General features: G+C 32.1%; 9 protein-coding genes across 18 annotated transcripts in view; 4 read left to right on the top strand and 5 right to left on the bottom strand.

Moving 5' to 3' along the window:
• Positions 1-4,570, top strand: part of LOC109331577 (dol-P-Man:Man(5)GlcNAc(2)-PP-Dol alpha-1,3-mannosyltransferase-like) — a 9,487-nt gene extending 4,917 nt beyond the window's left edge. The window contains exons 11-12 of the mRNA XM_019566168.1: positions 4,186-4,242; positions 4,330-4,570. Of these exons, the coding sequence (XP_019421713.1) occupies positions 4,186-4,242; positions 4,330-4,498 (226 nt within the window). The 3' untranslated portion in view covers positions 4,499-4,570. The remainder of the gene's footprint in view (positions 1-4,185; positions 4,243-4,329) is intronic.
• LOC109331539 (heavy metal-associated isoprenylated plant protein 36-like) lies at positions 9,378-11,306 on the bottom strand. Its single transcript, XM_019566107.1, has 3 exons — positions 11,197-11,306; positions 11,025-11,100; positions 9,378-10,646 (listed from the first exon to the last, which is right to left on the bottom strand). Exons 1-3 carry the CDS (start codon positions 11,251-11,253, stop codon positions 9,862-9,864), a joined length of 918 nt encoding a protein of 305 aa, XP_019421652.1. The 5' UTR covers positions 11,254-11,306; the 3' UTR covers positions 9,378-9,861.
• Positions 14,374-19,007, bottom strand: LOC109331519 (dephospho-CoA kinase). Of its 5 annotated transcripts, none has more exons than XM_019566072.1 (4): positions 16,308-16,569; positions 16,015-16,160; positions 14,806-15,260; positions 14,374-14,541 (listed from the first exon to the last, which is right to left on the bottom strand). In XM_019566072.1, exons 1-3 carry the CDS (start codon positions 16,413-16,415, stop codon positions 14,813-14,815), a joined length of 702 nt encoding a protein of 233 aa, XP_019421617.1. In that variant the 5' UTR covers positions 16,416-16,569; the 3' UTR covers positions 14,374-14,541; positions 14,806-14,812. The 5 variants fall into 5 exon arrangements, with proteins under 5 accessions (XP_019421617.1, XP_019421625.1, XP_019421638.1 ...); XM_019566080.1 differs by lacking the exons at positions 14,374-14,541; positions 16,015-16,160; positions 16,308-16,569 and adding exons at positions 17,641-17,786; positions 17,934-18,069; positions 18,922-19,007 and having other exon boundaries at positions 14,676-15,260; XM_019566093.1 differs by lacking the exons at positions 14,374-14,541; positions 16,015-16,160; positions 16,308-16,569 and adding exons at positions 17,641-17,786; positions 17,934-18,069; positions 18,954-18,977 and having other exon boundaries at positions 14,676-15,260.
• Positions 20,034-23,529, top strand: LOC109331504 (pentatricopeptide repeat-containing protein At5g56310-like). 3 transcript variants are annotated; one of them, XR_002105799.1, is made up of 3 exons: positions 20,034-20,768; positions 20,984-21,899; positions 21,983-23,529. XR_002105799.1 is itself a non-coding variant. In XM_019566047.1 (2 exons), the coding sequence occupies exons 1-2, from the start codon at positions 20,130-20,132 to the stop codon at positions 21,755-21,757; spliced, it is 1,413 nt and encodes a 470-aa protein (XP_019421592.1). In that variant the 5' UTR covers positions 20,034-20,129; the 3' UTR covers positions 21,758-23,529. The 3 variants fall into 3 exon arrangements, 1 of the variants encoding a protein (XP_019421592.1); XR_002105798.1 differs by having other exon boundaries at positions 20,984-21,982; positions 22,094-23,529; XM_019566047.1 differs by having other exon boundaries at positions 20,984-23,529.
• Positions 23,940-27,553, bottom strand: LOC109331495 (autophagy-related protein 18a-like). Its single transcript, XM_019566036.1, has 4 exons — positions 26,672-27,553; positions 25,785-25,998; positions 24,883-25,009; positions 23,940-24,280 (listed from the first exon to the last, which is right to left on the bottom strand). The coding sequence occupies exons 1-4, from the start codon at positions 27,452-27,454 to the stop codon at positions 24,190-24,192; spliced, it is 1,215 nt and encodes a 404-aa protein (XP_019421581.1). The 5' UTR covers positions 27,455-27,553; the 3' UTR covers positions 23,940-24,189.
• Positions 30,145-38,303, top strand: LOC109331475 (zinc finger CCCH domain-containing protein 32-like). 3 transcript variants are annotated; one of them, XM_019566017.1, is made up of 7 exons: positions 30,145-30,447; positions 30,591-30,733; positions 35,553-35,615; positions 35,741-35,860; positions 35,945-36,235; positions 36,331-36,642; positions 37,498-38,303. In XM_019566017.1, exons 1-7 carry the CDS (start codon positions 30,363-30,365, stop codon positions 37,741-37,743), a joined length of 1,260 nt encoding a protein of 419 aa, XP_019421562.1. In that variant the 5' UTR covers positions 30,145-30,362; the 3' UTR covers positions 37,744-38,303. The 3 variants fall into 3 exon arrangements, with proteins under 3 accessions (XP_019421562.1, XP_019421570.1, XP_019421554.1); XM_019566025.1 differs by lacking the exons at positions 30,145-30,447; positions 30,591-30,733 and adding exons at positions 33,222-33,527; positions 33,671-33,813 and having other exon boundaries at positions 36,331-36,646; positions 37,498-37,655; XM_019566009.1 differs by lacking the exons at positions 30,145-30,447; positions 30,591-30,733 and adding exons at positions 33,225-33,527; positions 33,671-33,813.
• LOC109331468 (OTU domain-containing protein 6B-like) lies at positions 40,234-43,785 on the top strand. Its single transcript, XM_019565997.1, has 3 exons — positions 40,234-40,252; positions 40,390-40,497; positions 42,616-43,785. The coding sequence occupies exons 2-3, from the start codon at positions 40,400-40,402 to the stop codon at positions 43,481-43,483; spliced, it is 966 nt and encodes a 321-aa protein (XP_019421542.1). The 5' UTR covers positions 40,234-40,252; positions 40,390-40,399; the 3' UTR covers positions 43,484-43,785.
• Positions 48,697-50,282, bottom strand: LOC109325694. Its single transcript, XM_019558211.1, has 3 exons — positions 50,184-50,282; positions 49,384-49,723; positions 48,697-49,139 (listed from the first exon to the last, which is right to left on the bottom strand). Exons 1-3 carry the CDS (start codon positions 50,280-50,282, stop codon positions 48,859-48,861), a joined length of 720 nt encoding a protein of 239 aa, XP_019413756.1. The 3' UTR covers positions 48,697-48,858.
• On the bottom strand, positions 61,908-64,922 carry LOC109331457 (protein TRANSPORT INHIBITOR RESPONSE 1-like). Of its 2 annotated transcripts, XM_019565984.1 has the most exons (4): positions 64,337-64,922; positions 63,032-63,524; positions 62,078-62,914; positions 61,908-62,033 (listed from the first exon to the last, which is right to left on the bottom strand). In XM_019565984.1, the coding sequence occupies exons 1-3, from the start codon at positions 64,798-64,800 to the stop codon at positions 62,117-62,119; spliced, it is 1,755 nt and encodes a 584-aa protein (XP_019421529.1). In that variant the 5' UTR covers positions 64,801-64,922; the 3' UTR covers positions 61,908-62,033; positions 62,078-62,116. The 2 variants fall into 2 exon arrangements, with proteins under 2 accessions (XP_019421529.1, XP_019421520.1); XM_019565975.1 differs by having other exon boundaries at positions 61,908-62,914.

Here is a 66,233-nt window from a genome sequence, read left to right as displayed (position 1 = left end):
AAAAAGAGTAATCCAAATGATGAGTGATGGATAATATAGTGATTATGTATTAATTTTTACACTAATATTGCACAGATATTACATTTTATAAGTATTTGTTAAAATTTTACACGTAGAACTTTAAGCGTTACATGCTTTTAGAATATTGCAAAAAAATATTTGTTTTTAAAAGTTCAAAAAATCACTTTTAAAAAAATAATTTTTAAATGTGTTTTTTTAAATGATTTTAAAAGTGTTTTTAAGGTGATTTTAAAAAATGTTTTGTTGAAATAATAGTTTTAAAAATAATGATTTTCTTTAATAGTGTTTTAGTTCTAATAAAAAAATCGAATGGATTGGAAATTCATTTATTCAAACCCATGAAAATTGAGTCATGAATGGATTGGAATTTATAAAGTTTGGATATGAATTAATTGAATAACTTAACATATCGTTTAAATGAATTTATACGGATTGATGAATGACTTTTCATCCATCCATTATCATCCATGTACAAATTCATCACAATCCATCTATTTGACTCCCTTAAAGGAATTGTTAGGCACTTCAATATGATTTGAGATTTACAAGAACATTGTATAGGTCTTTCTTTTCGTATTTTCTTGCCGAAATAGCATTTATTCTCCTTATGGATATTGCCATCAGTAACCCTCGTTGAATCCTTGTCCTTGTTCAGTCTTGCTCCATCACGTGTCGTGAGATTGCATGGAATCATGTAATCTCAGTTAGACCAGCCATGAAATTTAACTATTCCAAATATATAGTTCAATGCTATGAAAGGGTTGAAATCAATGGATGAAAGTATGAGAGCTAGTCAAGTTGTGTGAAGGTTAAAAGTGAGTAGGTTGTAAATAGGCTTTCAATACCAAATAAGGCTCAAACCACAACATCAGAAGGCAATATAAATTTGTAGCCAAAGGTCAAAGGTTACACTTAAAAGGATGATATTGACTATAAAGAAACATTAAAAGTTTATAACATATATAACTATGAGAAAAAATATATGCACTGGTAGTGTATGAATTTTATACATTGTCATTGCATCATTTATTATTAATATTTAATCATTAGTCTCTTCAAAAAAATAATCCAATAAATGGTGGATGATGTAGGGATGTGATAATGTATAAATATTTATACTGATAGTGCATAGATATTACATTGCATACTTGTAGAATATTGCAAAAAAATAAATTTTTTAAAGTTCAAATGATTTTTTTAAAAGTGTTTTTAAATGATCTTTAAAAATGTTTTATTGATATAGTTGTTTTTATAATAATGATTTTTTTTAATAGTGTTTTTAGTTTTAATAAAAAAATCAAATGGATTGGATATTCATCCATATCCATGAAAATGAAGTGATGGATGAATTGGTGGATTGGAATTCATCCAAATCCATGAAAATGGAGTGATGGATAAATTGGTGGATTGGAATTCATCCATTAAGTTTAGATATGAATAGATTAGATAACTTAAAATATAGTTTAAATGGATTTATATAAATTGATGGATTATTTTTTATCCATTCATTAGCATCCAAATCGAAATCCATTTATTTGTCACTTTTAGTTCTCGACCATAGGAAAAGAAAAATTGGTGTGCAAGTTAAAGAAGTTGGTATATGGACTGAAAAGAAGTCTCCCGATAGGGTATTTCAAGTTCAGTAATATCATTGGTTTTTGCAGAAAATACTGTTGTAGACCAGTGGGAGCAATATCATTATTTTAGTCCTATATGATGACAATATCCTTGTTGCTAATGATCTCAGCTTTTTACTTGATGTAAAGAAGTGTCTCAGAAAGAATTTTATAATGAAACATGTGGATGAGATATGCTATGTGATAGGAGTTGAAATATACAGTGATAGATCAAAATGACAGAAGATTTTCTCCTAAAGGCTATATCAATAAGTTGGTAGAGACTCAAAATGAAAACTTGTTTTCTAGTAAAGTTCTGATTCAGAAATGAGACAAGTTTAGATAGTTCTAATTCAGGAAGGAGACAAGTTTAGTGTTATTCAATCTCTCGAGAATGAATTGCAACGAAAGGAACTGGAAACCATTCCCTCTCAGGAGCTTGATATATGCTCAGATATTTACTCCACTGGATATCAGTTTTGATGTTGGTTAGATTGTGTATCTTGGTACTGATTTGGTGATAACCGATTCCTGTTGCCACTCAAACCATGCTGAACAGGGCTCCACATCTGCTGTTCTATTCCATCTGTCACTCCATGTGTTACGAAATATGATTGGCCAGAAAAATATTTAGTAATTACAAATTTTAACTTCCATGATTTTTTTCAACCAATCAGGGCTGATGGTACATAGAGTGGTATAAAAAGTGGGACAACAGATGTGCTTCCGTTGAATAGATGGGCATGTGGACAAGTCCTTGCTAGCTTTATATGTACATGTATTTATTAAGGATGAGTTGGCTTGTATATTTATTCTCGAATATTTAGTAAATTATTTTAATAATCTTAAGTGATCAAGATAACTTATTGGCTGATTTTATTGAAAATGAGCTCAATGAGATGGTTATTGTCCTTAGGAAGCTAGAGTCAGAAAGGGTTGTTTGTAAATCCCACTCGTCTTCCTTTCAATTGGCAGTTACTGACCCCAGAAAGTGTTGCATATTCTTGAACATCAAAGAATAAAGAAAATGGAAAGGTGAAGAGTGAAAAATACTAATAGAAAGGCAATATGCATCTTTTGACCCATCCATTCTGTTTCTAATATTGAAGGCAATATCTTTTTTTGCTAAGCAAAGGCAAAGATAAATTATGTTAAGTGGTGCTAAGCCAAGCAGCCAGAGAAACACATAGAAAACAAATCAACAAGACTGTACGATACAAGACTACGTGTCCAAATATCAATTTGCAAAAATAAGAGACTTAAAACTCGAACTGGATAGAAACCAGGACCAAGATCTAATTTGGGTTAAATCCATAATTTGAGTAAAGTTGACCTCCTTCTCATTGAAGATGACATCATTTCTTATAAGTCAGATAAATCAAACAATGAAAATTAGAGCATACTCCAAAGATGAATTCTTTCGAATTACCACATAGAGATAGGTGAAGCTTGAAGAGGGAAGAACAAGAGTTGGTAAAGGAAACAAATTTCCCTAAATAGACCCTCTTCCAAACATTTACAACAAACTCACAAGAGACAAATAGGTGGTCTATGGATTCAAACACATTTGGACAGAAATCACATACCATGTCCACTTTAGAATGGATGATCAATATTTTATAAACCTCATACTTGGATGCTATCTTTCCTCTAAGAAGCTTCCACACAAAACAACTCGCTTAAGAAGGAACGAAACTTACCCAAACTCGATTAAGCAGAGTCTTGATTTCAGATGGGCTAGTGTTCAGATGACAAAGATACGTTGACTTCACTTCCTAAGACCCATACGAAGCTAGATTCCAATTCCATCTATCCCTAACACTTGTACTACCATAGAATGGATTAATCACCTCAAGCAATTCTGCCTCTAGTCTATGCTCCCAAACAAACAAGTTTCTCCTCCATACCACCTTCCGAACCCAAGCCTCCTCCTGCCAAAACCCGGAATCGAGACAAGAGTATGATTGTTAGCAGCCACTGAGTAAAGTCTTGGAAAGAGCTCTTTCAAACAACAATGACCACATCAAATATCTATCCAAACATTGCCATCCATTAGTTGACTGATCTGTAGATTTTTTTGGTGAATATAAGGTTGCTTTTGGTTTTATTTATTAGCCACTCTTTTCTTCACGGCTTCTATTGATACTGCCACTTCATTTTTCTTCTCGTGGCCGATGTGCGGGAACCAACTTCTCTTGACAGCCAATTACTAATTCTCTTATACGTTATATTTTTCTCATAATTTTTTTCGAGATGGTGAGCCTTGGCGCGATGATAAGCTTAGTGAGCATAATTTTTTTCTGGAAACAACTTCTCCGCTTAGAGTAAGACTATCTACATTTACCATTCCCGGACTCCACTGAGTGGGAGCTTTATGTATTATACCGTCATTTTTTTGAACTGTTTAACTTCGTTATGCTAAGCTTTCATGAACTAGTTGTGGTAGACATGTTATGAACATAATAACACAACACTTACACATGGTTTTTTATTCTAGCAATTACTGTGGTGCTAAGTGCTAACTCTTATAATTTGGCTAATGGTACAGGTACTTCTTCAGCTTACCTTACATGTTGTGGATAACACATTACCCAACATTTGTGCGGTAATAATCCACAACCCTTTGCTTCGCCTTAAATTTTTATTGGTTTTATTTTCTACTAAATTCACAAAAAACTAAATGATTAAACAGGTTGATATTATTTGTTGGGGTGGAGTATTGCTGGAATGTGTATCCTTCAAACAGCTTTTCATCAGCACTACTTCTCTTCCTTCACTTAATTATTCTCTGGGGTTTGTGCTCTGCTCCACCTCAACGTCCTTATGCACAAGATAAATCATCCTCTCACAAAGAAAAGTAGAACTTCAATGGTTTTTGCACCTCTATCCTGATGAGGAAAAATTATTAATTGGACTATTGCTTTTAACCTTTTCAATTAAAGTGATTAATTGGACTAATGCTTTTAACCTTTTCAATTCAATCTTTGTACTAGGTAACAGTGTTTGTAAAAATTGATTTATGTTGGCCGGTTCAACTGCAAACCGGTCCTACTGGTGCGATATAATAATTATATCGGTCAAAACCAGTTATATTAGCTGGTTTTCAATTGAACCGTACCAATTATTCTGGCGGATTTTTATATAAAATTAATTTTTAATAAAAATAAAAAAGGTTATTGGTTTTTATTGATTTTAAAATATTAATGTTATATACTATATATATATTTAACTTCACTGGTATATGGTTCAATTAGTGAACCACCAATTGAATTGCTACACTATTATATGAGTACCCTGATTGCTTTGATGATAGTGGAGTATTAATAATACTGCAAGTAGTTGTACCTTGTACGTGCTGAATGCATCTTATAGGCTTGGGATTATAGATGGGAAAACATACAATGTCAGTCGATAGAGTATAGAAATTTTGTCTGTTTTGTCCGCCAAGCCTGCTGGTATTTCCGTTGGGCAATGCAGACGGCCCATGGGCGGCGGAAAAAGTAAGAAAATTTCAAATAAGTTATGATGTAATATGATTTTTAATTCCTACAAAAATGTAATCTAATGTGATTTGTTAAATTTCATATAAAATATCAAAAAAATTCTTAAATTATTATATGAATTTTTTATTTTTTATTAATTATTCAACAATGTCCGTGGGTCGTCCACAAGCCTGTTACCCGTTTTCAAATGGGTAGGACATTAAATTTTGTCCGTTAAACCAATAAAGATATGTTCACACCCGCTTAAATATAAGACTTCTTATAATAATATATTTTAATCATATCTCAACAACTTTAACAATGAAAATGATAGGAAAAATTTAGTATGATACTAATTCTAAAATCGGGGTTAATTATGAGATGAGATTGATTTTGGGAGAGAATTAAAAGAGAAGAGGCAATCTTGAGAATCTTCAAAAATGTATTTCATATTTTCCATTTCTTTCCCAACTTTTAAAGATACTTTAACAAATTAAAAATGTAGTTTACTTTATCAAAGGCAAAGACAATAACATATACTTAAAAATAAGGAGAAACATGTATTTAAAAGGAGAAAGAAATTTGGTGATCGAAGTTAGATAAATCGTGTACATTATTAAATAGTGTTAACATTTTGATGTCAAAATAAATGGGTTGTATAGGAAAAAGAAGATTACTTTTAGATAATAGGTTAGATAATTATTGAAATATTCAATTATTTTTTTAACGAAAATTCAATTAGTTTTAATTACATTACAAATAAAAATTAATTTTTAACAAATTGTTGGTGTAGTAATATAAGACTTTACTAGATTTTCAGGATGATCAAAATGCTAAAGGTTTAATTCATGGGAGTCACGCTTGTTAGGAGAGATAATTATATATCTTAAAATGAATTAGTTTCTAACCATAGAGTGCATTGATAGTACCAAAAAAATAAAAAATAATTGTAATGTTCAATAACTAATTCATAATCCAACAATTTGAAAAAATTGCCAATACCGTTGATATATATATTTTTTGACAATAATGTGACGTTCCTCTTTAATTAAAAATGTAATGTGAAATTTCATAACATAGGAACCCATGGAAAGATATTGTCTTTATATATAATCACATACATGTTCTACTCATGTGAAAACAATATAATATTTAAAAACAATTAATATTGATCATTATTTTTATATATATATATATATATATATATATATGATTTTTTAAGTAATGATATAATCAGTAATCAACGTAATCTTAACTATCTATAGTTATAAGGTTCAGAGATTTATTAGTTACCGATATAAATATATATTCATATTTCATATGTCAATGTGTCACATTCTCTGTTGTTAGTGATATATGGTTGGACTATCCTTATCTGAAGCTCTTTAACATTCACCAACTTTTGTCATCATTGTATTTAAGACATTGCAACCTTTTTCCTTTCTATGGATGTTTCTTCCACCAAAGGAAAATATAGTCAAATATATCTTTTTATTATTTCATATATAAGAATTATTTAAAAAAAATACTTCTTATATATTTTGTTTTTTTTTTCAAAATTATATTTTTCTGTTTTTACAACCATTTAATTTCCTTTGTGAAATATTAAATATAGATTAGAAAAAGAATATTATTAATATTATATCGGTTATTAAATCAATTATAATGTATATATAGTGTTACAATAACAATGATTTATAAAATAAACTACATACCATTAAAATTAAAAATAGACATATATTATACTAGCATTAATGTTAAAACTATTAAAGAAGTTGATAAAGACTTTTATACACAATGTTTTAGATATATAAATAAAGATAATGTGTTATGTTTGATCTTCAAAAAAAACAACATTTTAATAAAATTTAATATTTTTTGTAAAGACAAAACAAAAACATTGGGACATGGTTTTTATAATTATGAAAAGAAATGTAGAAAACAAATAGGAGCATTAGCCTTCAATTAAGAAGTCATCATTATCTCAGCATTACATATACAATAAATAGTTTTTCTCTACTTCAATTTGTCCTTTTTTGTCACAAAAAAGTAGAAAGTTTAAAATTAAAAGCAATGGACTATTATATCTTTCCACGTTGTTCTTCTGAAAAGGAAAGGTAAATAATGATGTAAACCATGAATAATAGGGTTTTTGAAACCTTGAAATGCTATAAAGTTCCCTATGATTATGCACAAAGCTGCATAAGGACATAATGTTACTCACACTCTCACACATGTATCACTTCACATTCATTTATACTTTTAATTTTGAATGTAATATTTACAAATTGTTAATATAAAGTTTAATATATATATTATCTATCATTTATTTATATTATTTTTTATTCATATTTAATCATTATTAACTGTTAAATATAATTAATACAAATTAATTTTTTCTTTATATATAAATCCTTATACTAACAATACATAAATATTATAGTCAAATAAACTTATGAATTTTGTAGATGCCAAATATATCATGGTCAAGGGAGAGGGACACCAAAAATCATATTGTTTCCCTCAAAAAAGACGGAGACGAAACTAAGTAGAGATAAGAATAATGTATATCCTCATATCAGGAGATAACTTATCTCCTCTAGCTAGTGAAAATGTGATATGTGTGCTATTTTGTTTATTTTTTAAAATATTTTTATAGAAAATGATGAAACATGACACATGTCATGATTTCACTAGTAGGATGAGATAACTTATCTTCTTATACAAGGAGATACTTCATTCTCTATAGAGATAACCAATAAGATCTTGACAATATATTAATATTTTAATTCTAATTAAATTTAATCTTAAATAATAACATCAAAACCCATAAAATATATTTGTCTCCGAATATGACTTGTTAACTTACATACTCCACCATACAAGTTTTTCTCCTTTTTGCATATAAAGTCCACACAAAAGAGGACTTTTGGATATCATGCTTTAATAATTAATCCAAATAAATTTAGCCCTCACATTAACAATTTAATATCAATATTAGCAACTCTTTCTTTGACCTAATAATTAGTCCCATACTCGTGTATGCATACAACATGTGGTTGTTTTTGTTATGTGATCATTAGGATCATAAGCCTCAACTTTTCTTAATTTGTTCTTTTTTCTTCTAATTTAATTAACTAATTAAATAATAAACCCACTTGTAAACTATATAAATTGTTGTAATACCCAAAACATAGGTTTTAGCCAAAGCAAGGTGAAATGTTATACTTTTATTGTTATTGGTCTAAGTGGCCCTTTTCTTCTTTAGATTCAGAGAGAAATTAAAAGTAGAAGCTAGAAACAGCTACACAAAAGAAGCTTTTGATTAATTGAAAGTGAGAGATGCTAGTACATGTATATTCCCAGAATATTAAAGCAAAAGAGTATATACATATAATGTGCAATCATCATTGAGTAATAAAGCTAAAGATTATTTGGCTATGTAGCTAACTTGCACGTGAAGCAATGCTAAATTTACTAAAACACATCTCTTTTCCGTAAGATGTGTACCACTTTATATACTCCTAAATTTTCATTTGTTATAAAATATAAAGTTAATATATATTAAATTTATGCTTTATTTTTTATAACCAATAAAAAATAAGGGATACATAAAGTGATACATATTTTAGAATAATAAATATATGGCTCATAAATTGACACATTTATGCAGTTAGCGTCCTGTATTTCTCACAAACTCAAAGATATAACAATAATCATTAGTGTGCAAAGTTATGAGAAAATATAACAATAATATTTTGGAATGTTGTAAAATTCAAGTCAGACGTTAAATCGAAAGATATATCGTATTAGGTTAAACCGGTTTAAAAGGTTAAACCATTTGGTTGGACTGAGTGATTTCATATAGAATTAATAATTTTTATTTAAAATTATATATAAATGTAAAATTTTATATAATTATATTGAAGTAACATATTTCCATCTTTTTTGGACAAGTAAGACAAAAGATTAGAGTAATATTATGTTTTTTTAAATTTTAAGTGAACCATCCAGTTTACTTTTGGGCTATTCCGATTTAACTGGGTTTAATGCGGTCGGACCAAACTTTTCCCGGTTTAAAGCAACCCAACCCTCGTTCAATTAAAACTGCAAACCAGACTCATTTCCAAGTTCGGTTAGCGATTAGACCGATCCTATCCATTCTTCACAGTATTTTTAGTTGAGGTGAGAACTTTAGTTGCCAAGTGTAATTTAAAATAACAAGCAACTTAGATGGAAAGAGAGAAAATGGAGGAAAAAACAAGAAAGGAAGTTCGTACACCAAATTCTACTTTACACATAAGATAGAGATGGAAAGGGAGATTTCAGGTCCTACAAATTACACAACATTTCAGTTGGCTTGGCCCTTTTTATCAAACCCCTAAAGCTCTCTACTCATAACAACATCAAAATTATCAAATGAAAAAAGTACAAGGACTAAGGACAAAGCATTAAAGACCCCCCCATACCTTCAACAATAATACCCTCATTTTTGTCCACAAATTTTTCAACTAGTTAATTTCTACATTGGTCCCACATATTACAAAACTTACACACCCACTATAAATTCTTACGTAATCCCATATCGATATTCTACGACACATCTTCGCCGTTGATTTGAAATTAACTCGGAATCCTAACCCATTAATACATAATCAACACGAAGATGTGTCGTAAACCAATCAGTCAGGTCTTGAAAACACTAGCAACACACTAACTACTACATCATCCTCCACTTTTTGTCACATAATGGAGCATCCACCTTCATAACCACCATCATTATCATCACCATAGTGGTTGATTATATGAGAGGGTGGAGGAGGTGGAGGCAAATGAGGGTATGGAACATTATTATAAGCATGCATGGGCATGATAGGAGCATCAACATAATATGAAGCACTAGAAACAGGATATGTAGTAGTGTTATAGCTTAGACCATAAGGTGGATTTGGAAGTGGAAGTGAATAGTACATTTGTTGTGGGTATGATGGATAAGCATGTTGAATTGGTGGACCAATAATTTCTCTAGAAGCCACTGAAATAGCCTTGTTTGAACAAACTGGTCCTGCATCAACTTTACTCGTTTCTTCTCCTACTCCTGCTCCTACTACTACTTCGTTGTTATGACGAGTAGAATCACTATTTCCATTACCTTTTTTCTTTTTCTTTTTCTTCTTTTTACCACCTTCGCTACCACCACCACCACCACTGCCGCCGCCGCTGGGGCTATCCTTACATTCATCATTATGGTCTTCTTTGTCTGATTCTTCTTCTATGCAACCCTCATTAGAATTATTACTACCATCTCCAACAGGTTCATTATTATTCTTCTTCTCTTCTTTCTCCATCTTATTATTGTCACTACCCTTTGATTTCTTACTATCTTTCTTCTCAGGAGGCTTAATCTCTGGCAAAAGCTCTGCAAATTTGCCTGTTCTTTCAAGCTTCTTGATCAGAGTTTCAGCCTCAACGTTACCAGTGACTGTAACCTTATGCTGCTGAGAATCAACATCTGTTGTATAAACCCCTGTATATACACACAAATATAAATACATATATATATATATATGAACAAATCAATGGCAAACATATAATTAGTTACTTCTATGTTAAGAACTAAAACTCAATTATTTGTATAAAAAATTGACACTATACACTTCATATATTTTTTCGTGCGAGTCTCAAGGCAACAATACACTAAAATTGTTTGTCTTATAATCTGAATATTATGGTTTAAATTCTGTTAACAGTCTCTTCATATACGAGCATAGAGATATATTGTATATCTATGTTCCTCATATCAAGTAAATCTATTTCTCATGTACTAGTTTGTATCTTTTATACATTTATATTTGTTATACCATTTTGAAAGAATAAGATAAATGTATGTATAATAGTTACATACCATCAATTCCATGAAGAACTTTCTTGACTTTCTTTTTGCAGCCATCACAGTGAATCAATACTCTTAGGACCCAAGTCTATAGAATGAATAGAGTAAATAGTTAGAGTAAAGTTGAAGAAAATGAATAGAAAAGAGATTGTAGAGAAAGTGAAAATGTTTTGATGATGATGACCTTGTACTTGAGGGTTTCTCCAAGGGGAGTTTCTTCATCACCTTGTTTAGTTGCCATATCAATGGAATGAAGTATATGATGTGTGTGTAAGATTTTAAAGGGGTGAGGATGAAGAAATAAAGTATATGATTTCAACTTTAGAGTAATTGAAAGAAATAAAACCACTTATTTGGTGGATGTCACATCACCTTTCATATATCTCACAATACACTTACATGTGGTTATTATATCTTCAAGGATATAGTCACATTTTTTTTTTATATTTTCTCATAAATTAAATTGCCATAATGTAATTTTAGAAGTTTTCACAATAACATCAATCATATTTCTAGCAATTTTCCTTAATTGTAAAAAAATATAACATAACAATAAACAATTACAAGCACAATTTAAAAGATTGTCTAATATATTAATATTAATATAGTTATACATATAACTTTTCTAATTTATAATATTATTATGACTCAATACGGATGACAATAAAAATCGAACTCATGGGTACCTGTTCAAACCGAACCCAAATTTAAAGGGGAAAACTCGATGTGATTGGGTTCGGGTTTTACCCGGGTTTAAATTTTGGGTTTGATATAGCAAAGACCCTAACCTGAACTCGCCCAGAAGTAAGGTAATTCAATTTAAAATTGAAATTTCTATCATTTGCCAATTATTTTTAATTTCTAATTTTACTTTACATACTATTGGATCTTCAAACATAAAAGAAATAAAATAATACAAGATAAAATAGAAATGTTAAAGAAAAATTACACGAAAATAATAACAAATTTTCTTTAATACTTTATCATTTTTGGATTTTATTCCGGGTTCGGGATGATATTTTTATTTTCAACCCCATTAAGTTTGGGTTCGAGTTCGGGTTTTGAATTTCGGGTTTGGGTTTAGGTATGTGCAAGCCCGACCCCAACCCGCCCCGTTTCCATTCCTAAACTCAACTGTATATAATGTAAAATTTATATATCTTTATACTAACCTTAAATGATCTTAATTATCATCAATACATATCCATACACATTTCTAATCAAAGGTATTCAAATAGTTTTTTTAAATTGAAAGTAATCATAATTTCGATCATATGGTTTTCTTTTAATTATCTACAACGCTATCACAACTATTGAAGAAGAGAAACACCAATAAACTTCTTCTATCCTCTATCCTAAAGAGATCATGTCTTCATGTCCCAATTCAATAGGATTGCACCAAATAATATAAAATATTACTTTATACTTTTATAATTTTTATTTCTTAATTAAATAATATATTTTGATTGGTCCAAGACACAATTGGAGACACCAAAAGGAACAACAGATCTCCACTCCAATTTTCATGTACCATTTATACACCACCATTCCATATGCTCCTAAATTGTGTGCTTAAAAGGACTTGTGACTATGCAAATTCATGAATTTGGTGATTTTAGATCAATCTTAAATATAAATGACCACCAATATCATTGATCAATCTTATGAACAATTAACCTAAAGTAAAACATATTGCATTGTCACCAAATTTAAATTCAGTTAATTTGGTTAAGTTCAATCAATTATGTTTTAATTGTTCTAAAACCACCAAAGTCAAAGAAGATACCCATTGTAAAATATAATGGTGGTGTTGCAACAAATCACAATAATAATAATAATAATAATAATAATAATAATAATAATAATACTACAAAGGTTATGACTAACGTCTAGGAATTCCACTTTGTAACTAATAATCAACAATGGAAAATAATATTAGATGCTACGCAGTCTTTTGGCAAAGAATAAAGCCATGACATTCAATATAAGAACAAAAACATCCATATCAAATTAGTATCATAATACCATAATGGAAATCATGTTATCACCCACTTTAGAAAGAGAAAATAGTGCAAGACATTGTTAGCTAATTATCTATTATGTATGAATTAATCAACATTCCCACTTAAAGATAATATATTGATTATCTAAAATATTTCAAATTAACAATATATAAATATTAACTCCCTTAAATCATTAATAATGAGTATATTCAAAAAGTATATTTTCCATCACACAATGTGTGTCATTCAATTAGTAATGAACTGTGATTGATCAGAAAAATATTTAATAATTAAAATTTTAACTTAAATACATTTTTTTCAACCAATCATAACTCATGACATATAGGGTGATATAATTTATGAAATAGAAGATGTGCTCCCGTATCATCCTGAATGTTTCTTGTCTTGTCTATCCTCTTCACAAACAACCAATGAAAAGGATAGTGGTCATCCTTATCAAAATTGTGCACTCAGATAGTGTACAAAACTTGGTATATGACTTCTAAAATCATAATATGCAAGTATGGGATATAGCCTCCACTTAGTGGAGCTAAAAAGCTATATACAATTTGAGGAGGTTAAAAGAAGGTTCCAAACTACCTCTTAGGAACTATGAAGCACAAATTCTAACACCACACCAAAAATTAATAACACACTTCATTTTACAATATAAGCACTTTCCTGTTAAAAAAATCAAAGCAAAAGATGAATGATATCTTTCACCTTTAATATACCCCAAAATATTAAGAAAAAAATATAATTTAACCAAGACCTATTTCCCCCTTCTAGATAAACATTATTGAAATTGATATACTTTAGCTTTGGTTTATTAAAGGACAAATTTGCAACTTTTTTCACAGGTTAATGATGTAGGACCAGTATGTTTGTAGGATAAATAGGACAGGTAAACCAAAGCTACTCCATGGGACTTGGCTAAATAAACTTTGGGTGATCTTTACGGGGGAAGAAAGGTTTGAGAATTATTTTATAAGTATATTTTATGACTCCGAAGTTTTCCCCTTCCATTTATTACCCTCCGAAAAACTAACTGGCAAACAGACCCTAAGGTGTCGGATATACTTCAGGACATGAGTAGTCTATAATTTTCAATCACATTTTTATTTAATCCTCTTTTATATCGCCTTGTTTGGACTTAACAAGACTTAGTTTTTCCCCTAAAAAAACAAGACTTAGTTTATCTAGCATCTGAACAATCATAGCAGAAAAGTTTTCAAGCATATTTCCTCCCAAAGGTTACAACCTATATGCAACACTGATATAATACATCATCACAAGGTTAAAATCTATATATGCAAAACCAGAAAAAGTTCTTAACATAAAACAGTAAATCAAACAAGAAAACAAATGATACATGCATAACAGATGCACTTCTCATAGTCCTCAAATGGAAGTGGAATCTGTAAATAGAGGCAGAACAAGAACAATTTTCCATCTATAATGTAACCAGAGACAGGCTTGTGTTAACCAAATAAAGGGTTTTCACTACTTACCCATTAACAAGAACAAAAGGAATCATCTAATTTCAGAAGCATTCTACAACCAATCAACTGTAGTCATTTTCGAACAAAAACAACATCAAGAAAGAACATGAGAAGTCAAAAGATATTATGTTTCTTCTCATATATAGTTACATAAATTATGAGTTGCAAGTTCAAATTTAATCTTTAAGCATGAACAGTTTGCATTTATTGGGGAATTGAATAAGATACAGAAAAAAGCACCAATGCATTTAGACTTTAGATTGAATACATTAATGAATCTTAAGAACACAAATCCCTATGAACTGTTGTTAAATGCCTTTATACATAAAACAACACCTGAGGTGACAGAAGTAAGAATGATCAAGGCTCCTTGCCTAGAAAGCAAAAACTCGGTCCATGTCAAGGGTTTTGACACCTCGAGTAAGACCTTTTGAAAATGTTGATTCAAGTCATCCAGTGAACCAGTGTTATCAATTACTATATCTGCTTTACTCCTTTTCACATCCAGTGGCATCTGTGCATTAATCCTGTTCCTGGCATCCTCCTCACTTGATTTGTCTCTCGCCATGAGTCGTTGAATCTGTTGTTCAGGATCAACCCAGACAACAACAATGGGCTTTGTGAACTTGTTCATCTTGGCCTCAAATAACAAAGGGACATCGAGAACAATAACCTTATACCCCTTCAACCATAGCTTCAAAATTTCCCAAAAGATTCCAGAGGATATATAAGGAGCCAGCAATCTAAAACAAAATCATAATCAAAACTCGAAAACTAATTCAAATAGTCTCCTTCAACAAAGTAATTTTGTTATGATCCAAGCGCAAAGTACAGGACTTGAGTTCCAGATTGGAAGAATGGGGTTCTAGTGTAGGATTTATAAGGCCATGGGCTCTCCATAGCAGCTAACTTTTGTGGTGTGGTTCTTCTAAGGTTCTATCAAATTGCCATAAAATCTCTATTGATGGAGTATTTTAGAAACAAAGAATTTTAAATGCAAGGAAATTAAATTGGTACAATATAATATCCGTCATTTATAAAATACCATGTTAGCTTAATCATTTGAGATTAGAATGTTAATTCAGAATTTTGCAAAACATGATAAACACCATGAGAGTATTAGCACTTCAATTTCAAAGAGAGACCAATGATGACAGAGGCGTGACTAATTGTGATTTCGAAATTTCTGAAGACGATCTTAGAAGGGGAAGGGATGAGAAAATCCAAGAAAACCTAAGGAAAGAATGCAAGATAAGCAAGAGAATCATGAACTTAGATTCAGATACTATATTGAGAAAATTGTAAAATGGAATGTAAACTGAGTATTCCGTTATTCACTATTCTCTTTCCTTATAGGTATATATACGAGATATGTATCACGATGGTGTGAACTAACAGTAGTAACAAATTTCGGCTAAGTATGAGTAACAAAATAACTAATCCACATATGCAGAAATGTGCTGATGAATTTAAAAAGGAGAAGAAAAAAATGAATACCGATTGAGAAATTGGCGCTTATCAGGGTCAGAGAAAACAATCTGGCCAAGTTTGGGCCTGTTAACTTCACCATTATCAAGTAGAATTTCTTCCCCAAATGCTGCAACGACTTTTTTCCACCCGCCACTCCCTTTCTTCAATGCATCCTGAAAATTCCGATAATTAATTTTAAGTCCCCCACCCTTTTGCAACATAGGATCATTAAACTAGGCATAATTTACCCAATTCAGAATCAAAATCCCAAAAAGGCATAAACAAACACAGAAAGGAAAATGAAAAGGAAGAAGAGGTACACGAGCGACAATGTCTGCATCAACAATGGGAATGCCATGAGACTTGAATAGATTGGAAACGGTGCTTTTCCCAGACGAGATCCCACCAGTGAGTCCAACGATCCTCATTGGCTTTGCTGAGTGTATCAATCAATCTCTGCACTTTTTTGAAGAAGAAAAAATATAATATTTCTCCAATTGTAAAACGGCTAAAGAAGAATAGGGGACATAGTGAAAACAAAAAGGCCAAGGAAAAGCGAACTTTAGGCTCACATATACTATGCTGCAAAATTTTGTATGTTATCAGAAGTTCGAAGATGAAACTCACTTTAGATTTCAGATTGATGACCAAAACATGATTTATGATAAAACATTATGGCGCTGTTCGATCCATGTAGTCAACCCCACCTAGTGAGATAAAGACTTGGTTGTTGTTGTTAATGACCAAAACAACATACACTATATTTCACTAATGCTTTTATCTACTTTTGAATCCAAAACAACATCTGAGGACTCCAATCATGTCAAAGAAAACAAGGACAGGGTGAAGGATAGACAAACCGAAACTGCAACCGTAAAACATAATCATATTTAATGAAAACAGAACCTATTAAGGTACAAAACTCGAAAACTAATTCAAATAGTCTCCTTCAACAAAGTAATTTTGTTATGATCCAAGCGCAAAGTACAGGACTTGAGTTCCAGATTGGAAGAATGGGGTTCTAGTGTAGGATTTATAAGGCCATGGGCTCTCCATAGCAGCTAACTTTTGTGGTGTGGTTCTTCTAAGGTTCTATCAAATTGCCATAAAATCTCTATTGATGGAGTATTTTAGAAACAAAGAATTTTAAATGCAAGGAAATTAAATTGGTACAATATAATATCCGTCATTTATAAAATACCATGTTAGCTTAATCATTTGAGATTAGAATGTTAATTCAGAATTTTGCAAAACATGATAAACACCATGAGAGTATTAGCACTTCAATTTCAAAGAGAGACCAATGATGACAGAGGCGTGACTAATTGTGATTTCGAAATTTCTGAAGACGATCTTAGAAGGGGAAGGGATGAGAAAATCCAAGAAAACCTAAGGAAAGAATGCAAGATAAGCAAGAGAATCATGAACTTAGATTCAGATACTATATTGAGAAAATTGTAAAATGGAATGTAAACTGAGTATTCCGTTATTCACTATTCTCTTTCCTTATAGGTATATATACGAGATATGTATCACGATGGTGTGAACTAACAGTAGTAACAAATTTCGGCTAAGTATGAGTAACAAAATAACTAATCCACATATGCAGAAATGTGCTGATGAATTTAAAAAGGAGAAGAAAAAAATGAATACCGATTGAGAAATTGGCGCTTATCAGGGTCAGAGAAAACAATCTGGCCAAGTTTGGGCCTGTTAACTTCACCATTATCAAGTAGAATTTCTTCCCCAAATGCTGCAACGACTTTTTTCCACCCGCCACTCCCTTTCTTCAATGCATCCTGAAAATTCCGATAATTAATTTTAAGTCCCCCACCCTTTTGCAACATAGGATCATTAAACTAGGCATAATTTACCCAATTCAGAATCAAAATCCCAAAAAGGCATAAACAAACACAGAAAGGAAAATGAAAAGGAAGAAGAGGTACACGAGCGACAATGTCTGCATCAACAATGGGAATGCCATGAGACTTGAATAGATTGGAAACGGTGCTTTTCCCAGACGAGATCCCACCAGTGAGTCCAACGATCCTCATTGGCTTTGCTGAGTGTATCAATCAATCTCTGCACTTTTTTGAAGAAGAAAAAATATAATATTTCTCCAATTGTAAAACGGCTAAAGAAGAATAGGGGACATAGTGAAAACAAAAAGGCCAAGGAAAAGCGAACTTTAGGCTCACATATACTATGCTGCAAAATTTTGTATGTTATCAGAAGTTCGAAGATGAAACTCACTTTAGATTTCAGATTGATGACCAAAACATGATTTATGATAAAACATTATGGCGCTGTTCGATCCATGTAGTCAACCCCACCTAGTGAGATAAAGACTTGGTTGTTGTTGTTAATGACCAAAACAACATACACTATATTTCACTAATGCTTTTATCTACTTTTGAATCCAAAACAACATCTGAGGACTCCAATCATGTCAAAGAAAACAAGGACAGGGTGAAGGATAGACAAACCGAAACTGCAACCGTAAAACATAATCATATTTAATGAAAACAGAACCTATTAAGGTAACCAGAATTGGTCAACGACTCAACCTATCTTAGAGCTTTTAACACAGCATCTATACATATGTTGGCCTTGTATCAAACAACAGGTATATTAAGTTAAAAGCATAATCAGATATTGAATCTCATCACCCAACCATTAGAAATTCAAAACAACGATCAATCATTTCCAATACAATAAAATTCAGATATTGAATCCCAAAATCACTTAAATTTATTGAGTATTTTAACCAAACTTTGTTTGAATCAATCAAAGATTAAAACTTTTTGGGAGTGAAACATAAATTGAAATCCACAACTATTTGCTAAAAATTCAAAATTTCCAGAATATAACTCTCAGAAGGAAAATTTTCCAGCAAAATTAGACAGAGAAAGCAAAAAGGAACAAAGGGAATACCTGAAATGATGTGGAATGGAGATAATCAAAACCTTTCTGAAAGCCAGACCGAAGTAGTAGAAGGAAAAACAAGATAACCTGACCTGATGATCCAAAACCAGAAGAGATTGGATATCAAAAAATGAATTTTTCAAAACAATCATTCAAAGTTGGTAATCAGGCTCCAAATTTGAGGTACTATCAAGGGTATCCCCTCATCCTTTCGGATAAGGAACTAATCCCCTTTCGGGTGTGCGTGATTGCCCCTCCCAACAACTGTCGCACCCAAGAATCGAACCTAACTTATCACACTCTAGCCTTGAGTTTCATGCAGAATTTGATCCCAACTCATTAAAATCTATTCAAACCCTATACAAACCTTACCCTAATTCAATAATAAAAAATGGTCCAAGTCATAGTTTGTATGTTTATCAAATAAGAGGAGTATGAAATCTCAGAGAGAAAAACAAGGCAACGAAAATAAAAGAGGATGTACCTATCAATGTTGAACATGTGAAGGGGTTATTGTGATCGGTGAGGGAAGAAGAATTAGAGTTTAGGTGTAAGTTTGGGTAATTGCCTTTTAGTCCTGGGAATGTACCTAATTATAACTTGGTCTGTGAACTTCTTTAAAAATTCTAATTTGACCATGATGAAATGAGATTAGATACACAAGGTCAAAGATTCGATTCCTGGGAGTGTGACATTATGATACTTATTGAGAAGGTAGTCACGAATCATGAAAATGATTAATTCTTTACCCAAAATGTGAGACAATACATTTAGTAGTACAAAAAAATTAATTTATATAATACATCATCTATTAATTAGGTATTAATATGTTTACATTATAAGTATATACAATTTTTTTCTTTCTTGTGTAGAGTGTTTTACAAACTTAGCTTAAATATGTTCGGGTGGAAATTGAAAAAGGTTTATAACCGGGTCAGGAGAAATCTAAAACTCAACAGGATAACAATAATGTTCATTTCTAATCATCCATTATTTATTTCTAATCACTATTACCTCTTAAAAAATAACATTAATAAATGATGAACGATATAATAATCATGTATAAATAGGTATATTTACCCTCTTTTTTCAACCCAAAGAATTGGGATTCAGAATTTCAGTTTCAAAAAAATGGGGAAGGTATAAAACCCAACCCGCCAATTATCACCACTAGCTTCAATTACAGTTTCTTGCAATTAGAGACACTGAAGTTTACAATGAACACAGTTCAAATTTCGAAGTTAATCACAGAAAAATTTATAACTCTACTAAACCGTTGCAATAATCAAATCCAAGTTAAACAAATTCAAGCTCAAATCATTCTCCATAATCTTCATTCACACACAACCCTTGCTTCTCATTTCATCACTTCATGTCAAAACCACAATCTTCTCAACACTGCTTTTCATCTTTACACTATTACTCTCCCAAAACCTCATCTTTTCATTTTCAACACTCTGATCAGAGCATTCTCACATTCCCAGATACCCAATAACACCCCTTTCACTATCTACACCCACATGCACCATAATTCCATCACCCCCAACAACTACACTTTCCCTTTCCTTTTTAAGTCTTTGTCTGACTCACGGGAATTCATTCTAGCACAATGTGTTCATACCCATGTGGTTAAATTTTGTTTTTTTGATGATATTTATGTCCAGAACTCGCTCCTTGATGTGTATGCTTCGTGTGGGTGTGCGACGACGTTGTGTAAACAACTGTTTGATGAAATGCCTAAGAGAGATGTTGTGTCGTGGACTGTGTTGATTATGGGGTTTAAGAATGTTGGGAGGTGTGATGATGCTTTGCTTGTGTTTGAACAGATGCAATATGCCGGCGTGGTGCCGAACCAGGTCGTTAGAATATCTACAAAATGTTTCATGATATTTTGTTGTATCTTGCAATTGATGGATTTGATTATCTCTTAAGTATGATAGGGTTCCTTTTGCTTTTTGTCTTTGGCTTATGAATATGAATAAACTTTAGTGCTTTTGAAATACTAAGAAATTAAATACATGATAACATAAACTTATTTGTATTATGTGGTGTTTGTCTATTTTTAACACAGGTGACAATGGTGAATGCACTGGCTGCTTGTGCTAAATTTGGTGCTATTGAAATGGGAACTTGGATACATGATATGATAAGGAGGAATGAGTGGGAATTGGATGTTACACTCGGGACTGCATTGATTGACATGTATTCAAAATGTGGAAGAGTTGAAGAGGGGTTGAGTGTTTTCAAAAGCATGAAGGAAAGGAATGTGTTTACTTGGAATGCAGTTATTAAAGGGCTTGCCTTAGCTAAGAGTGGGATAGCGGCAATTTACTGGTTTAACAGAATGGAGCAGGATGGAATTAAAGCAGATGAAGTGACTTTGATTTCAGTTCTTTCAGCATGCAGTCACTCAGGTTTGGTTGACATGGGTAGAAAGATCTTTGGATTCTTGAGTAATCGGAAGTATGGATTTCATCCTAATGTCAAACACTATGCATGTATGGTTGATCTGTTTGCACGATCTGGATGTTTACAAGAGGCTATCGAGTTAATGAGATGTATGCCTTTTGAACCAACGAAAGCTATGTGGGGATCCTTATTGGTTGGTTCAAAATCTCAGTGCGACTTGGAATTCAGCGAGTTTGCAGCCAAAAAACTAGTTGAATTGGAGCCAGATAACACTGCCTATTATGTTCATCTGTCAAATCTGTATGCAGAGATGGGAAGATGGAGCGATGTTGAGAAAGTGAGGGCAATGATGAAAGAAAGACAACTGACCAAGGACTTGGGTTTTAGTTCTGTGGAGGTTGAACAAGGATCCAATGTTAGAGAACTTTCGGCATAGTACTATTGTAGCATTATGGTGCAACTTAAGATGGAATACTTGCACTCCCTCTAAATTGCTACTCGGGGAGGACGAAAGCCTTCTGTTATTTTCTGAGGAAGTAACCATTTGCGGTTCAATGTACCTAGAGAGGGGCCTACAGGTGTTGAGCTACATGAAAATTGCTGTTGACATCAGCGAATGTTAGTTTACAAACCATCATCACTAATTCAACTGTCTCTGCAGGTAAAAATATGTGCTTCCAGCTTGCCACATGATATACTATTTAATAAGGTGATAATCCATATGCTCCAATTTAACTGGCTACATGAACTTTTTGCTCTGTCTCTTGGTTAGATAAGGCATTAGACAACCATTGGACTATTGCAGCCTGACTTGGGGACCATTTCAACTGGGGTTAGATCATTTTTTTTGGTTTGTTTCTCAGAGTATCTTCTCACCCTATAGGCAAGAGACCAAACTTCAACCTCAATGAATGTTCTTCTTTCTGTTAAATTAATAATGATTGCATAAAAACAGAGTTATATCGAAAGACCCAATTAAATTGTCATGTATGACATAATAGATAATAGATTTATAGATGTGTTTATCCCATGCAATGAACAGCTAAAACTGTTGTGCAGGCCTTCCATGAACCATTGCCTCTTACTGAGTGCCGTGTTACATTTCATCTCTCTTTCAGGTTCGTTCGGGCAATCCTAAGTGCAATGTTTCTATAGGTTATATGGATTTAAGTGTGGATGGTGCTGTCAACAGATGAACCTTTTAGGTGGATTGTGGGGGTTTATTCTTGTGATGACAATGGAAGGTTTGTGCTTTGGCTTCTCTTAAAGTTGCAGGTTGGGCATTTTTTCTTATTTGAAAATGGAGCTCTGCAGTCTGTTCCATGGTTTAAATCTGGCTGCTTCAAGAAAATGTGATCACCTGTGGATTAATCTTGATTGTCCCGAAGCAATTTATCTAATTTTGTTGGGCTGTCCTTATTTGCACCACTGCTCAACTCTGGCCAAAGGCCTATTCAGAGATTTTTGTGTGGCTTTACTGATGTGCTCCTAGGCCTTGTGCCATATGCTAAGAATGTTGCTGCAAGCTCCATTGCTAAGTCTGGTTTTCAAGCACATTCAGCTTACCCGCGTTCTATATAGCCAGCCTAGTTTCTTTGGGTGTGCATCATGTTAGAGATAATGTAGGTACTAGGCAGGCTTAGTTTCTTAGCGGTTTGGACACAATTTGTGTTCTATTTTTCCCTGGTCCTGAAGCTGTTACTCTGAGGCAGAACTTGGGCTGTGCAAACTTGGAATAGGCACTTCTTTTTTTTAAGCCATGATCTAAATCCTTAAACCATGAAAAATTCACCTGAGTAAGTCTCAATTTGTTGGAACAAAGTATCTTGCTAATGTGTTCTATGTTAATGACAGTGGCTCACTTCTTGCTTGAGCTCCCTCTTCCTCACATGTTGCTGATTGAGAAGTTTAGTTTATGTGCTAAAAGTTTTAAACATGATTCTTGCTACAATGATTTCAACTTTAGTTTAGTATGCACAGATCTACCCTCTCCAGATCCCACTAAGTATGAGTCATGTTGCATTTGGCACCCTTTATTATGAGTGCAAACATATGAAGTATTCTCAGGCATACGAGCATTTCGAAGAATATGTCACATGATACTTGTGCTCTCATTGACTCACCATGACATTCATTGGAAATTTAGAGTGTATGCATCATGATCTTTTCTTCTTTTCTCGTGTTCATCAAGGTTCATACAATGATTGGGCACTAACCTCATCAAGTGTCCTGCATCATGATCTTTTCTTCTTTTCTTGTGTCCTCAACTACATAAATTTTCAGTGACTTTTTAAAAAAAAAATTAGAAAGGGGTCAAATAAATAAATACTATAAAGGCTATTAAAAATCTACACATTATAATCAAAATGTCTTGAGATGATCTATCACTGGCTGCAAAGATCTTGTCAGATAGTTGTGAAAATGCATGAAACAGTAAAGAAATTGCATAACACTAAAATGTGAGCTTTCACTTGACATGTTCATAATACAATATAAATTGTAATTGATGTGCCTCTCAACCTTCTGGGATAATATTATATACATTTATTTCATGTGTTAGAAGATATTTGCAATGATAGAAGACAAATTGCGACAACTGCTATGCTCATAGTATACTAATACAAGATGACAGTTTTATCATAGCACTCAATATTTCTTATTTTATTTTTTAAAAGGAAAACTATACTATCTAACTGCAATTACAATATTACAAGGGGAGCAAAAAGGTCGACCCTGGGTAACTAGTAATGGGGAAGTGTTACTTCAGTCACCATCTATTACTATATTACAGTGCATATTACTTTAGAATCCTAACTGGAACCCGAAATGTAGGTCAACCCTTAACAGGATTTTTCATCTCTTATCCTCTCACAAAACTGTTTCTGGCTTTAAAAAGTTGTGATGTTCCAGCTGAATCATCTCCCCACCATGCTCTGGATCGAATTGACATCGATAAAAGCTGCATGAGACAATCAACTGCGAATCATTAACAAGAATATAGCCTAAACATATAAAATTTTATAGATAGAAAAGCATCAAAAAGCAAGCATTTCAGATACAAAGGACGGCCTAGTGCATGAAACTCCTACATAATTGAATATGAGGATGGTAGATATATGAAGAGACTGTTTCTAGGATTTGAACCCAAAACCTTCGGATCACAAGGCAAACAACCTTACATTTCAGATATAAAGCATACAAAAATACAAGTGCATGGGGGAAAATGGGAGGGATTTATTAGAAGAGGTGCTGAGAGTCTGAGACAGAATGCAATGCATATGAACAAAAATGTATGTGGAAGTTAACTTTGGGACAGTATTTACTTTCATCTGAGCTAAGAAATAGAAAGTATGGGAAATACTTGTTTCAATAGGTTAACTCAGAAATAATTCTGACTGATAGAACTGACAGCATTATTATAATCACATCTTACATAGACAGAATAGCAACCAGCGACAAACAATAATGAGCAGTCAAACCTTTTCCTTCTAGGTGAGGAGCTATCAAGTATCAAGCATAGCTTAAGAGAAAATTGCAATTTTGTTTATTCTCAAATCATACCTTCCATCCATGCCAAGAATTACGACTGTGTTCTTTTGGAGACCAAACGCAACTGTGTAATGAGAACCCTCTTGTAAGTGAAACTGAGCAACTGACCACTCTGAATTGAAATACTTAGGCAACACTCCTGCAAGTGCAAATTAACATAGGATTAACATGGAAAACGGATTTGATAATTATCGATCTTCATAACTACCAAAAAAATATAATGAAATGTTAAAATAAATAAAAGGATAAACGGAAACATAAAGCGCTCCAAAGATATTCAACATCCCCGTCTGGACAATTCAAAATTGAGGGGAAAAGAGAAGCTCAAACAAATGTGAGAAGACATACAAAACATAGTTATAGTTTTATGTTCGTTTTGTACGTCTTATACTATACTTCTGCTTCTAAAATGGGGAGGTACTTCTACTCCGTAAAATATTTTGATAACTAAATGGAATAAAGGTTCATATAATTCCTTATCAGTTCTTGCAAACATAAAAGTTGTCCTATTACCATTTATAAAATTACAATACACATTTGAACTATAAATTTATAATACCCTTTTCTAAATTTGACAAAAAATGTGGTATTACCAAACAATACCTAAATGAGATCAATTTCACTCAGTCATGTTGTATGTAGAACAAGCAAACATAAAAACAATTATCTTGAAAATCTAAAATGGTACACTGGTCCTAAAAACAGAGCCCAATGCCAATAATTTAAGTATTTAAGCATTATGATGTCTTAGGATGATGCATTCATATCAGCATTTTATGCAAACATAAGTCACAACAAATACAATAGTCACTTAATGATAGAGAAGATCTTAGACAAAAATTAACAATTTTAACAAAGCATCTTAGTTAGCAAAATAGAAAGAAATATTTTCAGAACAAAGTTGGCAATTTTACCTTTGAATTTAATGAACGAGAGAGGTGAGTTAGATGGGTTAATGGCAGCATCCGAATTGGATGAACTTTGTGGCTTTTCATGCTCAGGAACACTGGAAGTAACCTTAAGGCCGAAAACATGAACAGTGCCCTTGTCACTTGAGACTGCTAACCACTGAGCAGTAGAAGAGAATGCGACACTAAAGATCTCTGCTACATTTGCACCCCTTCTTACCTAAATTTAAATCAAATAAATTTATACATGAGGACCAAAATGTTCAAAGCAAGCTCACTGCTGAGGGTTACCCAAGTTATTATAAAGGGTTCTTTATTCTCATTCTCAACTGACTCAGGACTCTTAACAGCTATGCGCTATGGAAAACCATTAAATTGAAAACCATGAATCTGTATCAGTCCAAATCTACACCATAAAACGTCAAGCTAGTCAGCATCAGGAACTCACCTAATTGATAACTATTTTTCAATTAGCTTAGCTTGGCATCTTCAGTATCCTAAATTCCTAAAATCCACATGCTAAACTAACACACATGTTGAACCTAACCAAGTTTCCAGCTTCAATTTTAAAGCTTTCAAGTACTTAGTTTTGAATGCAAATTACAATTCATGCTAAAACCTAAAAACAGTAAAACGTCAATTTGGTCCTTGAGATATCTCTACACATCAGTTTGTTCCTCCACTTTGCCAACGGTCGTCAAAGTTGAGGACCAAATTGATATTTTCTTAATCTCGATGACCAAATCGATAGATCTCAATTTCTGAGACTACATTCATGTTTTACTCAACCTAAAATTTACAACACTTCTCATAAACCAAACAGCCAACCCCATGTAATGGGATTAAGGCTGGGTTGTTGTTGTTCTCGTAAACAAAACACCAAACTCACATACTTCCTGAAGTAGTGTCCCGTTATCCGTATTGAATATCCGAACCAGTGTGCCCTTGGTGCTGGCAGTAGCAATTAACAGCCCATCAAGCGTGAGAGCAAAACAAGCAATTCTTGAATCATGCGCCGAAATGAACCTAGTCTTCTTCATCGCATAATGCTCAACCCTAATCTGTCCCTTATGCAAACCGGGGCACGCGACAACGAGTGAATCCGAACCCTGCGAAACCTCGCAAAGCCCCTTAGGGTTTGCAATGGTTTCAATCTGCTGCAACAATTTGAGGTCAGCGAAGTTATACACGAATATCTTCTGCTCCACGATCACAATTATCCGGTCCCGACGAAGCCGAACGCCGTGAACCACCGTCCGGAACGAGAGTTCGCCGATGCACCTTCCCTGGTGGTCGTCCCAGATCATGACCTTGGTTTGAGGGTACTGAGGGTGGGAACCACCGCCAACGAGGGCGAGTATATTGCACCGGAATAGCATCTCCACGTGGCCGATACCTCCGCCGTCGAATTCCCGCCGGAAAAGCTCCCGGAACGGATCGCAATTGAAGATACGGAAGCCGTTGTCCATGGCGGCGGCGAAGCAGGCATGGTCTTGGTTGAATGAAAGTTGGAGTAGCTGCGGCGGCGTAGATGGAGATTCCGGCGAATGGTGTGGCGGCGGGGATTGGGGCTGCGGTGGCATGGCGGAATCGAAGTCTAGGGTTTGGGATTGGTCAGGGTGGAAAATAGGGTTTGGATTGGGATTAGGGTTTGGAAAAGAAGAAAGAGTGGTCATTGAGAATTGAAATGAAATGAAAATGAAACGATTCTGAGATTTCTTTGCTCTCACGCTAAAGCTTCATCATATCGATGAAATGAAGAAGAGGGTTTTTTCGTCTTTTTGGTGGTATTTTTTTATTGGATAAGATTGTGAAATAAACTCTATAATTAATTAAAGTATGTGTTTTATTTAAGAGAATAAATTATCGTGGTACAAGGAGATAAATTATCTCTCTCAACCATTAAAATCATGACGTGTATCTTATTTAATTATTTTCTATACAAATATTTCTAAAATTATAAAAACATACACATATCATACTTTTATTGGCTGACAGAGATAAATTATCATGTTATAACGATATACATTATTCTCTTTATTTAATTGATGATTGATTGTTGGTTGATTAAGGAACTCAAATAATGATTGGTTGATTAAAATATAATTAAAATACTTATCATTATACTACAGTATCTAGACATTTTTAATTGATGATATTGTAATATTAATATATCGACAATATAAAAATTTATACATAATTAGTATATTATTTATCATTTTATTTTTATTTAAGAATCAATGATGATTAATAATAAATAATAGATTGAAATATAAAAATTTGTTATATTATTAGTGTATATATTTTTTCTATTGTTAAGCTATAGGAGGAGAAAACTTCAATACTTCATACATTTTTGGAGGTATATAATTCATTTATGCCCTATTTCAACATGGGTTTTATCTATGCAATATGTTTTAGATTTTCATGTCAATTCTAATAAACCATCCTTTTCATCATGTACTCAAGGAGATAGCAAGTCAGAAATTGTGTTTTAATATGAAAAAGTTTTATTATTAAATCGAAGTAGTTTATGTGAGTTACTATTATCCTTTTTGTGGTCAAAAAATATATATTTGGTCGTGATAAAGGAATTTGCCCATTTTATATAGTACTAACTACAAGTGAGGAAATAAAAGGAGGTAGACGTACCTAATATTTTTTATTTAAGGATTTATTTGGTTGAGAAGAGAAAATAATAATAGAGAAAGATGTGAGAGAGAAAAATACGAGAAAGAGAAAAAAAATGAGAAATATAGTAGATTTTTGTGATATTTGGTATAAGAGAAGAATAAAATAAAATAAATAGAAAAAAATATTTATTTTCTTTCTATATTTTGTTTGGTTTGATAGAAAATGAGAAGAGAGTTATGATATTGTGATTCAAATTACAAAAATGTCTCTAAAGTAAAGAGAGAAAAAAACAGAAATTTTTTTATTATTAATTAAAAATAAATGTTATAATTTTAATTAACATTTTTAATTGATATGACTTAAGATATAGTTTTTTTGGTTTCTCACAGGTATCCTCGCACTTGAGACAATCCTGTTCGAGCCGGGAACATCCACATGTACGTGAGACTAACTCTCCCAATGAGCATTTTTTCCATCCACAAGACTCGAACCCGTGTTCTTGCTTAAGGGGACTCAAACATGTACCACTTGAACCAACATTTGTTGGTATTTAAGATATAGTTTGAGATACCATTTGGGACAATAAATCTTTGTCGTAGGTAAAGTTTATCTTTCTCTTTCCTAAGTAGAGAGAAATTAAAATTTGTATGTCCACATATTTTTTTGTTCTCCCATTTTAATCAAATGAGAGAAATTTCTCATTTCTCTCCCTTTCTCTCTTTTCTTTAACTCTATCCTTATAGACTAACAGAAATGCACATGGTAACATACGTTTGTTCCATATGTAAAATTTAGATAATGGATAGGGAGTTCATTTTATTCTTCTACCATTTGATTATACATTAAATAGGTTGATGTTTTTTACATTCTTAAACATCATATAGAGTTATGATGAGGTTATTTGTAATTTATATTTGAGAATTTTTTTAAAAGTTATACGTGTACAACTATGGAACAAAGCTTTAATTAATATATTTTTTATGTTTAAAATTTTAAAATTTATACTTTTGGCATAATAGACATGGGCACATAGTTTGAGAAAGCTTTGGTAGATGAGATCAATCATCTTTTATCCTCTCACATTTATTTTTGCATTTTCACTCACTCAACTTTCTTCAATTTTCTTTCCTAATCCTTCCCCAACTTTATCCTTTTTCAATTATCCTTATGTTAAAGTGTCCTTCTTGCATTGTGAATATTTTTTTGTATTTTTGCTCACTCAAACTTTCTTGCACCTTCCTCCATGGTTGGTAGAAAATTTTCATTGTAACATTTGTTATGTCTCTCACATTGTAACATGTTTAGATTACATATCTCACTTTCTTAACTTGAAGGAGAAATAGTAGAATATATAATTACTAAATAAATAAATAAACATCACACATGCTTTAGAGAAGTAGCCTAAGACTCTGCTTATTATCAGAAAAATCAAAAGAGTAATATTATATTCACCTACTAAATTCTCTTACCCATAAGAAAGTAAAACATGTCACTTATAAACTAATCATTAATAAATAAAATATATCTATGTAACATTTGTCATCTTATTTATTATGTCATTAGGATGATAAGTAAGAAGATGTAATAAATAGATTGGTATATTATTTTATAAATCAAAATGTTAAGAAATTGATTCATAATAGTTATACTTGTTCGTTCGGATAGACAATCACACCTCCCGAAACATGAGACCCAAATAAATGGAAAAGATGGAGAGAGAAACATAAAAGAGCTGAAAAGACAACTACACCAGACACACCATACAGTCCTAGAGAGAGAGAGAGAGAGAAACCCATCTCTATCTCTCTGATTCTCCAACGCAAACCCAGCATCAACTCTTCCAGAACATTCTAGAACTTTCCAAACTCAACTCCATGTAAAAAACCTCTCTGTTAACTACTCTACTTCTACATCACTCTCAAACCGAAAACATCCCAAAAAACCCGGTTCATGGAGTTATACAATCGAAACCCATCACGGACCGGTTCCAACCAAATCGAATGGCACTCGCCGGGAACAAAAACCGGTCTAGAAGGTTTTTTTCGGTTTTCTAACTTCAATCTTATCTTCTATTCATGTTGAATTTCTTGTTTTATTATATTTGTTTTCTATTTAGGGTTTCATGAATGTAGAAATTAGGTTTTAAGGTATTACACTAATTTGTTGTTTGAAATGCAGAATCGATGTGGCAATTGAAGCTGAGTAGCGTTGATTCATATCCGGAACGAGTTGGAGCTCCGAATTGTGTGTATTATATGAGAACTGGGTTCTGTGGATATGGTGGGAGGTGTCGTTATAATCATCCTCGTGATCGCGCTGCGGTACTAACTCTTTCGTAGTTTTGAAAACAAACCTTATTTGTAGTTGATTCAATTGAAATGTCTCTTTTGGGAGTGTTAGGTGGAAGTGGAAATGAGAGATAGATTCATACAGATTATTATAAAAGAAATTCAGCAAGTAAATTTCACTAATTATGATTGGGACCACTAAATAAATTTTCTTTGTGTTGATCAACAAGTATAAGGATTCATTTCTCATGTTGTTGCTGTTTCTGTATTTGTTTATATCATTATTGCTTATTATGACACTATGTTTTTGTTTATTGCTGACATTTAAGGCATTGGGTTTGGGATTGTTTGCTAAAAGGGTTAATGTTTGATGGCTCAGCATTATTTTGGTAAACTTTTGTGGTATTTTTCAGATGAACATTTTTGTTCTAATTTCCTTTAAAAATTGTTGCTGCTTGTAATTTTTAAAGGAGGAGTGGAATTGGATTTGGAATCTGTTAAGGTTTTTTAAATAAGAATGCATTTGACATTGAGTTAGTAAATTGTTTCATGTTAGCGAAGACATTGTTTCGCAACCCTAGTTAGTAGTTTTTAAGGTAATTTGTGTAGTTTCTTGAAACATTTAATAAGTTACTATAAGTGAACAAAAATAGAATGAAGCTTGTAGCTTTTAAAAAATGAGTTTGTACAATTTGAAAGCTAGCTTTAACTTTCCAAAAAACATTAGGTTACGTTTTAAAATTTACCAAACTACATTAAGAGCACCCACAATGGTTGTTCTTAACAGAATAAGAATATTTTTATTCTGATTCCACTGTGACATTCTTATTTCTTGAGTTTTGTTCTTAAATAAGAACCGTTATTGGTGAGGAGAGATGACCTTTATATATTGTGATGTACTTTATCTATTTTATGCATTTTATTTATCTTTTAATTTAATATGTTGTAATTTCTATTATATTTTGAAATTATCTTTAATGTATTTTAATTAATGCAATATTTTTTTATTTATTCGTGTCCGTGTAATTTATTTTTATAATTTACAACAAAAAAATTATATTTTTAGTTATAAGTTTATTTATAATAAATTATAGTGATTTTCAATTTATTAATAAATAAATAAGTATTTATTCTTAATATTTTGTTATATTTATTGTAAAATATAAAAGTGTGTGGTAGGTTGTGGAACCCAAATAAGAATAATAATAATGTTTTTCCTTATGAGGAAAAAGTAGATGTCGTTCTTATTTTATGAGGAGTTATAATAAATTATAAAATAATCTATGGGACCTAAATAAGAATAGAAATTTTGTTTGGTGCTACAGATCCTCTAATTACACTACACTGAAATACTTACTAAAAATTATAAATAACTAAACAAATAAATAATTATTAGAAATAATTACTAATAATTTTACCAAATTACTAATAATTGTTTATTTAATCATCTACATGTTCAATTACTCCAATTTTCAAATATAAATTAATTAATAAGTAATATGTGTCCTTTTTAGTTATTTAACAAATTTTAGCTAGTTTTTCCGAGTAACTCTAGTTCAATAAGCTACTTACACAGCTACAAGCTTCTTGTTACCTATACAGCTGCAAGTTTAAAGCTCACAACTTATTAATGTATGATTTCATCTTATTAAGTTTAAATTTAGGTACCAACTTGTGTCTTTACTCAATATTAATATATGATTTCATCTTATTAAGTAATCAAATATGATTTCGTAAGTGTATAAGCGTGAATTAAGTCAGATATTGTTTTTATGTTTAAAATTTTAAAATTTATACTTTTGGCATAATAGACATGGGCACATAGTTTGAGAAAGCTTTGGTAGATGAGATCAATCATCTTTTATCCTCTCACATTTATTTTTGCATTTTCACTCACTCAACTTTCTTCAATTTTCTTTCCTAATCCTTCCCCAACTTTATCCTTTTTCAATTATCCTTATGTTAAAGTGTCCTTCTTGCATTGTGAATATTTTTTTGTATTTTTGCTCACTCAAACTTTCTTGCACCTTCCTCCATGGTTGGTAGAAAATTTTCATTGTAACATTTGTTATGTCTCTCACATTGTAACATGTTTAGATTACATATCTCACTTTCTTAACTTGAAGGAGAAATAGTAGAATATATAATTACTAAATAAATAAATAAACATCACACATGCTTTAGAGAAGTAGCCTAAGACTCTGCTTATTATCAGAAAAATCAAAAGAGTAATATTATATTCACCTACTAAATTCTCTTACCCATAAGAAAGTAAAACATGTCACTTATAAACTAATCATTAATAAATAAAATATATCTATGTAACATTTGTCATCTTATTTATTATGTCATTAGGATGATAAGTAAGAAGATGTAATAAATAGATTGGTATATTATTTTATAAATCAAAATGTTAAGAAATTGATTCATAATAGTTATACTTGTTCGTTCGGATAGACAATCACACCTCCCGAAACATGAGACCCAAATAAATGGAAAAGATGGAGAGAGAAACATAAAAGAGCTGAAAAGACAACTACACCAGACACACCATACAGTCCTAGAGAGAGAGAGAGAGAGAAACCCATCTCTATCTCTCTGATTCTCCAACGCAAACCCAGCATCAACTCTTCCAGAACATTCTAGAACTTTCCAAACTCAACTCCATGTAAAAAACCTCTCTGTTAACTACTCTACTTCTACATCACTCTCAAACCGAAAACATCCCAAAAAACCCGGTTCATGGAGTTATACAATCGAAACCCATCACGGACCGGTTCCAACCAAATCGAATGGCACTCGCCGGGAACAAAAACCGGTCTAGAAGGTTTTTTTCGGTTTTCTAACTTCAATCTTATCTTCTATTCATGTTGAATTTCTTGTTTTATTATATTTGTTTTCTATTTAGGGTTTCATGAATGTAGAAATTAGGTTTTAAGGTATTACACTAATTTGTTGTTTGAAATGCAGAATCGATGTGGCAATTGAAGCTGAGTAGCGTTGATTCATATCCGGAACGAGTTGGAGCTCCGAATTGTGTGTATTATATGAGAACTGGGTTCTGTGGATATGGTGGGAGGTGTCGTTATAATCATCCTCGTGATCGCGCTGCGGTACTAACTCTTTCGTAGTTTTGAAAACAAACCTTATTTGTAGTTGATTCAATTGAAATGTCTCTTTTGGGAGTGTTAGGTGGAAGTGGAAATGAGAGATAGATTCATACAGATTATTATAAAAGAAATTCAGCAAGTAAATTTCACTAATTATGATTGGGACCACTAAATAAATTTTCTTTGTGTTGATCAACAAGTATAAGGATTCATTTCTCATGTTGTTGCTGTTTCTGTATTTGTTTATATCATTATTGCTTATTATGACACTATGTTTTTGTTTATTGCTGACATTTAAGGCATTGGGTTTGGGATTGTTTGCTAAAAGGGTTAATGTTTGATGGCTCAGCATTATTTTGGTAAACTTTTGTGGTATTTTTCAGATGAACATTTTTGTTCTAATTTCCTTTAAAAATTGTTGCTGCTTGTAATTTTTAAAGGAGGAGTGGAATTGGATTTGGAATCTGTTAAGGTTTTTTAAATAAGAATGCATTTGACATTGAGTTAGTAAATTGTTTCATGTTAGCGAAGACATTGTTTCGCAACCCTAGTTAGTAGTTTTTAAGGTAATTTGTGTAGTTTCTTGAAACATTTAATAAGTTACTATAAGTGAACAAAAATAGAATGAAGCTTGTAGCTTTTAAAAAATGAGTTTGTACAATTTGAAAGCTAGCTTTAACTTTCCAAAAAACATTAGGTTACGTTTTAAAATTTACCAAACTACATTAAGAGCACCCACAATGGTTGTTCTTAACAGAATAAGAATATTTTTATTCTGATTCCACTGTGACATTCTTATTTCTTGAGTTTTGTTCTTAAATAAGAACCGTTATTGGTGAGGAGAGATGACCTTTATATATTGTGATGTACTTTATCTATTTTATGCATTTTATTTATCTTTTAATTTAATATGTTGTAATTTCTATTATATTTTGAAATTATCTTTAATGTATTTTAATTAATGCAATATTTTTTTATTTATTCGTGTCCGTGTAATTTATTTTTATAATTTACAACAAAAAAATTATATTTTTAGTTATAAGTTTATTTATAATAAATTATAGTGATTTTCAATTTATTAATAAATAAATAAGTATTTATTCTTAATATTTTGTTATATTTATTGTAAAATATAAAAGTGTGTGGTAGGTTGTGGAACCCAAATAAGAATAATAATAATGTTTTTCCTTATGAGGAAAAAGTAGATGTCGTTCTTATTTTATGAGGAGTTATAATAAATTATAAAATAATCTATGGGACCTAAATAAGAATAGAAATTTTGTTTGGTGCTACAGATCCTCTAATTACACTACACTGAAATACTTACTAAAAATTATAAATAACTAAACAAATAAATAATTATTAGAAATAATTACTAATAATTTTACCAAATTACTAATAATTGTTTATTTAATCATCTACATGTTCAATTACTCCAATTTTCAAATATAAATTAATTAATAAGTAATATGTGTCCTTTTTAGTTATTTAACAAATTTTAGCTAGTTTTTCCGAGTAACTCTAGTTCAATAAGCTACTTACACAGCTACAAGCTTCTTGTTACCTATACAGCTGCAAGTTTAAAGCTCACAACTTATTAATGTATGATTTCATCTTATTAAGTTTAAATTTAGGTACCAACTTGTGTCTTTACTCAATATTAATATATGATTTCATCTTATTAAGTAATCAAATATGATTTCGTAAGTGTATAAGCGTGAATTAAGTCAGATATTGCTCAGGTTGCTGCAGCTGTAAGAGCTACAGGGGAGTACCCAGAACGAGTAGGGGAACCTCCATGTCAGGTATAGTTCTATTGTTCTCTTCTTATTTCTCCATTTTTGTTGCTCCAGCGTTTGTGATCTTTGCATGATAGTTGACAATCACTGTCCCCTGGTTATACTGATTATGTATCTCCTCTGATGAGCAGTATTATTTAAAAACTGGAACATGTAAATTTGGTGCATCTTGTAAATTCCACCATCCCAAACATGGAGGTGGATCTTTAAGCCAAGCTCCACTAAATATTTATGGATGCCCGTTAAGGCCGGTATGACTCGTGCTCTTTTTCTTCTCTCTTGTGTAAGTGACAGCAAAGTATGCAATAGTTAAACTGACTTTTATTTTTCAACAGGGTGAGAAGGAATGCTCCTACTATTTGAAAACAGGGCAGTGCAAATTTGGTATAACTTGTAAATTCCATCACCCTCAACCTGCTGACACATCCTTGCCAGCTTCTGCACCTCAATTTTATCAACAGGCGCAGTCTCCGACGGTTCCTCTGCCTGACCAGTATGGAGGAGCATCCACAAGCTTGAGGGTAGCTAGGCCTCCTATATTACCTGGTTCATATATACAAGGAGCTTATGGTCCTGTACTTCTTTCCCCAGGGGTTGTTCCATTTCCTGGATGGAGTCCTTATTCGGTGAGATAGAAATGTTTCCTCTGAAATATGGCAGAAAGTCTCTTTTTTTTCTAGTTGCTAGAGTAGTTAATTTCGGTGTTGTTAAATTGGTGCAGGCACCTGTAAGTCCTGTGTTATCTCCTGGTGCTCAACCTGCTGTTGGGGCCACTTCTCTGTATGGAGTGACCCAGTTGAATTCATCCACATCAGCTTTTGCTAGACCATATACTCCACTCCCCTCTTCTTCTGGTCCATCAGGAAGCAACCAGAAGGAGCAGGTATTTCCTGAAAGGCCTGGCGAACCTGAATGCCAATATTTTCTGAGAACAGGGGACTGTAAATTTGGATTAGCTTGTCGATTTAATCACCCTAGGGATCGGGTTGTAGCACAGCCACTTCTAAACCCCATTGGTCTCCCTCTTCGTCCGGTGAGTATGGTTACCCATTTGATTTGACTATTTTGTTTAATTTACTGTTTACTCCCTTTGATTTAGTTGAATCTTGTGCTATATGTTACTTAAGTTATAACTTCTGATGTTAGCCATACTTTCTTTAAATTAGTTATTCATACCTTACTTTGCATTACTGCAGATATGTAATTGAACTGGGATTCGGCAGCAAAACTATGTTTTGTAATTTGCATATTTTGTGAACTTGATTATGCAATTAGTTGAGATTCGTGGAATTGTCTGTTGCATGGACTTATAGAATTTGGAAAAGAAAGAATATAGCTAGTCATTCTGGTAAATTGTAGGATTTTTCTGTTCATTTATTTCCAGTTTTGATTGTTAACTCTTACATTTATTTCCTATGGTAGTGCATGGTAATTATATTGTAAGTAATTGGTATCAAGAAGTAATTAGTATTTAATTTTTCTGTTCGTTTCTTTCTTTTTTACACTATTACACAGTAATTAGTATTGAGAAGTTATTTGCTGTTGCTTGCTGTGTATTTCCTCTTTTGTAATTATAACCATAGAAATAAAGAATATTAGGTTTCTTTTCATCGAGAACACTATTTCATCATACCATGACGGGAGTTTACACAAGTTTTTTTTTAATAATACTTTAAAAGCTGATATCTTTAAAATGCATTGAGCTTGCATTAAATTAGGTCATCATTTCTAGCAGAGCATGTTTAATACTACATGTTTGTTATTCTTGTTTATGATGTTTTAAAATTTTAAATTTTTGAGTTACTTGTTTATGCATTGTGACCCGGATTAAAACTAATCTGCTTTCTTATGGAAAATTTTCTTAATCAGTTCCTTTTCTAAAAAACAGGGGGTACAACCTTGTGCATTTTATTTGCAAAACAATAATTGCAAGTTTGGCTCTGCATGCAAATTTGACCATCCTTGGGGGCCTGTGAGATACAGTACATCAACGTCTTCCCTGATTGATATGCCAGTTACAACATACCCAGTTGGTTCTTTGCTGTCTACCCTGGCTCCTTCATTAACATCTTCGGCACTTCGACCTGAATCGCTTTCAGGGTCCAAACTGGAATCCTTTACAACCAGAATATAAATCCTTCTTCTGGAAGTAATTCCCATACATCAGTTGAATTTTTTCTCAAGGTGGATCTGTCTCACTATCTGATGTGTAACTCTCAATTCAGATTTCTTCCCCTCTAAGCAGTATCTGAAGCACCAGACAAAGTGGTGAGATACATTGATCTGGTTAATTAACTTGAAAATGTTCCTCCAAATCACCATTGGTTGTGATTTTATGTGCCACCTTTGTTTCTATCTAAGCCCCAGTGAATATTTAGTAGCAACTGCTTTAAGCCCCTTCCTCACTGTTTATAAATTCACCATCCAATATTGTTTAGAATCTACACTAGGTCATTCTCATTATGATCATATTGTCTAGTTATATATTACATTATCCAGAATAAGCTTCAATGGAAAACTGTATATGGTCTTTCCTTCTTTCTGACAGTACTATTTTCTTGATTTATGGGCTTTTTGGTATCACTATTTTTGGGGATAGGTTCGATTAACTTTCATGGTATGTACTATTGCAAAGGCTACCCAGTTTCAAATCTATATTCACACATTATTTATGGATCAATATTTTAGTTATTATTATTTTTGAAGTCTTATGAGTGATGCTAATGATGAGTGTGAATAGATAATTGTGAGTGTTAAATTAACAAGCCTCAATAAAAAAACCTAGAGCTTTTTAAGGTCAGTTTGAAGAGGGTCCTTGTTGCTGGTTAAGGCCATACTATCTGACATAGGATGCTGTCAAAACCATCTTCATGAAGATCACCTCAAGTGCTCGGCATTACTGATTTGGGAGTGCTTTTATTTTCAATTTTGAAGAAGAAGATAATAGTATTATGATGTCGTTCAATCTTTAGCCGAACCCACTAGTGAGATAAAGGTTTGGCTGTTATTGTTTGAAGTTGAAGATACCGCAAGGAAAATTGTTTGAGTCCATGGCAGGTAATGGGGTTTCTTAGAGCATCCTCATTTCCTTAAATGAGTTCTATAACTTTTTTTATAATTGTTCACAAACTCTTCATTTTAAGTCCAACGGTGCAATTAATATCTCATCATAAAATGGACCCCACAGAACAGAGTATCCCATAATTTACCATTTTCTCTTGAATCATAAAGGGATGCAATACTTCCTTATGAATGGTGCTCTAATTTGGGACAATTGTTGCAGCTCTTAAGCGGTGGAAGCAAGCCAGAGAGTCCTTATTTAAAGGGAGGCAACACTTCCTTATTGATGATAATGCTCTGATTTCTGAGATGCAAACCACAGCAATCCTTATTTTTACAGACCAGAAAAAAGAAGCAAAACATAACATAAACAAGTTTGATGAGTTGAATTATTTTTTCAGTTTATAATATCATAAATTATAATTATAATATGTATAGCATGGTATGTCTTTGCTTTTACCATTTGACCCTAAAGTTGTAGATCTATGCAATTTGATGGGATTAAATTGTCAAAAATGCTGTAGGCATATCCAAATTCAACATCAATGCACCAACACATTTATTTCTAGAAAAACATGGGAGAAATAAGAAGTGACAAATCCACTTTATTTTCTAAAATAAAAAAGTTTGTGTGTTGATATAGAATTGAGGTATATACCTACAGCATAACATAATTCTTGGAAGGAGGAGTGCAATTTGTTGCCATTAATATTGGTTTAGATAAATTGTCAATTTTGAGCTTGTACTTTTTTACATTGAATTTAGATATATTCATTGAACATATCTAAGAATCAGTGGCTTCATGTATGTTTTTATGAATTATATTGTTTTAGGGTTAGTTCGAGAATTGAATTTTGGAAGGAAATGAAAGACTTGAAAGTCATTTACAAGTGTATTTCATTGCTTCAAAACCTTCCCTTTCTCTTCCTCCCTCTCGAAAATCTAACTCCCAAACAAGCCTTTCGTGTTAGGGAAATGAGTATATAAAGTGTAAGTTTGATAAGAGCATCTTAGTGTAGAGGTAAGGATTGTAGATCATATCACACCTTAAGTTACTAGATGTTTTTGTTGGTACTACTGATAGTATTCGTCACCGTTTTGATTAAAGAACTAATCATTTTCGAAATTTGTAGTTGTTATTCCTAACAAACATCGCTCTCATTAATCGAAACCTTAATATTTTGGTCATCTTGATATTTAGCGGAGTTACCCCACTAGATTTATTAATTTTTAAATTTTATTTTATCAAAAAACAATTTTAAGTAAGATTGTTCATTCCATGGAGATGATATGGACCCGAAAGTGTCACTATAAAAAATCTAATCTTTCATGTTTGGATTATTTAATTAATAATAAAAGTCAATAATAACTAAAAATCAATAGTAAATGATATAGTAATAAATGACAGTGTAAAAAACATTTACATATATATCTTTTTCCTAATACATATTAAAAAATTATATAAGAAAACTAGTGGACGAAGTATTAATTTTTTCCCTGATCCTGTTTTTGCTGTTGTTCTTTTCTTACTTTCCAGAATTTGAAAGAAAAAACCTTCGCAACCCTAAATCCTCTTTTGTTTTGTGAGTTTCACCTTCACACTTTTTCATTTCTTCTTCCTTTTTTTTATTCTCTATGAACTTAATAATAATAATAAAGACACTGTTTCATTATGCATTGATTTGTTTATAATATCTCTAATTGTTTCTTTTTAATTTAGGGTTACTCCAATGGAGGATGCTGATGAGAAGACACATGAAGAAGTTATTTCAGACGAAGCAGTTGAGAAGGAGCAGCAAACACGTGATGAAATCCTTGCACGGCACAGGTGAATCACTCTTTATAAGATTAACATTATCGAGTAAAAGTGCGGCCTAGTGCACGAGGCTCTTATCTAGTGTGGTTTGGGAAGAGTAGATGTGTATGCGGTCTTAACAAACTCGGGCGTGAAGATACTTTATCCGCCTCGAAATCTAGAGTTGTTAAGTCATTTCTTTAGTTTGTTTTCTCTTGTAATGAACAAGGAGTTTCATGGTAGATTCATAATTGGACAGATCGATAGCTTAATTATATGATAACCATACTAGGAAGAGTGGGTATGATATGGCTTCGGTAGATTAGTGGATATGGCGGCATAGATAACCATATTTTGGAAGTAATCTTGGATTCCAAATGCTACTTGTTAAGGACATGTATTCTGAATCAATCTTTGGTTTTTTGATATGGTGGGCAATGCACTTCATCTTGTTAAAAAACCATCTATAGAATTGTTATGGATCCTAAATACAATAATACCTTTATACCATTACCGACACACATGGGGCAACAATATTGGAGGTGTGTTTCATGGATTTTGGATTGAAATGTTTTGCCATGTTACTTTCTCTCGTTATACTGAACCAGTACTAAGAGATCTCTTGATGTTTCTCCCCTCTTTAACCTTTGTTCTCTTCAGACCATTTACAGAACTTGCTGAAACTTCCTGATGCAGATAAATAATTAATTATTGTTAATTGTATTTGAATCCGTAACTACTAGAAGTCCGATCTCGTAATTAGACGTCTAATGCTATGTTTGAAGGATGGGATAGAGTGGAAATGGAATGGAAGAGCATAAATGAAGATTACATTGTTTGAGAGAATTTTTTAGCGAAGATTATACTGTGGTGAACTAATGGAATGTAAACATCCAAACAATGTGAAGGTAACTCCAATTCCATTCCATCCTCCAAACATAGTGTAAGTAATTAAAGGTAGACTAAAACTCAGTCAAAAGTCATTAATGCCTCTTCAGAGTCCATTGTGGGGACTGCATTGTGGAACATAAGCCAGAGGACATGCTTAAAGTCTTTAGCTGCCATAGCCATGATCTAGAGTAGTTGTCAGACTAACTACAGAGTTTTAGAAATAAGAGTGTCCTGCTGCCATTGAGTATCTGATATGTGGACAAATTAATGTGAGTGTCTTTGCGCACAGTTTTTATAATTCAATGTTTCTCTATATAATTTTCAACAAAGTTTAGAATTAGAATTGAGAATGAAATAGAGTGTTTCCAGAATAGTCTTCTGCTGCTTTCTTTCGACTTGAGATTAGAATTCTGATATTGTTAAATTCTTATTCAATGAGTACACACTTCCCACATATACTCTTTATCATACATACCCACCCAACTTATTTTCCAAAATTTCCATTTCCAATTCCATCCCATCCAAATTTAAACTAATTCCTGGCTAAATCACTTCTATTCATGTCACCTTCTTTGACAAGTGCATAACTAATTAAGTCTATTATTTATGTAAATTACATTTTTATTTTACTTACGATTATTCCTCTACACAAAATAGTAAGATATCACAAAACTTTATAGTTCTAGTTAAGTTTTTCCTTTAGATTTTCATGTTGTTTGATTTACAATGTGAATCACATTACTGATCTAAAACTTGTTTTGTATTTGTTCCACTCGATTTTGTTTATGAACTAGCCCTTCATTCACCCAGGTGAGTGTCTTGTTACCAGTCCTAGCCACTTCGGCATTTGGGGGTTCAACAGTTTTTGCCATGTTCAACCAATCAACCTGCAACAATAGTAGAGTAAATAAAATCAAGCACTCTGTGGTCTAAGGTTTATTAAGTTGAGATGATACTCGAGGAACCAACATGTCCATATTCTTTTCCACCCAACCTTTTGAGTTGACTCTACTGAAAGCTAGTTTGTTTTGCATGGTAGACAACCTACATGTTTTATTTTTCCAATTCTAAATACCTTAAGTCTCCTATGCTTTCGAAATACTTGGTTGATTTTTATGCCCTTTTTATCGGTTCCTATTTATTATTGGTTCATAATTGAAACTCTTAACTTGACTGTTATTGCTTGTGTTACTTTGTAAGTAATCATGGTTCTCGTGTGATACACACTCTTATCTTATACAATGACTTGTGTATTTTCAGGAAAGAGATATCACTGCTGCAGAAGAAAGAAGTTGAAATGAAAAAGGCAGCAGCTAAAGGTAGCAAGGCTGAACAGAAAGCTAAGAAGAAGCAAGTGGAGGAAGAGATTTCTCAACTTTCTGGAAAGCTTAAAGAGGAACATTCAAAAGAACTAGCTGCATTAGGCTATAGCAGTGGTAATGGAAATGAAAAGAACAATTTGGACACGTTGGTGAAGGCCATAGCTGGAGTATCTGTTACTAGTCAACCTGAGAATACAAAGTCCAGCAAAGCTAAACAGAGACGAGACAAAAAAGCTCAACAAGAAGCAGAAAGGGAGCAGAGAATCCAAGCAGAACAGAGCAACATTGTAAGTGATCGTATGATTGAAAATGAGAAATTGGAAAAGAAGTTGAAGCCTCTTGGTTTGACTGTTACTGAAATAAAGCCGGATGGGCATTGCCTCTACAGAGCCGTTGAGGATCAGCTTGCCATCCTCTCTGGGGGTAGATCACCTTATACATATCAAGAACTTAGAAAAATGGTGGCTGCTTATATGAGGAACCATTCATCTGATTTCCTTCCGTTTTTCCTGTCAGAGAATCTGATTGAAGGTGATTCTGATGAATCACCAGCCCAGAAGTTTGAAAATTATTGTAAAGAAGTGGAATCCACAGCTGTATGGGGAGGACAACTAGAGCTTGGTGCTTTGACTCACTGCCTTAAAAAGCATATTATGATATTTTCTGGGTCCTTCCCAGATGTGGAGATGGGGAAGGAGTATAAATCTGAAAATGGTACTGGCTCATATAATTTGAGTATCATGCTATCTTATCATAAGCATGCTTTTGGGCTAGGGGAGCATTATAATTCTGTTGTCCCAACATGATCAAGTGGGTGAGATATCATTGTGGATGTTTATCATGCCCATCTGTACCATTTTTTAAGCATTTGGCTGAAGGTCTCTTTAAACCCAAAGTTTTGATTAGGAAATGACTATAGATGTACATTTCATAACCATAATTTGTAATTTATGGGTGATTATGATGATAATTATATATCAAATGTTCCCTTGTCATGTACTTGTTTTTTTAATGTGTAAAGTCTTATCCAATGTGATGAGATATTAATAACCTATTGATCTTGGATTGGTACAAACTGTGATGAATAAAGTCACCAAGGATTGAATGAGGGTTGTGTTGTCTTTAAAAAATTTAAAAACACTGCACAAATTATTTCCTTTTATATTTTTATAAATTTGTTTCATACATCACCTTTCCACTCTTTTCCCTTTCATTTTGGTTCTCGTTTCATGTCTTTGTCTTTCCTATACCTCTTACCCCAAGAAGAGTGGTGTAGAAGAAACATTTTTGTTTGTTTATTCCATTTATGCCTTGATTTTGATTCATATAAATAGTAAAATAAACTTGAAATTATATAGCTCCTTGACGTGGTAAAGAAGTGATTTTGATGTAATTCTAAAGATTGTCTAACTATTCTCATGATAAGAATAAAGTTATTTCCTATAGAAGATCCATATGATCTGTCCCAAAATCATGCACAAATACACAACATACACACAACACACGTTCCTATGGAAGGGAAATGGAGTGGGCTTTAAGAAGTTTGGAATGTAACCCTTCAGTCCCAGCAGTGTTCATAGTTTGGAATGTGATTTCCCTCCATGTTGATGCCTCTCTCAAACAAATGCTTAAGGATGCAAAGACCATTTGGTTTTAGTTCATACTTCAAATTCAAAGAAGCTGCATATACTGAAGGGGTATGTGATAGTACTTGCATGCAAAGTTTAATCAAGTACACCTCTTCTTTTTGTTGAGGGTCCTGTTTAGAGGGTATGAATACAAGTTTGTATAAAAAGTACTATCTGGTACCCTATTGACAATTTTCTGAATCTGGTTTACAAGTTTTAAGATTTATGTGTTGGATCCGGTTAGTAGACTATATATATTTGTACCAGAAGTCCCTACGTGTGTGTTTGAGGCATTGTATTGGAGCTTGTAAACACATTCTCTAATAATATATTGGTATCTGTCAACATTCCCCGAGAACAAGAACACAATTGAATGAACTTCGTTATAAAATACTCCTGTGTTCTTCACTGTCCTTATTCTCCATTCTATAGTCAAATGCTTTTTCTCAAAACTGTTATGATTGAACCACTGCAATAGTAGTGTCTTAAACTAAGCTTCTTAAGTGTGAGAGAATCGTACAAGTTGGTGGGTGCAACACAGAATCTCACATTTACAGCCACCTAAAGCCTTTTCAGTCTCAATCTGTCTGCATAAGGACTCAAACCAATTGATTGTGAGAATCTGGTATCAATTGACCATCCTCCACTTGTATTACCTTTTGATTCTTGATATAGAGCAAGCATTTTTTTCTTCATAATTTTGCACATTATTTTTTCAACACTATAAAATTGTATTGACTTAGTCACAGAAAGATAATAGTCGCAAAGTCGGTTTTCCAACCGAAAATCAGGTCGTAACCACTCTTGCAGATGTAGAGCAGCAATAATGTTTTCATTTGGTTTTTGTTGATGCAAATCTTAAGTGATACTATATGGTTATGGTCTCAAAGCAAGAGTAATATAATGGAAGTATATGCTAATAGATATATGTCTATCAACTTGCTCAACCGAATAACATCATATAGACTAAGTTGGGTATCTAAATTGTAAAAGCAAGACCTCTTTTGAATGTGTTTTGCTCATGCTCAAAGAAAATGGTCTCTATAAATAGTCTAGTATACAATCTCATTCAAAATAACCTCAAGCTTCATATACTTTTCTATTTCTCAATTCTCCTCCTTAGACTGCCATAATCTAGTACAAACCATTGGGTCGAATTCGTTCGAATTCGATCTGATGGTTTGGGAGTTCTAATAAGAATAAGGTAATCTAAACACATCAAATTAGACTTTTTTGTTTATTTTTTGTTACATTTTTTGCTTCTGTCTTAGGAACAGAATTCTATACATATTTAGAAGTACTTGATTAGTATCATCAACATGGACAAGGTTATGAGGTTGGCCTCAGAAAAGGGTGTGGTGATTTTCACCAAGAGTTCTTGTTGCCTCTGCTATGCAGTGAACATTCTTTTTCATGAACTTGGTGTGAGGCCTATGGTTCATGAAATTGACCAAGACCCTGAAGGCAGGGAAATGGAGAAAGCTCTGTTGAGATTAGGCTGTACTGCGCCGGTTCCGGCTGTATTCATCGGAGGGAAGCTAAGAGGGTCTACCAATGAAATCATGTCCCTTCACCTAAGTGGCTCATTGACTCAATTGCTGAAACCATATCAACCTTAATCTAGTTGAAAAAGGAACACTAAACATGTTTCATAATCTAGTTGAAAAAGGAACACTAAACATGTTTCATAATCTAGTTGAAAAAGGAACACTAAACATGTTTCTTAGTCCTGAAACCATGCTGGAAGAATAAACTGAATTGAATCAATAGGGTATTATATGTCTAAAGTGTTTTCTAGCATTTGATTGTTAGCTACAATGTAATATGATAACTATTCTAAATGAAGTTTATTTATATACTTGTACCACTGTCCAATAATACTGTTACTCAAAGTCTCTACCTGTGATTCAAATTGTGGATCACATCACGCGATACGGCTACAATATCGCAATTGTGGTGGCCACCGCAACCACATCACATTGCAATTGTAGAGTTACATCGAATCACAATGATATAGTTGTTTCAGGCTGCATCAAATTCAATCATATTTTTTAATTAAAAAATAATTCACTCTGCAGAGGCCGCAATCCATATCACAATAATTGTAATGACTGCAATCGCAATAATCACAACCGTAACTGCAATCGTGACCACAACCATAATTTAAAACTTATCTCTACCGTCATAAGCTGTTTCCAATAATGCTACAATGCAATTTTTGGTTACTCAAGGCCAATAATCTGATATAACAACACAGGGTGGTAATATAGTGAAGACAATATTCTTTGAAGATGTGTAAATTGCATCATAATTAACCACACTAACATCATGCAAAGATACAAAGGTTTGGCATGTCTCATTCACTCTATGTATTCATTACAAAGATCAGAATCAAATTACTTATAGTCAAAGTCAAATTGAGAATGTGGTTTCTTTCATTGCGGTCATTAAAGCCGTTTCGATGTGGATTGTGGTCATTAAGGTGTGAAACTGTGAATGATTTTTTGATTAAAAAATATTTTTGAATTTGATATGGTCCAATGTGACCCAAATGCAGACATATCATTATGATTTGATGTCACACTGCAATTATGTTGTGATGAGACTATGGTGGTGGTCACAACCACACTATTAAATTCGCATTTGATGATATGATCCACAATTTAAAATAATGATACTATGTGAAATAAAATAAAACAATGGCATTTTAAACTTTGAAATTTTTTTCAAGGGGGAACAGAATATTGAGGCGACATAAAAAAAATATTGTTCTGGTACCTGTTGGTTTAGTCCACATGTTTAAAAGTTATAGGAAAATTGTCATGTTTCATGATCTAGTGTTTTAGATTCTCTTCCACTTTTTCTATGTTGAATTTATTTTAATTTATTCTCTTCTTTTTCTATCTTCAATAAAACATGACTAGGTTCATTTAGAGAGGTATTGTTGTGAAACAAATCCATCATTCACACACAAAAAATCCTTTCTTAAGTGGTGGTTCAATTATATTATATATATAATATATACACACACTTAAGGTTATCAATTGAATATATATGATGCATCATCATATTCTAGTTCAAAAGTTGTAACATGCAAGAAGCAGTAAGTTAGGGATGGAAAATGAATGGGTTCAAAATAAATATATTTAGCTCTAAATTCGATTCATTACAAACATTTTTTATTTAACTCCAACTCTATTCGATTTAAGTTCACAAACTGTTTAGAAAGCATGCATCCGAGATTGTCTTTATAAGAGAGAGTTATTCTCCACCATGACCTAGAGTTATGATAGAAGAAAGACAAAACACATAAATTTATTAATGATTTTCGATCAATTATGTTTATATCCCAAAAAAGTTTAGGACTATTGTTAGGTTATTAGAATTACTTGTAGGTTCCCTACATTAGGTCATTCAAGAACAACATATATAGCATAATATCTAAACATTTTATATCAGTCCAAGTCCATAAATCAATATCCGATTTTATGCATATGGGTGTCAACATTTGGTCAGCCAGCACCCCAGTAGACGATCATGGTGGTGATTCCGGCTTGGCCATGTTACTGTATGTAATTTTGCACCATAAGGGGCCTCAAGTACATGTTTGTATATTACCATGGGGTAATTTTCTAATATGTCTAGTTGGATTGAGTTGCGCCAAAATCTATCATTAATGAATGTTCAACAAACTCACACAATGCCCGAACAATAGTTGAACAATTAAATTTGGTGGTTGATGAGTGAAACTTCAGAAACTATATACTATCTTGTACTGAATAAAGATGATAACATTTATATGTTCTTGAAAATCTTTTAACTCTGAAATTTTTTAAAAAAATTAAATAAATAACTACAAATCATAAAATTTACCTTTACACCTCACATATCAGTACTAGACTCTTAGTATTGGAGAGGATTTTAGCTTGAGACATAGACATATGTTTTTAATCGGACACCCTTCATTATATCATCCATTACATTTCTCCTCATAACTCTTATTTATCTGTGGCCACCTAAATAAACCTTATGAAATTTCTACAAAATGCCAATAATATTTATCATAATACAATTTGGCTGAAATTCTCTACATACAAACTAAATACATGATTCTATAAAAATTGTGAGATATAAGATATTCCATCACAATTAATCCATTAATGATAATGTTGTATTTAAAAGTTGGTATAGCCTTACACCCAAAAAGACAAGATATATTTTTCCTAGCAACCATTTACATTTAAAGTATTAAATTGTGGTCATCAGCAATATCTCCACAATTATCCTACAACAACAATTATTGCATCATAATTACAATGAATGCAATATAATCACAATCACAATATAATACCCTCCCATCCAATAGCTTGAAAATGACCATCACACCAAAAATACAACAAAATATATCTACTAAAAACATATCTTTCCAACAACCTACTTTTGTTTTTCTTTTCTTGGACCAACATTTTCTAACATTTATCTACTTCTGTCTAGTACTGGTGTGGCCCTTAGTGTGTTCCACAAGAGGTGCTAGCACTGGCTCAGACATTGGATCAAGACTTTGAAAAACGCCTTGGTGCAATTTGTGGTGCATGCTTTGAAGGAAAAGCTGGTGAAGCTAATCTTTTTGGTGCTGGTGTAGTAAGTGGTGCATGGGTTGCTGCATTGAAATGTTGAGCCCTAATGGGTGGAGATTCTACTTTCTGTAATGCCCTTTTCATTCCTCTTTGTGATGATGCACCAAATTCAGATGTGGATGGTCTTAGCCTAGTACTTCCAATAGGTTTATGACTTGGTCCAACATTGGTTGAAATTGCAGGATGTTTTGCAGTTTCTGGGTAAAAACACAGTAATATAATTTAACAAAGTTCCTAAATAGTTACACATATACTTCAATAATGTGCTTCAAAAATTTCCAGATATTAAAAAAGACATTGATCTAGTGGTATAAGACCCTACTAAATCTCAAGTATCATATTAGGTCAAATATTCGATTCTTATGAGCGAAACTTGTTGGGAAGATAATCATGCACCCCAAAAGAATTAGTTCGTTATATATCGGTAGAAGGATTACTTACCAATATCGAAGTGTTTGATATCAATCCAATCCATCAACAACTCTTTGTGAAGTGGATTAGGCAGCATGGGAATTTCTTGCTCACTAATCTTCTCTTGTTCATTAACCTGACTCAACAACTGCAATGCAAATAAATCTGGCCAAGAAATATCCACATCTTGTTCTTCATCATTATCAACTTCTTCATTATCTTCCTCATTATTGGACTTTGTTGTGGTGCCATTTTCATTTTCAACACTGGTCCTTTTCTGTCCATTCTCTATTTTGGATTGCTTAGTCTTTATAGCTCTTGGGATTTGCACAGTATCACTATCTTTATCCAACCCAACATTATTATCACCCTACACAAGAACACAAGAAATAATATTAGTAGAAGGTTATTTAAAAGGTTGAAATTATTATTTATTTTCATAAAAAATGATGTTTACTATCTTGGAAAAAGAAGGGAAAAAATAAAAATTGAGACTTTGAATTTCTCTACTTTCTTTTCTCAAAGTAAGTAGGTGTAAAGTTTAGATATACAATCTAAATTTGCTCATTATTTTACCAAGAAAGTAAAAAGAGAAAGACCAAGATTATAAGGCATAAAGCCACTTAACACCGTAGTGTAACTCATTAACAAATTAAGCTGCAATTGCACTTATATTTTATTAATGTAAACTTTTGGGATGATCAAAAGCTTGAACGATAACAATATCACAAAGAAACAATTAAATAACCAAATATAATCACTTGGAATTAATTAATAAAGAACATATAATCTATTCTTAATCAATAAATTAAAGCACAATATATACTTACTGATGGGGTAGCTTCAAGAACGTTGGGCTTTTTTTCCTGTAATGTTGTTGTTGCCTTGTTCTTTCGTTTACTTCGCTGCTTTTTCTTTGTTAGACCCATTCTGAATTTTCATACAATATGATTTGTTTAGATTGCAAGAAAGAATATGGTAAATACAAGACACAATTTTAAAGTTGGTAATACTGAGCAAGATCTAAAGAAAACATAAATGCTTTTATATATAGTGGTATATATAATATATTTATCATGCATATATAGGATGACAATGTTATTTTTAGGAGTAGTTTTTTATCTACATTACTAACACATTCCCTTTATGTAAAAAAATGACAAGATTGAATGAGTTTCTCTACTTTTAATATCAAATTTTTGTGTCATGCTTAATATCAAATTTTGGTGTATATGTAATACTACTCTATTTTTAATTTGTGATAATGGTATGATTTTTAGCTTAGATATGTTGTTTAGATGATTAAAAATTTATGTGAATAAAAGTTAACATTTTGATTATAAGTCTTAACTGGTATAAAGTTCTTAAATATGATATCAGATTTGATTACTGTCATATATATTAAAAAAAATTGTTGGTTGAGATGAAACTCATTCTAGTAATCTTTACCTTCAATTACTCACAAGAGGATTGAGGGTATTTTAAAAAAAGACTAGGAATTCCGATTTAAGATTCAGAAAATCGAAAGAAGTGATATGGAGGTTGAATGAAATATAAGTTTAATAGGAAGAAAACTTTAAAACATGCAGTTATAGAACAGCAGAAGAAAGAAAGGAGCATTTGCAAATGTACAAAATGTACTAGAAATTAAGGATCAAGAAAATAATGTATATTTTCTTTCATTGAAATGAATGAATTGAATATTGAATGAAACGGATCATAAAGAAATTAATCAACCTATTATATAGAAAATATAAGAGACTTAACTCTATGTAACTCATAATTAACTAATATGTTTTACACATGTTTTAATTATGGAAATAGATGTTATAATAATTATTTGTTATGCAAAAGGTAAGTGAATTTAGACTAATTATTAGCTCATATAATATTAACATAAAATATCAAAATAATGACTAAACATTTTAAAAGTGCAATAATAAAACATCAGTAAAAAAACTAAACTGTCATAAAATTCTTTCATTTATCCTATATACCGCGTACCAAATTCATCATATTGTACACTATGTGTTGGGTTCATTAAAAAAACTCATAAAAAATAATATAAAAGTGATGAATTACATACCCGAGAGAACACGTACTTATACCCGTACCCGGTATTATACAGCTCTCACAAGATAAAGACAGGCTTACTAAAGAGTAAATGGCTTGGATGGCTGGTCCTCAGTGAGAATCATGCATTATTTGGTTGAGTAAGAAAATTTTCCTTACATGCTTGGAACCCTAAATTTTTTGAATTGCTAGCAAGCTTCTCTGGAAAATATCCCCTTCTTGATGATGACACCTACTATAAGAGAAGAATATGATAGATCATATTCGAATGTTGATCAGAAAATCTAATCCACAAATCCCCCACAAATATGTTTGATCCACGATCGCAACCGCTATCAACATATGTTAAGGTTTTCGTAGTGACTGAACCCGTATCACAACCAAAATTGTGAGCGCACTGGCCGCATATGTCAACAATTCTTCGAAACGTCAAGACTTATTGAATTTCCTAAATTGTGATCACAACTACAATTTAAAACCTTGGAGATTATTACAAAACAAAACCACAACTTGTAAAGATCGATTCATAAATGGAGTTTCATATAGAGTATGAAGATTTAAGGGGAGAAAAGGTTGACAAGGGAAAATAGGTGCCAAAAAACGGTTATATGTCATCTTTCCAAAGGGACAAAGTGTATGAAACGATACCTAGTTAATAGAAGAGAAAATATTGATCTTTGAAAAAGTGAAAAAGTCAATGACTCAATAATTAAATGATACTACAATTAATGATAATAATTATGACTATTAAAATTTGTACATGAACCTGTTTCTCTAGAAAGTTCAGAAGATTACCTTTTTGTAGGGTTGAGGCAAAGTCTACTTCTCAAGCTAAGAGGCTAACCCAGAGGATGGTCACAAAGTAAGTGGTCTAGGTAAATGCAATGAAAAATGAAAGCCAATGTTACTTCATGTCATTACAACCTAAGCCAACAAAAGAGGCTTATATTCTGATAATTCAAATTTATGATTGTAAGAAACCTCATATTTCTTGTATTGAAATTAATGAGGAGATTAAAATGATATATTATATTCAAATTAATTCAATATTATATTTTGTACCAATTAGAAATACTCTATGGATTTTGGGCCCATATAATTAAGTTGAGGTATTAGAATATATATATTGTGATAAAAGTTGTAATCCTAATATCTAATAATATATTGGGAGTTATTTAATATTCTAGATGATGTATGCACAATTGGTTGAATCACATTAAAAATTATATTGTCTTCTTCTCTTCTATTTGTTATATCTCTTTTCTTTGATTGTTTGCAGCGAACATTAAGCAATAGTCACTTTCATTGCACCAACAACCAGTATCAGAGTCAATTGAACAATGTTTATCAAAGAAGAGTGAAAGACGGGTTTGTTGGACATTGTTTATCAAAGGCAATGAACGAGGATAAATCACGAGTTGAAGGAGAATGAAACATGACAATATCATAATAGGGCCCACAACCATGTTGGATCCATAACCTCATATGTTGGATTGGGTCCCAAATAGAGCATCGGGCTTAGAGACAAGTGTAAATACTCTTTAAATGTCAAGAAGGATGATCTCATCTCACATGAGAAATGGTGTAATATTATGGCATTTCTACGAGATCATGGATAAGGGTATTAATTGCTAAAGGGTCCACAAGCGCATATCGGTGTTGGCTGAATTTGATGCAATATGTTACATGAGCATTGACTTGAATACAAAGTGTATCACAAGCATTAGTAGAGATACATGGTGTGGGACAAGCATTAGTTTGGATGCAAGAATGTGACACAGGTATTGGTTAACATTGATACATATGTGTGGTGAGTATACTCCTTAAGGTGAAGTATGGTAGTTCTTTTGAACTATAATTGTAGGTATAGATAATGGTGGTAGAAGTTGAGACTTTCCAAAAACGCTTCACTGATCAATTGTGATTGGATATTGTAAAGATCGATTGTTGTTGAACTTTAGTGTAGAGATTTCGCTCTATCAAAATACTTCCTAAAAAGGGATAGCTTTGCATCATGTTGCATTGGATGATGGTGCAAATTTGGAGAATGAGCGCACAAGTTTAGGGAAGTTACACACAAGTTTGAAAAAGAAATGGATTCTTGGTGACATCGTAAAAAATACTTGGAAAGGCTTAGCTAAATAAAGAGTAGGCTCTCATGTAGAGGAAGTCTCTTGCAAGAGGTGATTACATAGAGTTAGGGATTAAGCAAGGTATATTTCCTATGGAATAGGATATTCACCAAGGTGGAGATTGTTGCGTGATATTTACTAAGGTGAATATTGTTGCTTAGATTTCTCAAAGAGTGCAATATTCGTCTATTTCAATTAATGTGGTGAAATTGTTGTATAGATTTGCTAATAAATCTATCCAATCTTTTAAAAGAGAATGATTCTATTTGTAGAATTTAGAACTTCTCAATTGTACAAAGTACTCAATGTGGAAAAAAATTCAATTCACTCAAAATACAATACGTGAGACTTTCTTTTACATTTCACTCAAAAATATAATCAACTCAAAATAGGACTTCCTATTTTTCAATTTCATTATATCTTTCATTATTATATTTTGCACCAAGTAGAATCATCCTATGGGCCTTCAGCCCATAAAAATATGAATTAGGTAAACACTAGTTGGGTGTATTAAAGTTTGTAATCTTGATTTCTAATAATACAGCCGTTACAAAGTTACTATGCTTCAGAGACATAACATATTTTCTTTTTCTCCTCTATTTATTATGTGTCATTCATTTGATTGCTTGTGACGAATGTTTTGCAATAATCATTTTCGTTGTATCAACAATTTCTTAAACTTAGGAACATTTTTTAAGACCACCAATAATGTGGTGATGAGGTTCAACCCAGATCAATTAAACAACAAGCCTACCCGATTAAGGAAATGAGAGAATTTGGGGTTTAAGTAGTTTTGATGGTTCAAGAAGTAATTGAGTTGTTGAAGATCCAATTACAAGACAATTGATTTCAAGGCATGTGGGCTTTTTTTTTAGGGAAGTTGAAGAAAAGAAATTTCAAAAAAAATTATTGTTTGAAAATTTCTTGTTTCAATAGCTGGTGTGAGTTCGATATATGTTCTACCTTCTTCATTGTGTTTTTATGCTGCAGAAATTTTGCCCTTATTTTTGCCTTAGTTTCCATAATGAATTGAAGGAACCAACGGACGTTGGTTCAAGTGGTACATGTTTGATTTTCCTTAAGCAAGGTCTCGGGTTCGAATCTTGTAGATAGAAAAAATGTCCGCTTAGGAGAGTTGAAGGATGAGTTGTACATTATAGTATGCGCAATTGGGCAATTAAATATTTAGAGAGACCTATTTTTGGACATTTGAATCCCTTCATAATAAGAGATGCAAGACAAACACCAAAAGAAAAGGTTAAAGCTTTATTTCCTTTCTACTAATATGGTTTACACAACATAAAAACCACACAAGAGTGTGAAAATAGGAGGAATCAACATTTGGTTTATGCACATAAAACTCCATAAAGAGCCATAATATACGAGGCTCCGACCAATAGCATCTGAAAATGATAGATATATGCCACTTTACCCGCAAAGGAAGAGGTTGTTTATGACAATAGATTCTAAGCGTTGTTAAGGAAAGCGACACATCACAACTCGCCTCCGAGGAGAAGAGCAAATGAGAATGAGAGTGAGAGCAATAACCATTACCATGAGAAGTCCCATGAAATCAACACAAAACTCTTTGCAAACCTTCCCCATTGCTAAAACACCTTAATCCTATACAAAAATAAGTGATTGTAGTATCATGCTATTCATGTTACTTCTTTTATTTATAACTTGTTTTTTTAACAATTAAAAAAATGACTTATTCGCACTATTATAAGTCAAGTCCATTTAATTATGGTTTGATACAAAATTTCCAAAGGCATGCTTTTTCAAAGTTGTGAGCTGGACCAATATTGATTGACAAACGACAAGAGAATTTGGTGCCAATTTTTTTATTGGTTTTAGTGGGTAAGTTTATTTAAAATCAATTTTTTTTATCGGTTTTATGGTTTGACTTGAGTTTGAATATAATTAAAATAAACTTACTTAACACATATAAGAAAGTACAAATTGTTTTTTATTCCATTTTTTCTATTTTAATTTTCTTTGGTAGTATGTGAAAAAAATATAATGTAAATATGTAGAAAATGGAGTATATTAACGTAGAGATCATAAAAAATAATTGAGAAACTCGAAAATCATCAAAATAAATTTTCTCTTTCAATAAATATTTTCTGAACGTATATGAGATTTAAGCAACTCAAATATTTAACAATTACATCCTCTCATCGATACTATTAAGGGAATTATCTTACATTTTGGGTAAGGAACTAACATGTTCAAACTTCATAGTTATCTCTTCCAACAAGTGTCGCTCCCAAAAATAGAACTATTGACCTTAGTGATCCAACGAAACCTTAAATCATTAGATTAACGTCTTAGTACCATCTCTTGAGTTTGTAACTTTATAAAATACCACCATCTTCTTATTTGATGTCTTCTAATCCTAGCTTGGTTTCTAATATCAAATGCAACCAATCATCAAATTTCTAATATCAAATGCAATCAATCATCAAATTTCTAATATCAAATGCAACCAATTATTAAATTTCTAATATAAAACGCAATGCAAGCATCAAATTTTGATATCAAGTAGCTCCAACTTCAAATATTTTAAACCATCCAGAAGTCTTATCTATATTCAATTGACTTCATGTACAAATATCACGTGCCCATTATGGAACGTTGATTTTTTAATTCCCTTGATCTAATCCCATATAATATTCAAAATATTTCTTCTACTTATCCTAATTCCAAACTAATGGTTTAAACAAAATCATTGAGGATGTTTATATCTTTTACTTAGATTGAATAAGTAGTTGTCTCATCAAAATTTACTCATAAGGAAGCGAAATAATGAGCTATTTTATGTAATGGAATAAGTTAATCCTAGCTTAACATTCAATTCTAATTGAATATACAAGTTTCCTTTCACTAACTTATATTGTAATCTAGTTTGATTATATATAAGATTCTTTCATAAACTTATAATAAATATGGCACACTATATTTCTGAATGAAAAATTCCATCTACTTGAATATGAGAAGGGTAAATATAGATGATCTTACCCGCAAGTGAATATGTTGTTTCTAAATTGGTGACTACCTTATTGTATTCTAATTTTTTTCTCCATTTAAAAGTATTGTTTGTCATCAATCTCTAATATGTTAATCATGTGAAGGTTCAAATCACATTAATTAGTGGGTTTGGTTGGGCATAATTATTTATTTCATGACTTTGACTACTTGTAATCAATACACTTTATGATAAAATTCCTTTCAATCACTGCATTTTATGTATAGAAATGAAATATCTGGGAATTATAAAATATATTTGTGAGATGATTTTGAAATATCTATTTTTCATAAACTCATTTATAAAACTAAATAGCTAACTTTCTCTCAACAAGTTACTAATTATCTTTCAATGCCAACTAACTTCTTTTGCAAGTAACTATCCTTTTACAAATATAAAACTCCTAACATTGCCATGCTCATAAAAGAATTGTTGTCCTCAAGAATGAAAATGAGAAAATTGGTTGTAATGATCAAAGTAAAACTTTCTTTTAACATCCTCTAGCAATCAATATTTCTATTTAACCAATATTTTTGTGACTGAATTTCCCTTTCTCTTTGTTGTCATTCGAACAAAAATAGTCTCAAGCACTCTTGGACAGTAACCTCCCAGTTGTGCAAGAATACGAGTAGAAATGAATGTTTGACCAATGCGTCTCTTCAACTGTGAAAAATAGAACAATTCATCTATTTTAGAATGATTGGACAATTTTAACTTGTGTATCACTTCATCCACCTTGCTTAGTATTAGAAAGAAGCCAAAATATTTATTACAAGATAAAATAGACTACAAAAATAGGCTAATAAGATAAGATAATCCTAAGAGAGGATAGCTTTATCATATCTTAAACTTTTATTTTGTTCTTGAAGTTTATGAGTGGGTTTTTATATGGATTAGATTATAACTAAATTGAAGAAATTGCAACACTTATCCTATATAGGAAGAATATTTAATGAGGATGCAAAATTTTGAATTTCATTTTAAGGATTTAGCACTATGTGGTGAACTTAAACAGCATGCTTGATTTATGAAGTAGACTTTTCCTACTATATGTTTTTGACATTTCAGCATCTCACACTGACAAAAGCAGAAATTTATAGTGCATTATTCAAAAGTGAAGATGTCTAGTCATTGTTGAGGCCCAAAACCACAAAACCATAATGATGGAATGAACTGTTCAACACTTCAAAAATCACTTGCCTTGTCGCAAGTTATTGGAATTTCTCATATAGTTGAATGTTAGGGTTTGTCACGTACTACTATTATACGCAATCCAATATAAAACTGGTAACTTTATGTCTGCCGGTGTGACAATGGGTCGGGTTAGGATGAGGTAAGGTTTGTCCTTACTCGGCCCTAATATTAGTCGGACCACTTTTTTGAATTTGGACTCGGTCTTAGACCTGAAGCTAACTCGACTCTAAATAGTAATCAGGTTAGCCTTTAAACTCGACCTGATCCTAGACACGATTAAATATAATGCATACTCATTTTAGATAAAGACTTCTCAATATTATTTATTATTATGAATATGTAGTTTGATATATAAAATGATATATGTATATATATTATTAATCATGTATATATTATGGATTAAAGAATAAATGATATTTTAGATGAAATGGTACCATTACACTATACACATTTGAGTAGAAACACGTACAACATGATGAGCGAGCGACCATTGGACAAGACGAGTCGAGTCATGTTTGGTCTCTCACCGGCCTTAAATATTGATCAGGTCTATTTTTTTAACTCGATTTGCCATACCGAGTGAGCGGGTAGGATTGGGTCTTACTCACCCCTATTTGTCCATTCATATGCTCCGACTCTTTGTACATAATAGATTTTTAAGTTTAAATATATATTTGTAATGAACGATATATATAAAAAAGTTAGTACATGAATAATAAAAATTATGGAAACTAAAAATTTGTCATTACATTTCAATCATTAAACTTATTACAAAGTAATAATAATAACATAGATAATATATAATTATAAAAATATAATATATATACATATAATATTTAATTTTTTATAAATATGTGGTATGAGTAGGGTATGCATCATCATCCACATCTCACCTATAAACTATTTTTACAATATTCATTATAGATATTTTTGTGGCTACTCACGAAAAGAATATTTTATTATCTTTAACTTATGTATTTATAATTGTGTCAATATTTTTAAGTTTCTAATCATAATGAAATAAAGATAGATATATGTTCTCTCATACAATATTTCATACATGTCTCGCGTCAATAATAATAAAATAAAACTAGGAATATAAATTAAAATTTAAAATTTTCAATTTAGATAACATGTTTTTAATGATGGAGAATAATATATAATATAAGATAATAGGTCTCTTATGGGTAAAAACCTTCATTGATAGCAATAGTAATGTGTCCGAAAGTACAGTTAATGATATGGAGCAGCTAAGTGAGTGAATTAATGATTAAAGGAGCATAGTAATAAGAGAATATAAATGATTATCATTAACATGAAACGTGCAGCCATCATTAACCAATGAAATGAGTACTCCCTACTCACATCATAGTAATGAATTTGGTGGGGTAAAGGTGTGGCCGAGGATAAATATATTTCGAGACAAATATATTTATATTTTTTATGTTATTATTAGTGACTAAATTTTAATTAAAATTAAATACTTAATATATTACCAAGATTTTATTAATTATTTTATTTTTATATATATATATATATATTTCTATATAACTCATTCCCTTTCATGTTATTGTCCAGTTGTTTCACTCTCAATTGTTTATTTTGTTTTCAATGTTAGGAAAGAGTATTATATTTATATGATGTCAATTTAAATTTATACACGGTTATTATATTATTTACTATTTAAATTTTTTTAAATTAAATATAAATAGTGAATGATATCCATCAATCCATGTATAGAAATCATATACTGTCAGGCATATATTTTTTCAAAACTTATAAATTGTAATTTGAATGAAAAAATTGTTAAGATTTTTGGAATTATTAGATTTAGACTTATTTAAGTTGACTTCACAAGACTTGTGGAGAGGACAAAACTCATCTTGACTCGACTTAAACTTATTTGATGTTATTACTTTCTCCTTTCATTTTTATTTGTCTTTTTAAGGGGGAATGTGCTCCTGTTTAGTTATTTTACAAAATCAACAAATATTAATCCTAAAATTTAGGATATTACATCTACTTAGTTTATAAATGAAATGAAGTGTCTACAACATACTATTATTCATTAATTACGACTTTTAATATATGTAATAACATTTTTTGTATAACTCGGGTATTTTCACCTTATGGGTATTGAAGTAATCCTTTCAAAATTTTCAGTCAATAAATGTTGTTATCAAGAATAAAATATTTGATTCTTTACTCTAATATGGTACATGGAAATACATTATGGTCTTATGTTACTAGAGAAGTGTGTCGTTAGTATATTTGATAACCTTTAAAATGTTAAATAACAATAGTAGGGGTAATTAATTAGATTCGGTCCCACTTAAACTTTAGGGAGGATCCATAAAATATGGATTAAGGAGCCGAATAAAACAACTACTTTAAAAATCGTGGCTATATAATTTAAAGAGTGGGGATCCACTTACTTTAGTAGTAAAATTTTTTAAACTTACTTATCAATTCTATGGACAAATCTAATAGTTTAGATTTATTTATTAATTCAAAACATTAGATTTCCCTAGAATTTAGGCATAGGATGAGGACTCTTATAGTAAGTGAATTTCTGCTCTAATTTGAAACCATAGAACTTTGCACTTCCTAAACTGGTCCCTTCTCAAATTCAAACACACACTACACTCAGTAATCAAGAGTACTGTTTTTTTTGTTTCCCACATGTATTATCGTACTGGAGGCAATCATGTCCGAGCCAGACACATCCATAGGTAAGTGGGGCTAACTCTCCCAACGGGCATTTTTTCCATCCACAAGACTCGAACCCGGGTTCTTACTTAAGGGGAATCAATCATGTACCACCAACGCCCGTTGGTTGTACCACTTTGTTTTTGCTTAAAAGAATAAAGGTTAAATTTGCTCAAGTAACTTCATCATTACCTACAAAAATATTGCTCACACTGTTTTTTTATAAGTCTCCTAAAAGGTGTTTCTAATTATTTATCATTATGGAAGTTCAACATGGTGTTAACTATTTTTTATTATTGTGTATTGAGAAAAAAATAATTGATAAATAAAATGGAAAGAAACATTGAGAATGATATAAGAGAAAAAATAATAAAGAATTTGTGAACAACAAACGAAATCCAATGATTTCATTGCTTTGTGTAGAAAAACTTAAGACACGCTAATAATGGAATGATACGAGTACTATTTACTACATTTGATTCTTTTTATAACATAATTTGATAATTTTAGCTTTAGTCTTTTTTATTTGACAATTTTCGAAGTTGTATGTACATTAATTATTTTTATTACTCCTATATGAAATGATCAGAAATATAAAATTATTAGTTAATTGAATAAAATAGAAAATAAATGATTCCTTTAAATAAATATCGGGAAAAACTATACCTTAACATTGTTGAAAATTTTAATAATATCAATACATTTCTTAATTTATGTCTCACGGAGACCTTATAACTTATAAGAAGACAGAGTGATAATTTAATTTCTCTCTCTGAGATATATTTAATTAATTGATATGTTAGCTGTCATAAGACAAAGGCTTTTTTAACTTTAGTAGTGTGGTACCTGTTCTGTCGGATACTACTAATTAGAACGAAGTAAATTTTTTTTTTAAAAATCAATAATAATTTAATTTAAATAGTAAATAATATTATAATAGTGTAAAAATTTCTTACTTTGGTATCAATAAATAAATAAATATATATATATATATTTTACTTCAATTATTAGATGATGAAAGAAAATATATATGATTTTGTCTGTTTCTGATTTTGATGAATGAGAAAATATAAAATAGTATATATTTGGAATCTATCACGTGGCTCATGAGTCGAGGCTTTGATTTTTGTGATACCAAAATAAACATTTAATGAAAAGCATTTCTCACTACACCTAATGCCATTTTACTACTGCATTTACCCATTTTCTTTACTTTTCCTTTTTCAAAACCAGAACCATTCTTGGGTTCATCCCAATTGTTAAATCATAAACCAGAAAAAAGTTTGGTACTATGACATAAATGCATCACAGTTTCGTTTCAATATGAAATTATTCATTGGAAATGACTGTGTCTAAGATCTTGCAACAAGAGACAACAATGGTAACATGCAATTAAATTTAAGTCTGCAAATATTTTAGTGAGAAAAATAATATCACAACTATATCTGATAAACAAACAACATAGTTTTAGTCTCTTCAATAATTGCTAAATAGGTCAAGCCTTCTGTCTACACTCTCCTTTGCCTAGCTCAAACACAAACCATGAGTGCAATACTACAGAAGTCATGCCACTAACAATTCTGTGCATCAAATGCCCATAAATTTCATGGCTAAATCCGAAGGGTGATCACTCACGCCTTGGTGGAGAGTCGTCTTTCATTGTCCACACAAAACCGGGCATGTCCGATCTTGGCCCGGCAAGAGTCCTGTAAATATAAAGCTTCTCAACGGGACAAGTGTCTGGCCTTGAATCTGGAGGTCCTCTTTCATCGATGACTTCAACATTAAGTCTTGGCATTTTCTGACCCAGAAGCTTGCATGCTCCATAACTCACAGAACAAGAGGACATCCAAAGGGATCGCATTGTCTCCAGCTTTGCAGCATTAGCCAAAAGGGCCTTGTCACCAAAGGGGCAGTCCCTGATCTCCAGCTTCCTAAGATTGTCACAACCGGACAGCACATGATGGAGTCCCAAATCACTGTCTCCGGCAAAAGCCACAGATAGCATCTCCAGCTTCTTCGCGTAAGTCCCAATGTACTCGAAAACACGGTCAGTAAGAAGACCAGAAAGTGATAGACGCTGAAGATCCTTGCAATGCTCTACAATGGCCCCAAAACCAGAATCCAGAGGTTGAAGAGTAAGATAATCTGGAGTTCGGGGCTCAATAATGCATAGGCGAAAACGAGTCATATTAGGCCTGTTCTGGGCAATTGTATGTAAGGCTGCATTAGACATTTGACGACAAAAATATAGAACTGACTGGAGCTTTGGGCAGCCTTCAGACACAGAAACAAGGCCTCGTTCTGTCAATACAACATTTGGTTCTAACCCAAAAGGGTCAGATGGAAACACCCTCAACTCATTTAGATCTTTGCACGAGGCAGCAAGGGCATCAAGGCCAGCATCTTCTATATGATCTAGCACCTACAGCAACAACCTCAATGAGCATAAAAATTTACGGTAGAACTTGGGGAAGTAAATATGAATGCAAACATAGACATGGAGCAGGCATTAAATGGAAAACACATAAACCAGACATACCCATAACCGCGTCAAACTCGGACATTGACTGACAAGCTTGATAAGATCAGAGCTTTGCAGAATAGCATAACTCAAGTTTAATGATGTAAGCCTGGAGCAGATAGGATAAACAGCTGCAAGATAGGTTGGGAGAACATCCCAAAAGCCAGACAAGCACTTCAATTGCCTGCACCTAGAAAATGCTTCAGCCAGGTTTGCAAAAACCTCTGGACGCATCTCAGTCGAGCAGACTCCTGTGCCTAACTCCACCAGCTGAGGACACCAACGTAGTAGGTTTGCTAGCCTATCAAGGGGCACCGGGCGATTCAAGCGGAGAGACTTCAGATTGGGACACCTACCAAGCAGGCGCTCTAGTGCAGACAAACTCACCTCATTGCTTAAGCAAGAGATGTTAAGTGACACTAATGATGTGTATGAATCAGGAAAATGACTAAGCCAATTCCCATTGAGGTCCTCATCTCCACTCTCCTGCAAGTCTAACATCCTCAAACCCCTGTAATGCATTCAAAGACAGTGGATTTATCAATGACAGATAAAATATTATAAACATATAAAAAATCACCATAAAGCATTTCATTCAATCCAGAGTACATTTCATTTCAAGTTTTCAAAAACCAAAACATTGCCAAATATATATCTAACCCCGAGAATCAAATCATACACAACCGAAAACAATATTTTATGTTTCAAGGTATCAAAGTCAAACTTATTATTTTATTAAATAGTACCAAAATAAAGAAAAACATACACATTGCAAAACATTGCCAACAATGATTGACTCGGAAAGAAAAGTAACATCTACCATGCCAGAATAACTCAAACTATACCACATACAATAAAATTTCTATTTTAAATTTTTCCATCAAAACTAAACCCCAGAGAATATGGAATAAAAAGCAAAAAAACAAAACATTTACAGCTGTTGGATTTGTTACCTGTTTTCCTTACACATTAATATAATTTCAGTAATAATTACTACACAAAAAAACACCACCTTTTTCACTTATTTTACTTTTTATGTGAAAGAAAAAATGAAAACAAATTTTCTTAGTTTTCATTATAGCGTCATTATCAAAAGGACAACGACCCAATCATCAATCACATTTTATCTGACTACCAAATTCACCAGAAGGAAAATAAATAAGCCAAATCTGACAATTAATTACTCATAAAAATCAAATCTTTAGTCTGACTAACATCTGAAACTTTCATCGAATAAACAACGATAACCGCACATGGGGTCGGCTACATGGATCGAACCGAACTCAATCATTAATAAATTTAAAACTTCAAAAAAAGATTTACCTGCAATTGGAAGCAATGGCAGCAAGTCCATGATTAGTGAAACCCTCACACGAAGTGAGAACCAAAACCTTGAAATTCTTAAAAGATTTCGCAACAAGTTCCAAACTTTCATCCGTTACAACCATCCTCTTGAGCTTGATCTCTTCAAGCCAAGGATACCCATTTGCCATAGCATCGATCCAGTGACAAACATAACCACCCCAACCTTCAGGAACCAAATTGAAATCCGCAAAGTGTGGTTTCCCTTTCAGTTCTATAGATCTAACTTCCGGGAACCGTTTAATCAACGCCGTAGGACTCACGGCGTAGCAGTTACCGATGAATACCCTTTTCCGGCACCACCGTTCGATCTCGTACCATGATTTACACACTAGTGAGATTGCGTTGCGGTCCTTGTCGCAGTGAATGAAGGAGAACACGTGTTCTAGAACTTCTTCTGGGAACGAATACGCTATTTTCTGCATAATGGTTGATTCGGTAGTGAAACGACGTCGTTTAAGGTAATGATGATAGTGTTAGATCTGAGAGACCATAATAGAAAGAGTTGAGAGTCTGAGGGAAATGAAGGAGAGAGAAAGGATAAGAGTTTTATGTTGTGAAATGGTGTGGTTAGAAAGTAACCATGGTTAGTGATCGTGGGTTTATGGAGAGAGTGAATTGGAGCCGTTGGATGGTGTAGATGGAAGGTTATACTTTACTTCCCCCACATGGGTTATGTATAAAGTAAGTTTATAGCCGAGATGTCGATATTTTCTGTTCCAAAAAATATATCAATTCACCAATTAGAATAAATGACACTTAAAGTGGAACACATTTGTAGAACAACATATATGCTCTCATATTCGACCCTATATAGAGATGATAATATTGACACCAAATTTTGTTAGGAGTTTTTTTACATATTGATTATATTATTTATTATTTATTTTTAAAGAGTAAATAATGGTTAGATATATCTAGTAAATGATGCAGTGATAATATATAAAATTTATATATTGTTGTTACATATATTTTTTCTTAAATTTTTAAATTAAGTAATTTCAACAATTTTAAATTTGTCATTCGCTTCCCATTTTATTAGGAGAGAGGATGTCAATTCATGTGGTAGACTCTGGATTCTAGAGTACTTTTGCATAGAGAAATGTTTTTTTTCTTTTTATTGACTTAGATTTTCTTACCCTTCGTGAAAAGGTTAGATTTTGTTGTGTGATTAGCAGTTATTTTTTTATATAGAAAAGTGTATGTTAAAAATAGGTTTAAAATTTATGCTAAGAAACTAATTTGTAAATAACTTATTGGATAGATAATAATTTAAAAAAAAAAAGACAAATTTTTCGATTGCAAACACTATAAATCTAAAAAATAATAATTATAGGACTAACTTAAAAATTTAAAATATCTTAGAGGTGAAATGGGTCTCTTTCATTCATGAAGTTTTTCTAATAAGTCTTGGAATTAAAATTTGTTAAGATATAAATTCTATGCTTCGGCTGTCAAGAATTAGATTATAGAATTATACTTCAAAATTCATTTTCCTAAAATTTGCTAAAGTAACATCAAGGAGTAATTTATTTAATATATATGTTTATATAAATGAAATATTTCTAAATTCTTATAACATAAATTTATTTTTATGACAAGTTACCTTAATAAGGTGAGATTCATTTTAACTAAATAATTGGAGTCAAATTTTCTTACAAATAATTGGGGTCAAATTTTCTTACAGATAATTGGGGTTAGATTTTCTTACAAATAATTGGAGATAGCTTGGAGATATACCTTAAGTTTATAATACATTTTCGAATATAAAAGATTATTAAATATAAATAATACATATATAAAACTCTTTTTTTCGTATATTTATTTAGTAGAAAGATAGAAGATGAATTAATGAAAA

The sequence above is a fragment of the Lupinus angustifolius genome, chromosome LG02, assembly GCF_001865875.1.
Source record: "Lupinus angustifolius cultivar Tanjil chromosome LG02, LupAngTanjil_v1.0, whole genome shotgun sequence".
Lineage (NCBI taxonomy): Eukaryota > Viridiplantae > Streptophyta > Magnoliopsida > Fabales > Fabaceae > Lupinus > Lupinus angustifolius.
Note: the sequence above shows the minus strand (reverse complement) of the source record. Positions and strands in the feature narration are given on the sequence as shown.

Excerpts from the sequence above, each read along its gene's own strand:
- LOC109331475 (XM_019566017.1), top strand. The coding sequence starts at position 30,363 with ATGGAGTTATACAATCGAAACCCATCACGGACCGGTTCCAACCAAATC. Across the intron at positions 30,448-30,590 it reads AACAAAAACCGGTCTAGAAG|AATCGATGTGGCAATTGAAG; the intron begins GTTTTTTTCGGT and ends TTTGAAATGCAG. Across the intron at positions 35,616-35,740 it reads TAGGGGAACCTCCATGTCAG|TATTATTTAAAAACTGGAAC; the intron begins GTATAGTTCTAT and ends TCTGATGAGCAG.
- LOC109331468 (XM_019565997.1), top strand. The coding sequence starts at position 40,400 with ATGGAGGATGCTGATGAGAAGACACATGAAGAAGTTATTTCAGACGAA. Across the intron at positions 40,498-42,615 it reads GAAATCCTTGCACGGCACAG|GAAAGAGATATCACTGCTGC; the intron begins GTGAATCACTCT and ends GTGTATTTTCAG.
- LOC109331495 (XM_019566036.1), bottom strand. The coding sequence starts at position 27,454 with ATGACCACTCTTTCTTCTTTTCCAAACCCTAATCCCAATCCAAACCCT. Across the intron at positions 25,010-25,784 it reads CTCGTTCATTAAATTCAAAG|GAGTGTTGCCTAAGTATTTC; the intron begins GTAAAATTGCCA and ends TTGCACTTGCAG. Across the intron at positions 24,281-24,882 it reads ATTCTTGGCATGGATGGAAG|CTTTTATCGATGTCAATTCG; the intron begins GTATGATTTGAG and ends TGTCTCATGCAG.
- LOC109331457 (XM_019565975.1), bottom strand. The coding sequence starts at position 64,800 with ATGCAGAAAATAGCGTATTCGTTCCCAGAAGAAGTTCTAGAACACGTG. Across the intron at positions 63,525-64,336 it reads GCCATTGCTTCCAATTGCAG|GGGTTTGAGGATGTTAGACT; the intron begins GTAAATCTTTTT and ends AATGCATTACAG. Across the intron at positions 62,915-63,031 it reads CGAGTTTGACGCGGTTATGG|GTGCTAGATCATATAGAAGA; the intron begins GTATGTCTGGTT and ends TTGTTGCTGTAG.
- LOC109331519 (XM_019566080.1), bottom strand. The coding sequence starts at position 18,041 with ATGAGGATCGTTGGACTCACTGGTGGGATCTCGTCTGGGAAAAGCACC. Across the intron at positions 17,787-17,933 it reads ATGCAGACATTGTCGCTCGT|GATGCATTGAAGAAAGGGAG; the intron begins GTACCTCTTCTT and ends CGGAATTTTCAG. Across the intron at positions 15,261-17,640 it reads AAGCGCCAATTTCTCAATCG|ATTGCTGGCTCCTTATATAT; the intron begins GTATTCATTTTT and ends ATTTTGTTTTAG.
- LOC109331504 (XM_019566047.1), top strand. The coding sequence starts at position 20,130 with ATGAACACAGTTCAAATTTCGAAGTTAATCACAGAAAAATTTATAACT. Across the intron at positions 20,769-20,983 it reads CCGGCGTGGTGCCGAACCAG|GTGACAATGGTGAATGCACT; the intron begins GTCGTTAGAATA and ends TTTTTAACACAG.
- LOC109331539 (XM_019566107.1), bottom strand. The coding sequence starts at position 11,253 with ATGGCAACTAAACAAGGTGATGAAGAAACTCCCCTTGGAGAAACCCTC. Across the intron at positions 11,101-11,196 it reads GAGAAACCCTCAAGTACAAG|ACTTGGGTCCTAAGAGTATT; the intron begins GTCATCATCATC and ends TTCATTCTATAG. Across the intron at positions 10,647-11,024 it reads AGTTCTTCATGGAATTGATG|GGGTTTATACAACAGATGTT; the intron begins GTATGTAACTAT and ends GTGTATATACAG.
- LOC109325694 (XM_019558211.1), bottom strand. The coding sequence starts at position 50,282 with ATGGGTCTAACAAAGAAAAAGCAGCGAAGTAAACGAAAGAACAAGGCA. Across the intron at positions 49,724-50,183 it reads TTCTTGAAGCTACCCCATCA|GGTGATAATAATGTTGGGTT; the intron begins GTAAGTATATAT and ends GTTCTTGTGTAG. Across the intron at positions 49,140-49,383 it reads TATCAAACACTTCGATATTG|AAACTGCAAAACATCCTGCA; the intron begins GTAAGTAATCCT and ends GTTTTTACCCAG.